The sequence below is a fragment of the Thalassophryne amazonica genome, chromosome 3 (genome assembly GCF_902500255.1).
Source record: "Thalassophryne amazonica chromosome 3, fThaAma1.1, whole genome shotgun sequence".
Taxonomy (NCBI): Eukaryota; Metazoa; Chordata; class Actinopteri; order Batrachoidiformes; family Batrachoididae; genus Thalassophryne; species Thalassophryne amazonica.
In genome coordinates, this window is record NC_047105.1 from 57,148,479 (window position 1) to 57,220,567 (window position 72,089).

The window sequence follows — 72,089 nt, forward strand, 5'->3', positions numbered from 1 at the left end:
TCGCAATAAAAATCTGACGAGGGGGGTGGACCACTGCTCACACAAAGCCTGTTCACAGGGAATGACGCAACCGACAGGCGTGAAAAACTCACGCATGCGCACGAAGGTTCAAGCTTGGCTGATGCAATCACACGTGATTCAAATCCATATGGTTTTTGCAAAAAATAAAAAGGTCGGATAGTTTTCTAACAGACCTCGTACACGATTTAAAAAGGGCTAACATCTCAAAAAGCTGTAGTTGAACTTGATTTGACCACAGAGCCAATTTGTTTGTCGAAGTTAAAACAGATGAAGTTAAAACGGATGAAGTTAAAACCACTGTCAAACAGCACCCTATGATTTCTGACAGTGGGTTTAACTGATAATCCCCCAACGTCCATTATCTGTGAGCCACCAAACAAAATACACTCAGTTTTGTCTTCATTTAGGTGTAAGAAATTCAAAGACAATCATTATTTTATTTGTGCGATACAGCTGGCCACCCTGTACCCAGCGACTGTGTCAGTTTGTTCCAATGGAATGACATATTGTGGTTAGCAATGATTTATCCGAGTGGCAACATGTACAGGTATGCAATACGCTTATGCACAGGGTGTCCCAAAAAAGTTCCACAAAATCAATTGACTCACGTTCTGCAACGGCTAATCTGAATTCTGTTGGTTTTTTTTGGGGGGGGGGGGGGGGGGGGGGGGTTCAGACATCAAGATATATGTGAGGAATTTCTTCTGATGTAGTTTGAGACCGATCCAATGAGGATGCTGCTTACAATCAAAAAAAAAAAAAAAAGTGAAACTGGTAGAATTCTAATTTGACACCAAATCGACGGTGCAAATCCAAAAACGATGTCAATATTATTTTGCAGTTACAAATACTCCAGACAGAAAGACAATATGGAGAACTGTAAAGAAGTTTCAAACTGATAGAACTGTTCACAATGTTAACAAAGGGAGATCTGGCCGAAGCAAAGGAGTTGTGCACATACTGAGCACATCTTGCTCTCATCACTGTTTGTCAGAGCTCTCAAGTTGACATACATACAAGGAGTGAAACTGTTGTCGAGTGAAGTGCGACAACACTCTGGGGGCACGCACCCTCGGGAAATTTTTAGAATTTTGTAGTCAAATGGTACAATCTGGCACATTCCATACACCCTAATTTAGTGATTATGAAGATATAAATTTGCTTGAGTTTTAAACATATTAACATCACTAAATACACTAAAAAAAAGTAATAATTAACATGTACACAATTTTACTTCCTGATTTTACAAGCTTTGATTAATTTGTGCTACATGCGTTATTTGTTGTAGTTCCATGTACAACGTAGTTGTAGCTTGTAGTTCCACAAAATGCCATCACCATTTGTGGAAAAAAAATCTTAAAAGCAGAAAAATCCTCTCCATTACCCCATCTGAAAATAAGACTAAAAGCAAAATAGTCAAAACCTTCACCAAAGGACCACACCTTATGCTGTAAAATACCACAGTATACCACAAAAATCCATCACCGCTTCTGAAAATACATGAAATAAACTTAAAAGCAGAAGAATCCTCTCAATCACCCCTCTTGAAAATAAGACTAAAACCAAAAAGTCCAAACCACCACCACGGCTACGCAAAAGATCATTATTACAGCCAACTGATCTTGAATTATAATAATATTTCCATCACACAAAGCTAAAATTTAAAGCTTTTGTTAATCCTAACTAGTCTCTTCCAATTCTTCCAAACCAAACTAAAATTTCAACTGACTATAATAACAAACATTATGTAAAGTTTACCTCCAACACAAATTTATCCAAACTAATCAGTTTTTATACATAACAATTTTAATTCATTTTACTAATTACCATTCTTGGTTTTCAAAAAACTGATTAAGATTACATGTACAAATAAACTGTTTAGTATTAAAACAGAAGAGATAAGCCTTGTAGAAAGAGTTTCTATAGTCCCGCATAACCCACCCAAACCATCACCTGATCTAAAAGTAGACGCGCTCGTGTGACGAGATCGCTGATGTTGCCTTGGTGATGTGCATGTGCACATGTACAGACAACCCTGACAACACAATACCACAACGTGTGACTGATCACACTGTACAGTTTGCGTGTTGTTGTTGAACTTGCGAGAGAAGAGGATCAGTATTAAGTCACTAATGCTGGTCAGCACTGTACAAAAGTCGTGATGATATGATGCAGCCCGGTGGGACTGCTGTGTCCAAAATCTGCTCTGCCCGGTTCAGACAGGACAGTCCCTAGAGACTGGGCATGACATTTTATAAGCCGTGTTACTGTAATATCAATCATATCGACATATGTGAAAGCTGAATAACGAGCCAGAAGGGTACATTAAAAACTCTTTCGAAATCAAGTTAAAAAATATATAAAATAAACAGTTACTTTATCCTTTATATCTGACTCTGGGACTGCAAACATGCTTGAAAGAGTCTTCTGACTGTACTGTGCCTTTTCCAGTTTAATATGTCCATCGCTGTTGACATGTCGTTTCACGTCGGCCTCTCCTCGATGACAACGTGATAACGTTGCATCGGAATTGCGTCTTATCCGAACTCACAGCACTTATGAATGGATATCTCTCACACCACATCTTAATAAAATTTTGTTTTGTACTGGGCAGCACCAGAATATTTTGTCTTTTTTAATGTTGGACCTGAGTCAGAATCAGAACTTGTCTGCTGCTATCCTCCAGTTTCAGCCCTAGTGAAGAAAGGGCATCATTGAAAGCCTGCAGAGGATTTTAGCCAATGAACAACAGAGGTACTTATTTTGGGTTTACAGATGATTTTTCACATGGAAGCAGTCCCGTTATGACTGGCACGATCGTTGCATAGACATTACATCTTGACTAGAGGAGTGCCCTCCATTATTTACTTTCATAGGTTTATTTATTTTCCCTCCAAAAAAATTTTTGCATGTCAAATTGGTGAAATGCGAGAGAAAAACATGCATTAGTGTGAAAGTGTGACAACAAGCTTAAATGCATGAGTCTCACACAAAATGCGTGACACTTGACAGGTCTGGTTTGTGCTCCTTGCAAACAGGCCTGGTACACTGGAAACACCAGCTGCTGACTTTTCTGTCTTTGGGAGCTGGGTAGATCACACATCTCTTCCTTTGGCCCTCCTGTCTGATGTCCTCTTGTGGGTGGGTCATAGATGTGTTTTGTTTTTGCCACCCACATCTTCCCATTGCCTCAATAATATGTTTTTGGAGTTTGGCCGTGTCCTACATGTTCCTCTTGATATGTGCCATGACATGCTCTTTCCCCTGCTCTTTGATGAATAGCCGGCATGCATCATTCACATCGCCCATATAATCAGGGTCTTGTGTGATGAAATTGTTGGCATTGAGGGTGGCAACATCCAACATATTGTACCAGAAAACCATGGGCCACCTCAAGGTTCTCTGCTTACATGAGTAGTTGCTAACCATCGGATCCATTGTGTCCACTCCTTTCATTTTATTACTGGATCACTTCTGGTTTCTTCTTCTGACAGCTGTGATCCACTGCTTTGTCATCATGCATGGTGCTCAGCAGGACAACAGACTTTTTCTTCTTCTGCACATAGGTCACCATTCTCATGTTGCATTGAATCCAAATTCTGAACAGATCATGATTGTTGGGGAAGTGTTGTGACACGGACCCACAACAGGGGGCGTTAATGAAGGGACAATGGAATAGCCAAAAAGTAACAATTTAATGTTGTGAAGGTGCACAACGTAGTACAGACAAATACAAATATGCGGTATATCAATCTGACACAAGGTGACGTGTGGCAGGCTCGAAGATAGGAGATGTCCGGTGCGAGAAGAGCCGGATCCCACACAGCTTCCACCACCAACGGATCTGAAGAACACCGGAGCCGCCAAGCCCTGCGCCCCAGGTGGCCACTGTCTTCAGCAGTCAGACCCGGTACTGCTGGCAGAAAACAGAAACAGTTCTGGATGAGTGTGAGTTCGCACACTCAGTAATCCCACAGTCTGTATACAGTTAGGAGGGAGAACCTCCACCTCCGAATCACACACTCGTGCAGCTCCCGAGATAACCATTTATCTGGGTGGGGTGGGAGGCGAAGCCGTCGCAGTCCACACCAAATGCCAACTCAGCAGACCAGGTATCTGTCCCAGGAAAACGGCTGCAAAAGAGATCAGACTAATGCTCGAATTAAGGTTCAGCAGAGAATTAATTACCTGTATGGTAGAAGATTTCTCGGCGAGGAGGTGGAGTTGCAGTCCGGCCTTTGTAGTGGTGGTGATGGGTGACAGCTGGTGTTGATAGGTGACAGCTGTCACCTCCAGCGGCTCCGACGCCCTCTTGTGCTTGGAGCCCACACTCCATGCAGGGCGCCATCTGGTGGTGGTGGGCCAGCAGTACCTCCTCTTCAGCTGCCCACACAAGACATGATGACTTCATGATAGGTGCTATGTCCAGCTTGTTGTGGGGAAGAGCCCCAACAATGGTGAGGTTCCTCCTGAGGAGCTTCTCACCCAGAAGGACACTGGTGAAGAAGTTGTCCATTGTGATGCTGCGACAAAACAAATGCATTTCAGTTTCAAATGCTATAGCCTCTAGTAAATGCATGTGGGTTATTTCTGGCCCATGTGTGTAAACTTAATGTAGACAAAAGATGTGCTTGTTCTGAAAGTAAGAAAGTCAAATAAAAAATAATTTGAGCTAAAGAAAAACAAGGCATTTATTGCATACTTGGAATAGTAAATGATAACATAAATTTTTTCAAAGCTGTATCATACAAACACTCATCCATACATGAAATAACAAAGAAAACAGATATGGGTCATTTTTGACCCATGTTGTGCGTTAGAAGGTTAGTGATACAAAAAGGGTTTTTATTCAAAAAGAAAGGGAAAAAAAATGAATAAGGATGCATGACGATCAAAAAGTCAATTGAGGAATGCCTTGAATCCTGAATGATTAAATTAATTTGTTGCAAAGATATAGAAAATAAAACTTACAGTGACTTACTGTGCCTTGCAAACATATTCAGCCCCTTGGAATTTTACAGACTTTAATTATTTATGCCATATCAAATGCATAAAGTAAATCAGGTAAATCTTAATAAAAAAATTCTAACTGAAAGCAAATCTCTGCAACCTGATATAAATTAATTAAAAATATAAAACCCAAGATGATAGATTCCATAAGGGCCCCTTGACACATAGTGTAAATTTGGTCAATTTATGCATAAATGCGCATGAAACAGGAATTGTGTGCAAAACGTGTAAAATCGCAGCTGCCTCGTACACCTGTTGCTACAACTATTTGTAAAAATAAAATTTGATGCAGCAAAGCTCCAAATCGTTCAGACATTTTACTCGCAATAAAAATCTGACGAGGGGGGTGGACCACTGCTCACACAAAGCCTGTTCACAGGGAATGACGCAACCGACAGGCGTGAAAAACTCACGCATGCGCACGAAGGTTCAAGCTTGGCTGATGCAATCACACGTGATTCAAATCCATATGGTTTTTGCAAAAAATAAAAAGGTCAGATAGTTTTCTAACAGACCTCGTACACGATTTAAAAAGGGCTAACATCTCAAAAAGCTGTAGTTGAACTTGATTTGACCACAGAGCCAATTTGTTTGTCGAAGTTAAAACAGATGAAGTTAAAACGGATGAAGTTAAAACCACTGTCAAACAGCACCCTAAGATTTCTGACAGTGGGTTTAACTGATAATCCCCCAACGTCCATTATCTGTGAGCCACCAAACAAAATACACTCAGTTTTGTCTTCATTTAGGTGTAAGAAATTCAAAGACAATCATTATTTTATTTGTGCGATACAGCTGGCCACCCTGTACCCAGCGACTGTGTCAGTTTGTTCCAATGGAATGACATATTGTGGTTAGCAATGATTTATCCGAGTGGCAACATGTACAGGTATGCAATACGCTTATGCACAGGGTGTCCCAAAAAAGTTCCACAAAATCAATTGACTCACGTTCTGCAACGGCTAATCTGAATTCTGTTGGGTTTTTTTTTTGGTGGGGGGGGGGGGGGTTCAGACATCAAGATATATGTGAGGAATTTCTTCTGATGTAGTTTGAGACCGATCCAATGAGGATGCTGCTTACAATCAAAAAAAAAAAAAAAGTGAAACTGGTAGAATTCTAATTTGACACCAAATCGACGGTGCAAATCCAAAAACGATGTCAATATTATTTTGCAGTTACAAATACTCCAGACAGAAAGACAATATGGAGAACTGTAAAGAAGTTTCAAACTGATAGAACTGTTCACAATGTTAACAAAGGGAGATCTGGCTGAAGCAAAGGAGTTGTGCACATACTGAGCACATCTTGCTCTCATCACTGTTTGTCAGAGCTCTCAAGTTGACATACATACAAGGAGTGAAACTGTTGTCGAGTGAAGTGCGACAACACTCTGGGGGCACGCACCCTCGGGAAATTTTTAGAATTTTGTAGTCAAATGGTACAATCTGGCACATTCCAGACACCCTAATTTAGTGATTATGAAGATATAAATTTGCTTGAGTTTTAAACATATTAACATCACTAAATACACTAAAAAAAAAGTAATAATTAACATGTACACAATTTTACTTCCTGATTTTACAAGCTTTGATTAATTTGTGCTACATGCGTTATTTGTTGTAGTTCCATGTACAACGTAGTTGTAGCTTGTAGTTCCACAAAATGCCATCACCATTTGTGGAAAAAAAAATCTTAAAAGCAGAAAAATCCTCTCCATTACCCCATCTGAAAATAAGACTAAAAGCAAAATAGTCAAAACCTTCACCAAAGGACCACACCTTATGCTGTAAAATACCACAGTATACCACAAAAATCCATCACCGCTTCTGAAAATACATGAAATAAACTTAAAAGCAGAAGAATCCTCTCAATCACCCCTCTTGAAAATAAGACTAAAACCAAAAAGTCCAAACCACCACCACGGCTACGCAAAAGATCATTATTACAGCCAACTGATCTTGAATTATAATAATATTTCCATCACACAAAGCTAAAATTTAAAGCTTTTGTTAATCCTAACTAGTCTCTTCCGATTCTTCCAAACCAAACTAAAATTTCAACTGACTATAATAACAAACATTATGTAAAGTTTACCTCCAACACAAATTTATCCAAACTAATCAGTTTTTATACATAACAATTTTAATTCATTTTACTAATTACCATTCTTGGTTTTCAAAAAACTGATTAAGATTACATGTACAAATAAACTGTTTAGTATTAAAACAGAAGAGATAAGCCTTGTAGAAAGAGTTTCTATAGTCCCGCATAACCCACCCAAACCATCACCTGATCTAAAAGTAGACGCGCTCGTGTGACGAGATCGCTGATGTTGCCTTGGTGATGTGCATGTGCACATGTACAGACAACCCTGACAACACAATACCACAACGTGTGACTGATCACACTGTACAGTTTGCGTGTTGTTGTTGAACTTGCGAGAGAAGAGGATCAGTATTAAGTCACTAATGCTGGTCAGCACTGTACAAAAGTCGTGATGATATGATGCAGCCCGGTGGGACTGCTGTGTCCAAAATCTGCTCTGCCCGGTTCAGACAGGACAGTCCCTAGAGACTGGGCATGACATTTTATAAGCCGTGTTACTGTAATATCAATCATATCGACATATGTGAAAGCTGAATAACGAGCCAGAAGGGTACATTAAAAACTCTTTCGAAATCAAGTTAAAAAATATATAAAATAAACAGTTACTTTATCCTTTATATCTGACTCTGGGACTGCAAACATGCTTGAAAGAGTCTTCTGACTGTACTGTGCCTTTTCCAGTTTAATATGTCCATCGCTGTTGACATGTCGTTTCACGTCGGCCTCTCCTCGATGACAACGTGATAACGTTGCATCGGAATTGCGTCTTATCCGAACTCACAGCACTTATGAATGGATATCTCTCACACCACATCTTAATAAAATTTTGTTTTGTACTGGGCAGCACCAGAATATTTTGTCTTTTTTAATGTTGGACCTGAGTCAGAATCAGAACTTGTCTGCTGCTATCTTCCAGTTTCAGCCCTAGTGAAGAAAGGGCATCATTGAAAGCCTGCAGAGGATTTTAGCCAATGAACAACAGAGGTACTTATTTTGGGATTACAGATGATTTTTCACATGGAAGCAGTCCCGTTATGACTGGCACGATCGTTGCATAGACATTACTTCTTGACTAGAGGAGTGCCCTCCATTATTTACTTTCATAGGTTTATTTATTTTCCCTCCAAAAAAATTTTTGCATGTCAAATTGGTGAAATGCGAGAGAAAAACATGCATTAGTGTGAAAGTGTGACAACAAGCTTAAATGCATGAGTCTCACACAAAATGCGTGACACTTGACAGGTCTGGTTTGTGCTCCTTGCAAACAGGCCTGGTACACTGGAAACACCAGCTGCTGACTTTTCTGTCTTTGGGAGCTGGGTAGATCACACATCTCTTCCTTTGGCCCTCCTGTCTGATGTCCTCTTGTGGGTGGGTCATAGATGTGTTTTGTTTTTGCCACCCACATCTTCCCATTGCCTCAATAATATGTTTTTGGAGTTTGGCCGTGTCCTACATGTTCCTCTTGATATGTGCCATGACATGCTCTTTCCCCTGCTCTTTGATGAATAGCCGGCATGCATCATTCACATCGCCCATATAATCAGGGTCTTGTGTGATGAAATTGTTGGCATTGAGGGTGGCAACATCCAACATATTGTACCAGAAAACCATGGGCCACCTCAAGGGTCTCTGCTTACATGAGTAGTTGCTAACCATCGGATCCATTGTGTCCACTCCTTTCATTTTATTACTGGATCACTTCTGGTTTCTTCTTCTGACAGCTGTGATCCACTGCTTTGTCATCATGCATGGTGCTCAGCAGGACAACAGACTTTTTCTTCTTCTGCACATAGGTCACCATTCTCATGTTGCATTGAATCCAAATTCTGAACAGATCATGATTGTTGGGGAAGTGTTGTGACACGGACCCACAACAGGGGGCGTTAATGAAGGGACAATGGAATAGCCAAAAAGTAACAATTTAATGTTGTGAAGGTGCACAACGTAGTACAGACAAATACAAATATGCGGTATATCAATCTGACACAAGGTGACGTGTGGCAGGCTCGAAGATAGGAGATGTCCGGTGCGAGAAGAGCCGGATCCCACACAGCTTCCACCACCAACGGATCTGAAGAACACCGGAGCCGCCAAGCCCTGCGCCCCAGGTGGCCACTGTCTTCAGCAGTCAGACCCGGTACTGCTGGCAGAAAACAGAAACAGTTCTGGATGAGTGTGAGTTCGCACACTCAGTAATCCCACAGTCTGTATACAGTTAGGAGGGAGAACCTCCACCTCCGAATCACACACTCGTGCAGCTCCCGAGATAACCATTTATCTGGGTGGGGTGGGAGGCGAAGCCGTCGCAGTCCACACCAAATGCCAACTCAGCAGACCAGGTATCTGTCCCAGGAAAACGGCTGCAAAAGAGATCAGACTAATGCTCGAATTAAGGTTCAGCAGAGAATTAATTACCTGTATGGTAGAAGATTTCTCGGCGAGGAGGTGGAGTTGCAGTCCGGCCTTTGTAGTGGTGGTGATGGGTGACAGCTGGTGTTGATAGGTGACAGCTGTCACCTCCAGCGGCTCCGACGCCCTCTTGTGCTTGGAGCCCACACTCCATGCAGGGCGCCATCTGGTGGTGGTGGGCCAGCAGTACCTCCTCTTCAGCTGCCCACACAACACATGATGACAGGACTTGTGTGCAAAACGTGTAAAATCGCAGCTGCCTCGTACACCTGTTGCTACAACTATTTGCGCAAACCAGCAGCTGAAAGACAGAGTGCGCGCTGTGCGAACCCATCGCACCCTCGCTGCAACTGTCGGCCAAATTTCAGGTGACACACACAAACATCTAACACCGCTGTTTTGCCGTGAGTCGCCCTGAGTTTCACAGATTCACACTATACATGAAGGGGCCCTATGTAATGGGCCCCTTTGGTATAACACCTGTAAATAATCACTTTAATTGCCAGTTTTCTTCAGAGAAGTCAGTGGATGGCTACATTAACATTTCCAAGTCACTGACTATTTCTTGGACTTTCTTTGCATCAATTCTTCTAATTCTTTACATCAATTCTTTTAAGAAAAAAATCACACATGCACAAACAGGTTCCCTACACCTCCCCAACAAATGAAAGCTTGCATGCTTCATTTGTTTCTGTAGGGTAAAATAAAGTCAGATACTTTTTGCATGCACTTTGTGTATTTGTTTTGAGGCAGTGAGTGTTCTGCTGGAGAGGAGCAGTCTGAGCTTCGCCAGTGAAATGACAATGTTTAAGGAAGAAAACATCGTTGGCATCAAAAGCTGAACTGAGATCTAAAGGACTACACTTGCACAATCACCCACATTTCTTATAGAGTTCACAGAATGTTCTTATGTGTGAAAGTGGGATGCAATTCTCTTCTTTTTTATCAGGTTAAAAAAAAAGTTTTACAAGAATACCATTTTAGAATGATTAGGTGCAAATTACACGTTATATGTTTAATTACATTAATATTTTTATTTTGCATGGGAAGTGTGGTGTTCAAGTGCTCATTGCACTTGCTTCTGAAAGAGAACTTTCCTGGTTCAAGTTGCCACTATCCATGTAATGTGCGGTTATGTAAGGAAGGGAATCGGATATAAAAAATGCACTAGATTACATTGTGGAGCTGTACGGGATCCATTTTGGTTATGAGTGGAACAGTACGTCACGGTACAGACATGACAGTTCAGAGTAGGCAGTCATACGGAGAACACACCTCGTAAAAGGCAGAACCAAATTTCACATGCACAAGTTTTTTCAGGACACCTCTGAGTCTGTCACACACATTGACATGAGAGTGGAAACTAACGATCCACAGGAGCTAGAGGACCTGTCTGCTTCTTTTAAATCAACAGTATGGGAAAACCGGGTTCCAAGTGAGCTACGATTAGTGGATCGGACGAGGTTGAGTTCAGTAGTTATAAATTATTTAAGGGCTCACTCAAAATCACCCGTTACTTTTATTAGGTCATCAATTGGTCACAAACTCCCTGAGGCATTCACTGCCATTCGGAAATCCTGCTCTGTCTCTCTCTCTCTCTCATCCACCTCACACATGCACTGCCGTTAGACGAGCCACTGGATTTGGGCAGAAAAACTCTATACTATGAAGTGGATTTCTGTTGAGAAGACACGGTCCCCCTCCAATCACTCTAGGGTTTAGCCAATTTTAGTTCTAAGTAGGACTGAGCATTAATGGTCATGTTAACAGATTACTGCATTCACACATCTGAGCACCCTGAGCATTCCACATGAAATTCTCCTTGAAGTGGGGATGGCCATTTGCACAAACCCAGTCAAATATTACATTTGTCAGACCACCCATTTCAATAAAATGTCTGTTTTCCTCACAAATAAAGAATAAATCACCTGTCTGTGTTTGTTTTTGCCCCATCCTTTTGTCATATATTAAATGCAGGGCTTAATTTTAGGGGGAGCAAGCCAGAGCGCACTCCGGAACCTCGGACGCGCGCTCCGGAACCTCTGACGTTGGCTCTGCCAGCTATTTATCCCTTTATCTACGGCGATGGCGCCCACGCCATATTTTCCATATGCGTATTTCTTTTACCGTAACTCCGCCATAGTTTGTCCAATCCAAATGATTCAAAGTGCATTGTAAAGCTAACACCAAGGGCTTTCCAATGGTATATGGTGTATTACGGTAAACGTAGCCTGTGATGTCATAACGCAGAGGAAAAACACGGAAGTTTCACACTAGTGCGCCGCTGATTCTCATTACCGTATGTTCTCATGTAAGCCCTCAATCTGAAAAATTTCAACACTGACAGCAAGCCAAGAACCCGTGGTTTCCAACAGTATGCTATATGTTGCATATATTACGGTAAAGTGCGTTCAGTGACTTTTGAAACGAGGGAAAAGTATGAAACAGAGCGCAAAAGTGACAAAAGTACAGAGACAGACAGCAAACATAAATGTAGTAATTTTTGAGGAAAAGGCAGGGTGTTAGTGTCATTTGTGAAGGTGTGTGTGCATGTTTGTGTGGGTGTGCAGTTCATTTTAAGTGTGGCGCACAGCATTGTTCGCAAGCCCCCCCCCCCCGGCCTTCTTTTTTTTTGCACCGGAGCCACCCAACCTACTGCGCTCCGGGACCTCCCACTTTACAAATTAAGCACTGATTAAATGTTCCTTGTTAGCTGATATCTGGCACATGATTTTTCATCTCGGCAGCATTAAAAAAAAGTGACGTGACGTGCACGGCCAGTTTTCAATATTAACCACATGGACAATAATTTACTTCACTGAAATATTTTGCAGTGTTATATTAAAACGTTGGTTCTCATGGAAGCTTCAAAAGCTTCTACTTGTTTAAATCCAGGAGATGCTGCAGAAAATAATCTGTTTGTTGCTGTCTGTGTTTACTCCTCTTAAGCTAAAACATTCTCACTCTCACTGAAAACAATGTAACATCCAGTCTGTCGTCGACAGTCAACACGCAAAGTCAGTTTTCTCCATGTTGCATATGTTCATAGTCACATGCTGACTGGCAGAGAAAGTATTTAAATATTTTGTCCAATTTTTCAGCCTTCCGTGGAGTTGGAACACTAGTGGACAGATGATGTCACATTTCCACGGAGGTTCTGCAATGGGCAAAAAGATTTTCACAGTTTATTGGCAAGTATACTGGATTTCAACAGTGTGCCATGGTCTGAAAACATGATGTCATGTTTCTTCACTGTTCGTGTGAGCCCATGCTTCATCACTGAGAGAGAGAGAAAGAGGCAGGAAGAAAGAGATGGAGAGAAAGAGGCAGAGGGGGAAAAAAGAGAGAGAGAGAGCACTCTCCTGTTCTGCGTTGTTTTTTTTTTTTTTGTCAGAAGCTAAGAATGATGCATCAAACAGCAGCAGGAAAAAAAAAAAAACATACCACAAAACAGCAAACAAATATGCAGGCACCAGGAAAGCTCTCTGCCTGAACTGTGCTCAAAGTTTTGAACGTGCACAAAACTTTCTGACAAACTTTGTGGACATCAGCTGACAAGGAACTCATTTTGCAGATGGAAAAAAGGACTTCTGTCTGAGAAAAATTAACACAAACTGATAGTATCAGCTCCTTCCTTGTATGTTTCCTTCATCAGTCAGTGTGACTGGGGCTTGTCCAAAGCTAGCCATTGTCCTGGAACACTTCCTCTTTCTTGCACAAGAGTTTTTCAAAATAAAAGCACGTCAGACAGATGACATCATCACAAGTCAAACATTGAAGAGACAAGAAAAACTGTGAAAACTCATTATTGTTTGCTTTTTATAATGTGTTATGGTCACATAATTTATTTATTTTAGGTGTGGGTTTAATAAACTTTAATTAACAAAAAAAATCATTTTGAATGGTGTTTAACCAACTTTCTTCAAAAAAATGGAGTGTGCTTTGCTTATGCACGACCCTGGGACCTCAGACATGCAAATATGGTAATTTGTGTGTTTATTACTTCTAGCATTAATGTTGAACAGGAAATTCACATGTGAATTTCAGCATCATCACCAACCTGACCATTAACAACAGATAATTTTCTCAGTCCGAGTTCTCAATATTCATGTTGGTCATTACAGGAAGACTTTCAGTTTGTTTGCAAGCATTCTGACAAGAATTTAAAAACTTTTCATTATGACGGCAGGCACATAGCACATGTTGCAAATGTTTTGGGGTTTTGTCCAAGTTGTTATTGGCAATTAAAGAATGCATATAGTAAGCGTAAAGCTGGGTGGATAGGGGTTGGGTTTATCCTGGTCATTAGTTATGGCCTGTTGTGGTCCGAGCACAATATTCCCAGTTCAAACCTCACCTCTGCTCATTCTGTAATATGGAATTGCATTAGGAAGGGCATCCAGCATAAAACTTGTGCCAAATCAACATGCAGATCCACCTCAGATCTGCTGTGGCAACCCCAACTGAAAACAAGGGAACATCATCCACTTTAAACAACAGCAGACCAGGTGCACAGCACTGTCATACTAAGTGAACCCAAGTGAGGGATGTGAAAAGTAACAAAAACACTCCTGTAGGCTTGATGGAATCACGCACAATGTCTGGAGGCAGTGCAGCTCGTCAGTCTGAACAAAGTCTTTCATCCCGTCAAAAACTGCACAGGGAGTTTTTCCACACAGAATACAGTCACTTGCAGCATCTGCAGTACTGAAAAGCACGCATGAGGAGGATGAATTAACATGTCAGTTCGCCTCAAGGTGGCACTGTAGGCTGCAGCATGAATGTTTAGAAATGACTCCAGTCAGTGTGAGTCAGGGACAATCTGGACATAATTCTCAGCACATCAGGGCACCGGCAATCAAGAACCAGTGTCAACCCGTTCTGTGCACACTGTGTGTCTGCCAAACTGAAACTGTCACCACAGTTTTCTCCATTTACAAAGTGAAGCTGTGGTGTAAATTAGGCACCATCATATGTCAAATTCAGACAGGGTGAGAGAAAAATCAGTAAAAGTCATGCTGGGAGGAATAAACAACAATAGCAAGAAAATGCTGGCGTGCTGATGAGGTGTGACAGGCGTAAAACGCGTTGTACCCATCAAATGTTCTTTGTCAGCCTCAGCACCTCACAAAGAGTAATTTAATAACAGCTGTGGATGTCAGAGTGATTTTACTGCCTGTATCAGTGACGTTATGACACTCATCATCGTTTCAAACATCAGCCTTGAAACAGTCCCACTTAAATTCACATACGCTCTAAATCTGGATAATTGAGCGGCGAGCGCTTATTTGCCATCAAACACTTTCATGATATCACATTGGAACTTGAATTTTCAAGATGCTTCACAATAACTGGGATCATTTTCTCAAAACAGTCTACAGCCTGTTTTTGTTTTTTTTTTTTAACACACACAGCTGTTTATCTGTTAGCATCTAACACACTCACTGGCAGCTAAATGTCTGCTTGCAGTGCTTACAAAATACATTCAGCAATATATTTTACTTCAAGTTCAGTAAAAAGGACAAAAAAAATCATTCAACATAATATTATTTCGCAATAAAAATGTTTGTAAATCTTCTGACTTCAGGGTGGTAAAAAAAAATTAATTAATTTTAAAAATCTTGCAACACTGTGTGGAACATAACGAGCAAAAATCTTTCTGTCAGATCTGACTGCAATGAACAGACAAGAAGCAGCTCCACTGATTCTTTCCTCTCAAGGCTGTCAAGTATATCTGAAGACTTTAAATGCAGATGCTGGAATGATGGAAAACAAGGGGTTTTTTTTTAAGCTACACTTAAAGAGTAGATGACATGATATGTAATGTATTTTTGAGTATTTAAGACTAAAATTAAGCAACAGTTTGAAATTAAGCATTTCCTGCTGCACAGTTACTGAAGAAATAAATATTAAGATTTTGAACCATGCGCCATTAAAAACTCACAACTTCCGGGCGAAGCACAGCATTGGAGAAGGAGGAAGAAGTTATCAGCTGCTACGAGATCTGAATAAATTATAATGATTTGGTTTTCTGGCACTACAGTTGTCTTGGAGATAAAAAAGGGACTATGTTTTGAATGCACTTTACAATTTGTTATTGTTTTATGTACAAACACTTACTCATTCCCTGGTTCGTCTCGGTAATGGTGTCTGTAATTAGTCGGCCGTCTGCAGGGCTTCCAAGTTCAAACAGACCGTTTGGAATCCCGGGTGTTCTGTGATCCCTCTTCTGGACCACCTCATCCTGTTCCCCACAGCATACACTCTCCAGGACAGTGGGCGTAGCCTCACAGTGACCACATGAACACCTACAAACACATCATTGTGATATCCATTTGTTTGTGACCTTTTGTGACCCCATTAGTGAGTCATGTAATGTAAAGTGGGAGTTTGTTGGAGCTTCTGCAGGTTTGTTTATCATTGTTAACCACATCATGACATTCATTCCCAAAGGGTACATTCTGGTGTATGAATTTATCTTTTAACAATTTTTTTAGTTTTTGAGTGGTAATATATTTTGCTTCCATGTTTGAAGGGGATTTGGTCAGTGAGATGAAAACATTAAACTTCCTGGATGAAAGAGAATGTTTGATTTTACTGATATCTGCCTGAATCAGCCTGATAAAATATATTTTTTATGATTACACATGAATAAAATGTGTGACTTTTTAACCTTTAAAAAATTACTAATTTATTTTGAAAGACTTCTTCTTCTTCTTTGTCTTTAAGCTGTTCCCGTTAGGGGTCGCCACAGCAGATCAATCGTTTCCATCTCACCCTGTCCTCTGTATCTTCCTCTGTCACACCAACCACCTGCATGTCCTCTCTCAGCACATCCATGAACCTCCTCTTTGGTCTCCCTCTTCTCCTCCTGCCTGGTGGCTCCATCCTCAGCATCCTTCTCCCTATATACCCTGGGTCCCTCCTCTGCACATGTCCAAACCATCTCAATCTAGCCTCTCTGACTTTGTCTCCAAACCATCCCACCTGAGCTGTCCCTCTGATATGTTAATTCCTAATCTTGTCCATTCTTGTCACTCCCAAAGAGAATCTCAACATCTTCAGCTCTGCCTCTTGTCTTTTTGTTAGTGCCACTGTCTCTAAACCATACAACATAGCTGGTCTTACTACTGTTTTGTAAACTTTCCCCTTCACTCTTGCTGATATTCTTCGGTCACAAATCACTCCTGCCACCTTTCTCCACCCACTCCACCCTGCCTGCACTCTCTTCTTCACCTCTCTACCACACTCTCCATTACTTTGAACAGTTGACCCCAAATATTTAAACTCATCTACTTTCACCACTTCTACTCCTTGTAACTGCACTATTCCACTGGGCTCCCTCTCATTCACACACATGTACTCAGTCTTGTTTCTACTGACTTTCATTCCCCTTCTCTCCAAAGCATATCTCCACTTCTCCAGACTAGACTCAACTTGCTCTCTACTCTCACTACAGATCACAATGTCATCTGCAAACATCATAGTCCATGGGGACTCCTGTCTGATCTCATCTGTCAACCTGTCCATCATCACTGCAAACAAGAAAGGACTCAGAGCTGATCCTTGGTGTAATCCCACCTCCACCTTGAATGAGTCTGTCATTCCGACTGCGCATCTCACCGCTGTCACACTATTCTTGTACATGTCCTGCACTACCCTAACGTACTTCTCTGCCACTCCAGACTTCCTCATACAATGCCACAACTCTTCTCTTGGCACCCTATCATAAGCTTTTTCTAAGTCCACAAACACACAATGTAACTTTTTCTGTCCTTCTCTGTACTTTTTCCAACAGTATTCTCAGAGCAAACATTGCATCTGTAGTGCTCTTTCTCGGCATGAAACCATATTGCTGCTCACAGATCTTCACCTGTTTTCTAAGCCTAGCTTCTACTACTCTTTCCCATAACTTCATGCTGTGGCTGATCAGCTTTATGCCTCTGTAGTTACTGCAGTTCTGCACATCACCCTTGTTCTTGAAAATAGGAACCAGCACACTTTGTCTCCACTCCTCAGGCATCCTCTCACTTTCCAAGATTTTATTAAACAATCTGGTTAGAAACTCTACTGCCATCTCTCCTAGACATTTCCATGCCTCCATTGGAATGTCATCTGGACCAACTGCCTTTCCACTCTTCATCCTCTTCATAGCAGCCCTCACTTCATCCTTGCTAATCTCTTTTACTTCCTGATTTACTCTCACCACATCATCCAGCCTTTTCTCTCGCTCATTTTCTTTATTCATCAACTCTTCAAAATATTCCCTCCACCTTCTCAGCACACACTCCTCACTTGTCAGCACATTACCATGTGCATCTTTTACCACCCTAACCTGCTGCACATCCTTTCCAGCTCTGTCCCTTTGTCTGGCCAATCGGTACAAGTCCTTTTCTCCTTCCTTACTATTCAACTTCTTGTACAGCTCGCAATATGCCTTTTCCTTTGCTGTTGCCACTTCTCGCCTTACGCCGCATCTCCTTGTACTCCTGTCTACTTTCTTCATCTCTCCGACTATCCCAAAACTTTTTCGCCAACCTCTTTCTCCTTATGCTTTCCTGGACCTCTTCATTCCACCACCAAGTCTCCTTGTCTTCCTTCCACTGTCCAGATGTCATACCCAGTACTGCCCTAGCTGTCTCCCTCACCACATCTGCAGTACTTTTCCAGTTGTCCAAAATTGCTTCCCCTCCAACTAGTGCTTCTCTCACCTGCTCGCTAAATTTCACACAACAGTCTTCCTCCTTCAGCTTCCACCATCTGATCCTTTGTTGAGCTCTCACTCTCTTCTTCTTCTTTACCTCTAAAGTCATCCTACAAACAACCATCCTATGCTGTCTAGTGACACTCTCTCCTGCTACCACCTTACAGTCTGTGATTTCTTTTAGCTTGCATCATAAAGAATGTAGTCCACCTGTGTGCACCTTCCTCCACTCTTATATGTTACCCTGTGCTCCTCCCTTTTCTTAAAGTAGGTATTCACCACAGCCATTTCCATCCTTTTTGCAAAATCAACTACCATCTGTCCTTCCCCATTCTTATCTTTGATACCATATCTACCCATTACTTCCTCATCACCTCTGTTCCCTTCACCAACATGCCCATTGAAGTCTGCTCCTATCACCACTCTTTCATGCTTGGGCACACTCTTCACCACCTCATCTAACACACTCCAGAAATCTTCTTTCTCCTTCATCTCACAACCTACCTGTGGGGCATATGCACTGATGATATTCATCATCATCCCTTCAATTTCCAACTTCACACTCATCACCCTGTCAGACACTCGCTTAACCTCCAACACACTTTTAACATACTCTTCCTTTAAAATGACCCCAACACCATTTCTCTTCCTGTCCTCACCATGGTACAACAACTTGTACCCACCGCCGATGCTCCTGCTCTTACTTCCCTTCCACTTGGTCTCTTGCACACACAATATGTCTACCTTTCTCCTCTCCATCATATCAGCCAGCTCTCTCCCTTTACCAGTCATACTACCAACATTCAAAGTCCCCACTCTCATTTCCACCCTTCTAGTTTTCTTCTTCTCCCACTGTTCATGGCAACGTTTTCCTCCTCTTCTTCGTCGTCTTCGCCCAGCAGTAGCCCAATTTCCACCGGCACCCTGTTGGGCAATAGCACCGGTGGCGGACGTTGTTAACCTGGGCCGCGACCGATCCGGTATGGTAATTCGATTCTGAGTCTGCATAGTTGGGTTGGCTTGTTTTACGCCGGATGCCCTTCCTGACGCAACCCTCCTCATTTATCCGGGCTTGGGACCGGCACTCAGAATGTACTGGCTGCACACCCCATGTGGCTGAGTTAATTTATTTTGAAAGACTAAACTAGATTAATTCACTTATATGGTTTGCTGCACTTTTAGAGAATACAAGGATGTCTTTTGAGTGACTGAAATATCTTTGTGTTGTCATGTACCAGGCAGCACACCTATAAAGGAATCAGTCACACTAACAATAAATTAAAATTTAAATGATCTTTATGAATATTTAGTTTCTTACATGAGAACTACAAACAAATAATCTCACGTTTTGTTTTGCTGGAATAAGAAAGTTTGGCTATTAAAAAAAATCAAAGACTACAGGGTTTGCAAAAACAACTAGTTTTTAACATGCTACCATCTCCTCAGTCCAGTTATTTAAAACTCATACAATGTGATTTCCTTAATTTGTTTGTCTCTCACAGTTGAAGTATACCTATGATAAAAATTACAGACCTCTCCATTCTGTAAGTGGGAAAACTTGCAAAACTGACAGTGGATCAAATACTTATTTGCCTCACTCTAATAAATATTCTTGATGGCCAACAGTTTTATAGATTTGTTTTTGTGAATACAGCCATTTTCTGGTAAGCAGACATGCAGTAATAAGGCAGTGGTGGCCAAGTGGTTAGAGCGCTTTGTTTCAGTGTGGAGTTACGTCAGGAAGAGCATCCGTCATAAAAATTCTGCCAATTCAACATGCAGACCCACCTTGGATTTGCTGTGGTGACCCCGAGTACAAAACAAGGGAGCAGCTGAAGAGACTTAATAGATATGAAGTAACAGATGTACTGAGCTACCTTTAGACATTAACTCTGATGTTTGAAACTGTCCCTCTGAAGCGACATATGCTGTATCATGAAACTTCATGAAACTTCAACCTTGGGGTGCCCACCCCAAGATTGTGTGCTTATGTTTGTCAATGAATTTATCCAATCTGTCAAGACTTTTTATAAGATTTTGGAAAATTGTGAAAGTAAAGAAACAGGCCTGTAATTTGTGAATTGGTGTCTGTCCCCACTTTTATATACTGATTTCATCTTGAATATAAATTTACCCATTTGGAATGACAGGTTATAGATGTGAGTCACTGGTTTAACAATTGCACAAATAACTCTCTTAACTGTTGTCATATCTATGTCATTACAGTTAGTGGACCTTTTTTTTATTAACAATAGCTACAATTTCTCTCTCCTCCACTGCTGTAAGAAACAGAATTTATGTTTGTCATTGTGAGTTTATCATTCCAGATCTTTGTTCTTCCAGAATCAGGGATTTTCTCTGCCAGTTTTGGGCCAACACACTAAAAATTTGTTAAAATTATGAACCACTGTAGTCATGCCCTCGATATTTTCATCATTACTACTAAAACATTGTGGCTAATTAGTTTCTTTGCATCCTTTTCTAAGAACATTATTTAATATGTTACATATGCTTTTAATATTGCTTTTATTCTCATCTAATAATTTGCTATAATATTCCTGTTTAGTCCTTAAAACATTAGTTAACCTATTATTTTTTTATATTTATTTTCTACCTCTGTAGTTCTATACTTTATAAAATCTCTATGAAGTATGTTTTTTTTTACAGGCATTGTGCAGTCCCTTTGTGATCCAACTGAACAAAAATATAAACGCAACACTTTTGTTTTTGCTGCCATTTTTCATGAGCTGAATTCAAAGATCTAAACATTTTGTATATACACAAAAGGCCTATTTCTCTCAAACATTTTATCTAAATCTGTGTTAGCGAGCACTTCTCCTTTGCAGAGATAATCCATCCCACCTCACAGGTGTGGCATATCAAGATGCTGATTAGACAGCATGATTATTGCACAGGCGTGTCTTAGGCTAGTTCACAGATTAGGATGTGAAAACAGTCTCAGGACATGAAAATGTGAGACGTAATATCCACTGTGGTATCTCATCAGAGATGTTTCCAAACGATTTTACAATTACCAACATCATGAAATCAGGCCACAGACTAAATCTGATGAGGGCCAGAAAAAAAATAGACCAGAAACATTTGCCACAGAAGTAAAAACCTGAACTTCTTGGAATTCCAAGAAACCTCTGACCACATCTCTGCACCGAGATGGGCTGAGACAGGAGCAACGAGGGGCAGAGCAGGCGTCAGCGTCAGCTAACGCCCAGCTGATTGGTGTCTGGGTCTGCTCTGTCCCATGTAACCACCATAGCATGGCCCGCCAGATTAAGACAGATCCAAATGATCAGAGACTCGGTTCCATCGTCTGGGTTCAGAACCAGACAAACAAAGTGGTATCATTCCGTGATCTGCAGGAAAATCTCTAACTCCTGCAAAAACACTGTGTGTCCTGTGCAACCAAATTTTATATTTTTATTTTTTTTTACTCGAAAGACCACACAAACAACCCAAATAAATTTTACTTTACACCAAATATGACACATACTCATGTTTTCATCTTTAAAAAAAACCCTCACAGGTGTGGTTTCCATTTGACAGGATGGCAGAGGAGCTGGAAGTCTTGGTCTGCACCCACACCTACATTCAGCATTCAAAGGCTTTCTGCTCAGATAGTGTACGTGCCCTATCGCTCACAGGCCACAGAGACGCTGATGGATGAATGACCGCAGGATAACAAGCTCATGGAAAGCTGCCCGGCTAGGGGAGGAGGCAAGGGAGCATTTAACAACAAGCAGGAAGAGACTTAAACACAAACACACACCCTGAACAAGTGCTTTCAGATGAGAGATAAGAGACACTTCACATGTGTTAAAATTCAACAGTTACCAAATTAATACACAGTATTTCTCAAAGCAACAAAAACATCAGGCTTGCCTGTAGATTCACTTTCAGTGTGTACATATGTAACAGACAGGGAAAAAACCCCAACCACATCATGTGCCTAAAAAAATGAGGGAAACTTCATGGAAAAACCCCCTGAATACAGGCTTTCTTAGATCAGCCTGATGGATTTGACAACTGCTTGTCTTAAAAAAGATGCTAAATGATCACACAAACTATGATTAATGTCAACGTTTGGCACCAACAACAGTCATCAGTTAAAGTTTTGTCTTGAAGACTGACTGTCAGTCAAATGTGCCACATTGAGTACCAGAAACCCAGAACACTTCCACCACCACACTCATGGGCTACTGTGATCTTCACTTGCTGGTTTCCCGGGTGCATATCTGTGAAAGTGCAAGTGGGTTTATTGTTTATTGTTTGTTTGGATCCCTATTAGTTGCAGCTTTGCTGCAGCTACTCTTCCTGGGGTCCAACAGATTTACAAACATAGTAAACCAAAAATACTTTCAAAAAATATATAAAAATAAATGAAATAAGAATCACATATCAAAACCAAAAACATATCAAATCAAATTAATCATCTATGCATGGTGAAAGGGTTGACTCAGATTACTCCTTATACCGATAAATACTGTTTCAGAAGTTTTTTAAAGAAACATTCATTTGCAATGAGTTTGATGTGATCCGGTAATAAATTCCAAGTATTGCATACCCCTAAATGTGACAGTGTTCTTAATGGCATTGGTTCTAGCTACAGGTAACGTAAAATTTCCCACCACAGCATGTCTGGTTTTATAAGTATGATTTTCTGAACTAAAAGAACAATTCCTGAACAAAATATAAGTGTTGTGTGGGCCGCCAGAAGAGGAGGTACTGCTGGCCCACCACCAGAGGGCGGCCTGCTTGAAGTGCAGGCTTCAGGCACGAGAGGGCGCTGCCACCACGGACACAGCCGGGGGTGACAGCTGTCACTCATTATCTCCTGACAGCTGTCACTCATTCATGCTTCATCATCTCACTCCATAAAACCCGGACGTCATCTCCACCTCATCGCCGAGATATTGTCAAACCGTTCAGGTAGTATTCTCAGCCTTGAAAAGTGAACTGTGTATCAGTCTGAACTCTTTTTTGCAGCCGTTTTCCTGTGGTGTTCCGTGTCTGTGAGACTGGCGTTCGGTGTGTCCAGCAACGGCTCCGCTGCACACCTCTACCAGATAAGTGGGTAGACAGGAGCTGCACGAGTGTGTGTTAGAGGTGGAGGTGGCATTCCCACCGTTGTTGCTACTGGGTGTGCACACACCCATATCTTATTGTCTCTGCTCCCTGCCAGCAGTACCAGATCCGACCTTCGAAGACGGTGGCCACCTGGGGACTCGGGACTTGGCGGCTCCAGTATTCTCCGGGTTCGGTGGCGGAGGAAATCATGTGGTTCCGGTTCATCTCAGGACAGACGTCTTCTATCCTCGAGCCTGCCCACACGTCACCTTTGTGATTGACTGTAAAATTTCACATTCCTCTGTGTTGTGCTCATTCACAACACTAAAGTGTTCATATTTGACTCTTTCATTGTCCGTTCATTTGCGCCCCCTGTTGTGGGTCCGTGTCACTACACTTTCCCCAACAGGATATCTCGGCCAGTGTCATGGATCCCGAGGGGCGTCACCCATCTGCTGGACAGCCAATGGAAGAGCAGGGTGCACTGGCGTCTGCAGGAGGCGTGCTCGGTGAGTTGCAGCAAATCCTCACTGCCTTTACCGCTTGGCTGGATTTGATGACCGAGCAAAACGTCATCCTTAATCGCAGGATGGAGGTTCTCACCACACAGGTGGAAGCGCGCGATCAGAGCGCTGCTGCCGCTCCTCCTCCTGCCGACCCTGTGCCCGATATTAACGTACCACTGGTCGTTCAACGAACCCCCCCACCATCCCCTGAAGCATACATAAGTCCCCTAGAGCCGTACGGGGGTTGTGTGGAGACGTGCGCAGACTTTCTGATGCAGTGTTCGCTCATCTTTGCACAACGACCCATGATGTACGCGTCTGACGCCAGCAAGGTGGCTTATGTAATCAACTTGCTTCGTGGTGAGGCACGCGCTTGGGCTACAGCGCTTTGAGAGCAAAACTCACGGCTCCTTACCTCTTATACTGGGTTTGTGAGGGAGTTCAGAACAGTGTTTGATCACCCTAACAGAGGAGAGACCGCTTCAACAGTGCTGCTGTCAATGCGACAGGGGCACCGGCACGCAGCCGAATATGCAGTCGACTTCCGCATCGCGGCTGCGAGGTCCGGCTGGAATAACGTTGCGCTCCGTGCCGCCTTCATAAACGGACTGTCGTCGGTCCTGAAGGAGCACCTGGTAGCTAAGGAAGAACCGCGGGATTTAGATGGGCTTATCGATCTCGTTATACGGTTAGACAATCGGTTGGAGGAACGCCGTCGGGAGCGAGACGAAGGACGTGGCCGGGCACGCGCCGTTCCTCTCCCTTCCGGGTTCAAAAAGGTTCCTCCCTCCCCATGCTCCACAGCCGCAGCGCTCCGTGGGGCAACAGCTCCCCCTGCTGACGTTGCTAGGGTTAGGGCACAGGGCCAAAATGAGAACAGCTGACAGAAAGAGGAGGCTGGTCCGCGGGGAGTGTTTTCTCTGCAGCTCAAAAGAGCACATACAGAAAAACTGCCCCAAACGGCCAAAACGACAACACCCGCCCTTAGAGACTGGGCTAAGGGGGGGTCATAACATTCACGTGGGACACACATATATTGCCACACGACTCCCAGTTACAATCCTGAGCGGGGATTTAACCCTTCAAGCCCCAGCACTGGTGGACACGGGGTCCGAAGGGAATCTGCTAGACAGCAGATGGGCAAGGGAGGTAGGGCTCCCTCTGGTGGCGCTTCCTTCACCATTGCAGGTGCGGGCACTAGATGGCACCCTTCTCCCTTTAATCATGCACAAGACACAACCTGTAACTCTGGTGGTGTCTGGGAATCATCGGGAGGAGATCGATTTTTTTGTGACTCCTTCTACCTCCCGTGTGATTTTGGGTTTCCCGTGGATGTTGAAACACAATCCCCGGATTGATTGGCCGTCTGGGGTGGTGGTTCACTGGAGCGAAACCTGCCATCGGGCGTGTTTAGGAGCCTCGGTTCCTCCCGGTTTACATGCTAAGGAGGAGGTCAAAATCCATCCCAATCTGACGGCGATGCCGGTTGAGTACCACGATCTTGCTGATGTCTTCAGCAAGGATCTGGCACTCGCCCTTCCCCCGCACCGTCCGTACGATTGTGCCATTGATCTGATTCCAGGCGTTGAGTTCCCGTCCAGCAGGCTGTACAACCTCTCACGACCTGAGCGCGAATCAATGGAGACCTACATCTGGGACTCATTAGCTGCCGGGCTGATCCGGAACTCCACCTCCCCAATGGGTGCAGGTTTCTTTTTTGTGGGCAAGAAGGATGGCGGACTCCGTCCATGCATTGATTACAGGGGGCTGAATGAGATTACGGTTCGCAACCGATACCCGTTGCCATTGTTGGATTCCGTGTTCACCCCCCTGCATGGAGCCAAAATCTTTACTAAGCTGGATCTTAGGAATGCGTATCACCTGGTTCGGATCCGGAAGGGAGACGAATGGAAGACATTTAACACCCCGTTAGGTCACTTTGAGTACCTGGTCATGCCGTTCGGCCTCACCAACGCCCCCGCGACGTTCCAAGCCTTGGTTAACGACATCTTGCGGCACTTCCTGCACCGATTCGTCTTCGTATATCTGGACGATATTCTCATCTTTTCTCCGGATCCTGAGACCCATGTCCAGCATGTACGTCAGGTCCTGCAGCGATTGTTAGAGAACCGACTGTTTGTGAAGGGCGAGAAGTGCGAGTTTCACCGCACTTCTTTGTCCTTCCTGGGGTTTATCATCTCCTCTAACTCCGTCGCCCCGATCCGGCCAAGGTTGCGGCGGTGAGAGATTGGCCCCAACCAACAAGCCGTAGGAAGCTGCAACAGTTCCTCGGCTTCGCTAATTTCTATAGGAGGTTCATTAAGGGCTACAGTCAGGTAGTTAGCCCCCTGACAGCCCTGACCTCTCCAAAAGTCCCCTTCACCTGGTCAGATCGGTGCGAAGCCGCGTTCAAGGAGTTGAAATGACGGTTCTCTACTGCGCCAGTTTTGGTGCAGCCCGACCCTAGCCGCCAGTTTGTGGTTGAAGTGGACGCCTCTGACTCAGGGATAGGAGCCATGCTATCCCAGAGCGGAGAGACCGTCTTCACCCGTGTGCCTACTTTTCTCGCAGGTTGACCCCGGCTGAACGGAACTATGACGTCGGCAATCAAGAACTCCTTGCGGTGAAAGAGGCTCTTGAGGAGTGGAGACACCTGTTGGAGGGACCGTCTGTGCCTTTCACGGTTTTCACTGACCATCAGAACCTGGAGTATATCAGGACCGCCAAGCGGCTGAACCCCAGGCAAGCCCGCTGGTCACTGTTCTTCGGGCGTTTTGACTTCCGGATCACCTATCGCCCCGGGACCAAGAACCAGAGATCGGATGCCTTGTCCCTGGTACACGAAGAGGAGGTCAAAACTGCGCTGTCGGATCCACCGGAGCCCATCCTGCCTGAGTCCACTATCGTGGCCACCCTCACCTGGGACGTGGAGAAGATCGTCCGGGAGGCCCTGGCACAAAGCCCGGACCCGGGAACTGGACCAAAAGACAAACTATACATCCCACCAGAGGCCAGGGCTGCGGTCCTAGACTTCTGTCACGGTTCCAAACTCTCCTGTCATTCGGGGGTGCGAAGGACCGTGGCAGTTGTCCGGCAGCGCTTCTGGTGGGCGTCTATGGAGGCCGACGCCCTGGGAGTACATCCAGGCCTGCACCACCTGCGCCAGGGGCAAGGCTGACCACAGGAAGTCCCAAGGACTGCTCCAACCGCTTCCTGTGCCTCATCACCCCTGGTCCCACATCGGCCTGGATTTTGTCACGGGCCTCCCACCGTCCCAGGGCAACACCACCATCCTCACGATAGTGGACCGATTCTGCAAGGTGGCCCACTTCGTGGCCCTCCCAAAGCTCCCTACGGCCCAGGAGACATCGGACCTCCTGGTCCACCACGTCGTCCGTCTGCATGGGATCCCTACTGACGTTGTCTCGGATCATGGTCCCCAGTTTTCCTCTCACGTCTGGAGGAGTTTCTGCAGGCAACTGGGGGCCACCGTGAGCCTCTCGTTCGGGTACCATCCACAGACGAACGGACAGGCAGAACGGGCCAACCAAGAGTTGGAACAGACCATCCGCTGTGTGACATCCGCGCACCCGACGGCCTGGAGCAACCACCTGGCCTGGATCGAGTATGCGCATAACAGCCAGGTGTCTTCTGCCACCGGCCTCTCCCCATCTGAGGTGTGTTTGGGGTACCAGCCCCCATTATTTCCTGTGGTTGAGGGAGAGGTCGGTGTGCCCTCGGTCCGGGCCCACTTCGGAGGTGCTGTCGGGTGTGGTGCACCCGCCCGTTCTGCCTTGTTGAAGGCCCGGACGAGGGCCAAGACCCATGCAGACCGCCGGCGGTTCCCGGCCGCTGCATACCAGCCCGGGCAGGAGGTGTGGTTGTCGACAAAGGACATCCCGCTTCAGGTACAGTCACCAAAACTAATGGACAGGTTCATCGGACCCTTCCGCATCCTCAAGGTCCTTAGCCCTGCCGCAGTGAAGCTCCAGCTCCCAGCTTCACTGCGGATCCACCCGGTGTTCCACATCTCCAGGATCAAACCGCACCGCACCTCACCGCAAATGAGGTGGGCTTCATAGATAATTGGCAAAGCTTCTGGGGAAAACCTGGTCTTGTTAGGAGAGACGGCATCCATCCCACTTTGGATGGAGCAGCGCTCATTTCTAGAAATCTGGCCAATTTTCTTAAATCCTCCCAAACCGTGACTATCCAGGGTTGGGACCAGGAAGCAGAGTGTAGTCCTTACACACCTCTCTGCAGCTTCTCTCCCCCTGCATCCCTCATTACCCATCCCCCTAGAGACGGTGTCTGCTCCCAGACCACAAATAACCAGCAAAAATCTATTTAAGCATAAAAATTAAAAGAAAAAATAATATAGCACCTTCAACTGCACCACAGACTAAAACAGTTAATGTGGTCTATATAAACATAGGTCTCTCTCTTCTAAGTCCCTGTTGGTAAATTATATAATAATTGATCAACATATTGATTTATTCTGCCTTACAGAAACCTGGTACAGCAGGATGAATATGTTAGTTTAAATGAGTCGACACCCCAGAGTCACACTAACTGCCAGAATGCTCGTAGCACGGGCCGAGGCGGAGGATTAGCAGCAATCTTCCATTCCAGCTTATTAATTAATCAAAAACCCAGACAGAGCTTTAATTCATTTGAAAGCTTGACTCTTACTCTTGTCCATCCAAATTGGAAGTCCCAAAACCAGTTTTATTTGTTATTATCTATCGTCCACCTGGTCGTTACTGTGAGTTTCTCTGTGAATTTTCAGACCTTTTGTCTGACTTAGTGCTTAGCTCAGATAAGATAATTATAGTGGGCGATTTTAACATCCACACAGATGCTGAGAATGACAGCCTCAACACTGCATTTAATCTATTATTAGACTCTATTGGCTTTGCTCAAAATGTAAATGAGTCCACCCACCACTTTAATCATATCTTAGATCTTGTTCTGACTTATGGTATGGAAATAGAAGACTTAACAGTATTCCCTGAAAACTCCCTTCTGTCTGATCATTTCTTAATAACATTTACATTTACTCTGATGGACTACCCAGCAGTGGGGAATAAGTTTCATTACACTAGAAGTCTTTCAGAAAGCGCTGTAACTAGGTTTAAGGATATGATTCCTTCTTTATGTTCTCTAATGCCATATACCAACACAGTGCAGAGTAGCTACCTAAACTCTGTAAGTGAGATAGAATATCTCGTCAATAGTTTTACATCCTCATTGAAGACAACTTTGGATGCTGTAGCTCCTCTGAAAAAGAGAGCTTTAAATCAGAAGTGCCTGACTCCGTGGTATAACTCACAAACTTGTAGCTTAAAGCAGATAACCCGTAAGTTGGAGAGGAAATGGCGTCTCACTAATTTAGAAGATCTTCACTTAGCCTGGAAAAAGAGTCTGTTGCTCTATAAAAAAGCCCTCTGTAAAGCTAGGACATCTTTCTACTCATCACTAATTGAAGAAAATAAGAACAACCCCAGGTTTCTTTTCAGCACTGTAGCCAGGCTGACAAAGAGTCAGAGCTCTATTGAGCTGAGTATTCCATTAACATTAACTAGTAATGACTTCATGACTTTCTTTGCTAACAAAATTTTAACTATTAGAGAAAAAATTACTCATAACCATCCCAAAGACGTATCGTTATCTTTGGCTGCTTTCAGTGATGCCGGTATTTGGTTAGACTCTTTCTCTCCGATTGTCCTGTCTGAGTTATTTTCATTAGTTACTTCATCCAAACCACCAACATGTTTATTAGACCCCATTCCTACCAGGCTGCTCAAGGAAGCCCTACCATTATTTAATGCTTCGATCTTAAATATGATCAATCTATCTTTGTTAGTTGGCTATGTACCACAGGCTTTTAAGGTGGCAGTAATTAAACCATTACTTAAAAAGCCATCACTTGACCCAGCTATCTTAGCTAATTATAGGCCAATCTCCAACCTTCCTTTTCTCTCAAAAATTCTTGAAAGGGTAGTTGTAAAACAGCTAACTGATCATCTGCAGAGGAATGGTCTATTTGAAGAGTTTCAGTCAGGTTTTAGAATTCATCATAGTACAGAAACAGCATTAGTGAAGGTTACAAATGATCTTCTTATGGCCTCGGACAGTGGACTCATCTCTGTGCTTGTTCTGTTAGACCTCAGTGCTGCTTTTGATACTGTTGACCATACAATTTTATTACAGAGATTAGAGCATGCCATAGGTATTAAAGGCACTGCGCTGCGGTGGTTTGAATCATATTTGTCTAATAGATTACAATTTGTTCATGTAAATGGGGAATCTTCTTCACAGACTAAAGTTAATTATGGAGTTCCACAAGGTTCTGTGCTAGGACCAATTTTATTCACTTTATACATGCTTCCCTTAGGCAGTATTATTAGACGGTATTGCTTAAATTTTCATTGTTACGCAGATGATACCCAGCTTTATCTATCCATGAAGCCAGAGGACACACACCAATTAGCTAAACTGCAGGATTGTCTTACAGACATAAAGACATGGATGACCTCTAATTTCCTGCTTTTAAACTCAGATAAAACTGAGGTTATTGTACTTGGCCCCACAAATCTTAGAAACATGGTGTCTAACCAGATCCTTACTCTGGATGGCATTACCCTGACCTCTAGTAATACTGTGAGAAATCTTGGAGTCATTTTTGATCAGGATATGTCATTCAAAGCGCATATTAAACAAATATGTAGGACTGCTTTTTTGCATTTACGCAATATCTCTAAAATTAGAAAGGTCTTGTCTCAGAGTGATGCTGAAAAACTAATTCATGCATTTATTTCCTCTAGGCTGGACTATTGTAATTCATTATTATCAGGTTGTCCTAAACGTTCCCTAAAAAGCCTTCAGTTAATTCAAAATGCTGCAGCTAGAGTACTAACGGGGACTAGAAGGAGAGAGCATATCTCACCCATATTGGCCTCTCTTCATTGGCTTCCTGTTAATTCTAGAATAGAATTTAAAATTCTTCTTCTTACTTATAAGGTTTTGAATAATCAGGTCCCATCTTATCTTAGGGACCTCGTAGTACCATATCACCCCAATAGAGCGCTTCGCTCTCAGACTGCAGGCTTACTTGTAGTTCCTAGGGTTTGTAAGAGTAGAATGGGAGGCAGAGCCTTCAGCTTTCAGGCTCCTCTCCTGTGGAACCAGCTCCCAATTCAGATCAGGGAGACAGACACCCTCTCTACTTTTAAGATTAGGCTTAAAACTTTCCTTTTTGCTAAAGCTTATAGTTAGGGCTGGATCAGGTGACCCTGAACCATCCCTTAGTTATGCTGCTATAGACGTAGACTTCTGGGGGGTTCCCATGATGCACTGTTTCTTTCTCTTTTTGCTCTGTATGCACCACTCTGCATTTAATCATTAGTGATCGATCTCTGCTCCCCTCCACAGCATGTCTTTTTCCTGGTTCTCTCCCTCAGCCCCAACCAGTCCCAGCAGAAGACTGCCCCTCCCTGAGCCTGGTTCTGCTGGAGGTTTCTTCCTGTTAAAAGGGAGTTTTTCCTTCCCACTGTAGCCAAGTGCTTGCTCACAGGGGGTCGTTTTGACTGTTGGGGTTTTACATAATTATTGTATGGCCTTGCCTTACAATATAAAGCGCCTTGGGGCAACTGTTTGTTGTGATTTGGCGCTATATAAAAAAAAAATTGATTGACTGATTGATTGAACTCACCCCTCTGTGCTCCCGGTCCGGCGCCGCCTCCTGCCCGGATCATTGACGGGGAGCCGGCTTGGACAGTGCGCCGGCTCCTGGACGTCCGTCGAATGGGCCGGGGGTTCCAATATCTGGTGGACTGGGAGGGGTATGGACCCGAAGAACGCTCCTGGGTGAAGAGGAGCTTCGTCCTGGATCCGGCCCTCCTGGCCGATTTCTACCGTCGACACCCCGATAAGCCTGGTCGGCGCCCGTTCAGGGGGGGGTCCTGCTGTGTGGGCCGCCTGAAGAGGAGGTACTGCTGGCCCACCACCAGAGGGCGCCCTGCCTGAAGTGCGGGCTTCAGGCACGAGAGGGCGCTGCCGCCACGGACACAGCCGGGGGTGACAGCTGTCACTCATTATCTCCTGACAGCTGTCACTCATTCATGCTTCATCATCTCACTCCATAAAAACCCGGACTCATCTCACCTCCTCGCCGACATATCGTCAACCCATTCAGTTAGTATCTCAGCCTTGAAAAGTGAACTGTGTATCAGTCTGAACTCTTTTTTGCAGCCGTTTTCCTGTGGTGTTCCGTGTCTGTGAGACCGGCGTTCAGTGTGTCCAGCAACGGCTCCGCTGCACACCTCTACAGATAAGTGGGTAGACAGGAGCTGCACGAGTGTGTGTTAGAGGTGGAGGTGGCATTCCCACCGTTGTTGCTACTGGGTGTGCACACACCCATCTCTTATTGTCTCTGCTCCCTGCCAGCAAGTACCAGATCCGACCTTCGAGACGGTGGCCACCTGGGACTCGGGACTTGGCGGGCTCCAGTATTCTCGGGTTCGGTTGACGGAGGAAATCGTGTGGTTCTGGTTCATCTCAGGACAGACGTCTTCTATCCTCGAGCCTGCCCACACGTCACCCTTGTGATTGGACTGTAAAATTTCACATTCCTCTGTTTGGTTGCTCATTCACAACAGTAAAGTGTTCATATTTGACTCTTTCATTGTCTGGTTCATTTGCGCCCCCTGTTGTGGGTCCGTGTCACTACACTTTCCCCAACAATAAGGTAACTTAGTGACAATAATCTTTCTAACAAAAATGATCAGCACATATGAAAGTCTATCTTTGACTAACAACCAATTTAATTTTTTAAGTATTGTGATGATATTTGTCCTATAACTGTATCTAAGTGCCACATGAGCAGCCCTATTCTGAATAATCTGTAATCTATTTATCATTTCTCCAGTAGCATTTGACCAAACTACTGGGCAATAGTCCAAATATACTAATAATACTGCGTTAATAGCATACTTACTTGTAGTGCAACTTAGAAACCTTGCATGTCTTCTCATAATTGATATACCCCTATTTATGTTTTTTTCTATGATAACTTTGAATAACGACACAGCTAGATCTAACAACCATACAGTTAGCCTTCTCTATATTTAACACTAACTTATTGGATGTAACCCACTCAACCACATTACAATTCCATATTTTAAAACAGTTTCAAGATCATTGCGTGAGCGTGCCAGTGTATAAATGGTCGAATCATCTGCATACATTACTATACTAGCGTTATGTAAAATATATGGTAACTCATTCGTGAAAATTGTGAATAATAATGGACCGAGGCAACTCCCTTGTGGCACTCCACATAATACCCTCCTGGTGTTAGAAAAACTGCCATTAAAAAACACTGTCTGTGTTCTGTTAGATAAGTAACTATAGAACCAAGTCAGAGCTGATAGCTCAAAACCATAACAAGCAAGTTTTTCCAATAAGAAATCATGACTGATAATATCAAAAGCAGCAAAGAGATCGAGAAACACGAGAAGCAGTGGAGTGACTCTTTCTGTACGCATGTTAAAAATCAGTGATTAAGTTATTAGAAGAAAAATAGTTATTAATTTGCTAATATACAATAGACTCCATAATTTTTCCTAACTCAGGTAAAATACTTATGGGTCGAATATTTAAAATTGAAAACGGAAGTTATTATTTTTCGGGGGGTAGGGATCATTTTAGCCTTGTTTCCACGCCTGTGGACATGTATTACAAGGAAGCTAAGGTTTATTATATGGGCTTAAAAAAGGAGCATACAATCAGCCGCTAGTTTGAGAAGCCTACTGTCAAGTCGGTCCACACCCGGGGGCTTATCTTTACGATTTCAGCAATTCCCTTACCTTATTTGTACTTACTTTCTCAAATTTAAACCTGATGCTTTTACAATCCATATTTTTATTTTTTTATCACTAGATAGGATTCAACATTACTTAGATTAGGCATATTCTCTCTAAGTTTGTCTAATTTGTTTAATTAGACAAACTGCTTAATTAATATAATTGAATAAAGTGAGTGTTTTACTCCTGATAAAACAAAGTGGGAATTTAAACAATTAATGACTTTTGTAAAATAAATCTAGTCTTCACTAATTATTAGCAACAGTATATATATATATACTGTACTAAATAATGTTATAAGAAATAGCAATATGCACAATAGTTTACCAAAGTAATTTATTGATAAGGATATCGACAATTATAACACTGGATAAAGTAGCTAATAGATTTAATGAATTCTTTGTAAATGTTGGACCCGAATTAGCAAAACAAATCCCTGATACTGGGAAATATAGAAAGTATATGCCAGAGAGAAATGGATTCACTTTCTGGATGCACTGTCTGCTCACAGCAGCACTGTCAGTTGTGAGCTGCAAACCAAGTCAAATGCATCCGTGATAAACAGAGCTGCCGTGTCCCCAGCTGCATCAAGGGATTACACAGTCATGCTAAAATATCTGGTCCTTGCTGTCTATAACTTACCATGATGCACCACTCCTTTTAAGCCCTGGATGATTGGGTTCACAGCTGGATTGTCTTTTTGCCCCAGCTGCAGGAAATGGACAGAGAAAGAGGATTACAAAACCACTAAGACAAGCGGCGTAACAACTAAAGGTCAGCGGATATAGACAAAATCTAGGAGTGGACACAGTAAGACATAAATCCCTACAAGATAACAAAGATTAATCAAATATATCTTTAAAGAGGTAGTGCTTAAAATATCAGCAGTAACACTTTGGCCCTGAACTCCTAATTATTCAACAGTATCTCTAATGATGAAAAAATTGTAATAATAATAATAAAACCACAATTTTTGTTTCACAGAAAAAGTAAGCATGATATTTATTATGTTTAAAAAATATTTAAATTTCTAAAATTTTTAACTCAGTGTTAATAGCTGCCCAGCTAACACATAACGTTTTGGTCACATTATATATTGGTTATATTTAGGTTATGGTTATCAGAAATTTTTGTAGAATGTTGTCATAATGTTATTATTTCCTTTTATATATTGACAAGTCATGTTCATAGTTTAGGGGAATCTGACAAATATACAGTGGGGAAAATAAGTATTTGACCCCCTGTCAGTTTTGCAGGTTTTCCCACCTACAAAGAATGGAGAGGTCTGTAATTTTTAGGTAGGTACACTTCAACTGTGAGAGACAGAATCTAAAAAAAAAAAAATCCAGAAAATCTCATTGTATGATTTTTAAATAATTAATTTGCATTTTATTGCATAAAATAAGTATTTGACCCCCTACCAACCAGCAAGAATTCTGGCTCTCACAGACCTGTTAATTTTTTCATTAAGAAGCCCTCTTATTCTGCACTCTTTACCTGTATTAATTGTGCCTGTTTGAACTTGTTACCTGTATAAAAGACACCTGTACACACACACTCAATCAATCACACTCCAACCTGTCCACCATAGCCAAGCTGTCTAAGGACACCAGGGACAAAACTGTAGACCTGCACAAGGCTGGGATGGACTACAGGACAACAGACAGCAGCTTGGTAGAAGACAGCAACTTTTATGATTATTTATTAGAAAGTGGAAGAAACACAAGATGACTGTCAATCTCCCAGAGATTCCATGCAAGATTTCACTTTGTGGGGTAAGGATGATTCTGAGAAAGCTCAGAACTACACAGGAGGACCTGGTCAATGACCTGAAGAGAGCTGGGACCACAGTCACAAAGAGGTCATGTGGTCAGATGAGACGAAAATAGAGCTTTTTGGAATCAACTCCACTTACCATGTTTAGAGGATGAGAACAACCCCAAGAAAACCATCCCAACCGTGAAGCATGGGGGTGGAAACATCATACTCTGGGGGTGCTCTTCTGCAAAGGGGACAGGACGACTGCACTGTATTGAAGGGAGGATGGATGGGGTCATGTATTGCGAGATTTTGGCAAACAACCTCCTTCCCTCAGTAAGAGCATTGAAGATGGGTCATGGCTGGGTCTTCCAACATGACAATGACCCCAAACACACAGCCAAGGCAACTAAGGAGGGGCTCCGTAAGAAGCATTTCAAGGTCCTGGAGTGGCCTGGCCAGTCTCCAGACCTGAACTCAATGGAAAATCTTTGGAGGGAGTTGAAACTCCAAACCTGAAAGATTTGGAGAAGATCTGTATGGAGGAGTGGAGCAAAATCCCTGTTGCAGTGTGTGAAAACTTGATCAAGAACTGACCTCTGTAATGGCAGACAAATGTTTCTGTACCAATTGTTAAACTTTGTTTGTGTAGGGGGTCAAATACTTATTATATGCAATAAAATGCAAATTAATTATTTAAAAATCATACAATGTGATACTTATTTTCCCCACTGTATTAACTCTAGTCTCACCGACTTTCTTACAAATTACAAATTACTTTTAATGACTAGATTATGACTTTAGATAACACTACCAGAATGTTCTGGAAATGTCTGGATGAAACATATCTTTAGGTGACTTTATGTAACATTACCAGAATATTCGGGGAACCAAAAAGAAACTGTCCTTAAAATGTTTTGAGAACATTAGACCTAAGATTCTCAAAATGTTTGCACTAACGTTATTGTCAAATGTTCTGGGAACCAAAATGAAATTGTCCTTATGGCCCCTTCATATATAGTACAAATGTTGTCAAATTGTGCATGAATTGTGCATGAAGCAGGAATCGTATGCAATACGTGTAAAATCGAAGCTGCTTCCAACGCCTCGTACACCTGTTGCTACAACTATTTGTGCACACCAGCGGGTGAAAGACAGAGTGTGCGCTATGAGAGTCCATCGAACCCTCTCATGGCAGGTGTCGGCCAAATTCCAGCTGACACACACTAACATTCTAACTTGGCTTGGCACTTAGAAAATGTGTGGCCATTTGCACTATTAACACAACAACAGTAAGCAGATGATCACTTTCAAGCTGGATGTGAAAAAGTGCCCCCATGAATGTGGCTTTGCAAAAAGCCACACACGAGAGGTGCCGGAGTGTTGGCTCCTCCCGTACACATGTGCCGTGCGTGTGAATTGCCCATGTGTTGCACTACCCCCAGCCCCCAATCCATAAACATGTGGCGTGCCGGGGGGGAGCTCACTTCCATGAGCTGCTGATATATGGATATAAATATTGTGTGTTGGTGTGTGCGCTAGACGGACAGGGGTGTGTCTGCCGACAGCTGCAGATGCTGAGATCTCTAGTTTTGGACGTCACAGCTGCAGAACACTTACCGTGTTTTGACGGATGTGCATGTGTGTGCTTGCTGTCCTCACGTTGAAATACATAAAAACATATATTGCTTTTGTAACGGGAAGAAAAGTGTTAAAAACAAACAGGTTGTTGAACAGGTACATGCTAAACTATATCCTGTTCTTTGTCCATGCCGAGAGCAATGTGAGGAGGATGAGAGGTACATCTGTCTGGGTCCTCAAACCAACTCTCCAATCTATGACCCTCATCTGCGCCCCATGATGGTCGTCCTCACTGACCTCCAGTGCCTGTCAACCTGTCACAACTGCCACTCCACGTAATGGTAAGAACTATTCTTTATATTTTAATGATGACCAAAATTTACCAGTCGAAACCAGTTTTGGTAGGCATATGATGGTCCACATCACACTTGCACCTTATGAGAGATCATGTTATGAGGCGGACGAGGGAGAGTGCTATTGATGGTGGTGGAAATGATTTTGGTACTGATCAATGTATTTTGTGTATTACCGAGGAAATACATCTGAGGAAAAGATGACTGGCAAAGTCGTGGTCACAACACCTAGAGTCCCTTTATTCAGAGAGTAGCGACATGATCAGCAGGAAAAAAAAAAGGTCACGTGACTCTTGGTGCCATCTTTGGTTGGACTTTGTACAACCCGTGCCTGGATGCGTTGTTGTTAGAAAATATTCCTCTGGAATTGATAACATCTAAGCAGAGGAGGAAACGCAGAAGAAGAGGAGGAGTTAAAAACTGGTTTCGACGAAGATTTAACTGTCCGCCGCTCCCCTCTAACGTCCTCTCAAACCTGCGATCCCTGAGCAACAAAGTGGACACAATACGGGAATACACCAGGTACTGTAATGAATTTCGTGAAGCGTCTTTGCTTTGCTTTATGGAAAGTTGGTTACAAGAGACGATGCTTGACTCCCTCTATGAACTGCCTGGGTTTACCCTCATTCGTGCTGACAGGGATGCAGACTCAGGAAAAACACGGGGAGGAGGCATCTGCGTTTAAATTAACGATCTTTGGTGCCGTCTACACGCTGTGAAATACAGGATCTTTAACCCAAATGTGGAGATTATGGGAATGACCTTGAGACCTTTTTACTTAACCAGAGAGTTCGGCTGCATTTTACTATTTGTGTTTTATGCCCCTCCCAGTGGGAACATCATAGCTGACTGTGTCCATGAACTACAAATGAAATACTCTGACGCTCCAACTCGTCAGTCAGTCAGAGCTGCGTGTCGTCAGAGCGAGCTGCAAAAAGTTTGTACCTGAGTTTTCAGAGGTGGTGTTTGTAGTTGCCATCTGCCACGCCGGTGTTTGCCAACCCGGACAGTGGGAATACCACCTCAACCGGCAACTTAGCCCCGTGACTGGACAGCAACAATGTCCGAGGCCCGCTCAACGTGGTGAATTCACTGAGGCCGCGTGCTGCGTCATTAAAGCCGCGCGTCACGAGTGCCGCTTCCCCGAGGCCTCGTGCAGCCACCGCGGATCCATCAGCGCGGAAACACCGAGGCCGCGTGGCACCAGCGCAGTGCAGATCCATCCCGGTGACAAACAACGCAGGCTGTTAACATCGGCGATCGACAAGCTGCTCATAAGCCGACCATGGGGCCTAAGAAGGTTCTGACAGCGGAGGAAGGTGACGATATTAAAAAATCTCTGGACTTTCTATCAGAGGAGATTTCTGTTGTGAAGCAGCAACAGAAATCAATCATGGATCTGGTGGAGGAGGTGAAGGCATTACGGCTCCAGAACACCGAGAAAGACCGGTGTCTGGTGCAGCTGGAAAATAGAGTGGCTGAATTGGAGCAGTACACCAGAATTAACAACGTCATCATCACAGGTCTTCACATCAAACCACGGTCCTACGCACGGGCGGTAACAGATGAGAGCGGAGGGGAGCCCAGTGAACAGGAGGTCAGCTCTGTGGGAAAACAGGTTGCTGATTTCCTCCTATCTAAAGGTATAGAAATGGATTTAAATAACATTGAAGTGTGCCACCCTCTGCCCCGGAGAAATGACGGTGATAAACGAACCGTCATCATGAGATTCATCAACAGAAAACACAAAACAGCACTGTTAAAACAAGGAAGAAAACTGAAAGGGACAAACGTATTCATCAATGAACATCTCACCAAACGGAATGCCGACATCGCCAGGAAAGCACGCTTCTTAAAGAAACAGGGAAAAATCCAGCACACATGGACTTCAAACTGTAAAATATTCATCAAACTGAACGGATCACCAGAACAAGCAAAGGTTATGGCAATAAGGAACATCGAGGAGCTGGACAAATATGAACAATAGGTATGAGGACTCAAACACATCACAGCACCATGATGCAGACTGGAGCAACCCACTCATCCACATCATCTACACCCGGAGACAAGAGAGACATAATGACTAAGGATAATGATCCATTTATTTCTGCCCAGGAGCTCTGTCTAGATACATTTAAATATAATAACTCTGCTAACCACCCCTTCGAATCTGAAAATGATCCTGATACCTTTTTCAGTGAGAATATTGTGAGACAGTGCAAATATTTTACAGAAGAACAATTCAAAAATTATAAAATCAATGATGAAAATTTTTCAATTATACATTTCAACAGCAGAAGTCTTTCTCGTAATCTGTCCACTATTAATGATTGTTTGAAAACATCCAAAAAACGTTTTTCAGTTATTGCAATTTCAGAAACATGGTTAAATGAGGATAACAAAGATCTGGTATATCTTGATGGTTATGAATTGTTCCTGGTTAATAGGCAGACGAGAAGGGGCGGAGGCGTTGCATTGTTTGTAAGGTCAGATTATAACTGTAAACTCATTAACAACATGTCATTTACAGTGGACAACATCATGGAATGTGTTACCATAGAAATTACATCTATAAACTCCAAAAACATAGTTGTTAGTTGCATTTACAGAGCTCCTGGGACAAATATTGACACCTTTGAAGACATTATCTTAGGAATGTACAACAAAATCAACAGAAATAAGCATTTATTTGTCTGTGGAGATTTCAATATAGATTTTTTAAACCCTCACAATCATCCACAAATTACCTCATTTATAAACACCTTGTACTGTTTAGGACTGTTTCCAACCATCATTCATCCTAGCAGAATAACTATGGATACAACAACTCTCATTGACAATATTTTAACTAACGTTATATCCGGTAATCTTAGTGGGGGACTACTGGTCAGTGATATCAGTGATCACTTGCCAGTTTTCTCAGTCTTTGCATTGGAGGGTTGTTGTATGTATCGAAGCAATATCAAATTCATGAGTAGAAAAGTAACACCTGAAACAATTGATAATTTAAGGGAGGATTTATCAAGTCAGAATTGGTCAGATGTTTTTGTTGATGATGTTGACAGGTCATATGATGCTTTCATTTCCATTTTTTCCAGTTTGTATAATAAACACTGTCCATTTGTTGACAAAATATATAGAAATCAATATAGCAACAAACCATGGATAACTAAGGGACTTCAGAGGGCATGTAAAAAGAAAAACGTACTATATAAACAATTCATAAAACTACGAACTAAGGAAGCTGAAAGTAAGTATAAAACATATAAGAATAAGTTAATCAATATCATGAGACTCAGTAAAAAAACATATTATAATGAGTTACTTGTCAAAAATAGAAATAACATCAAAAACACATGGAACATATTAAATGAAATAGTAAAAAAGAATAGAGTAACTACATCACGATTGATAACGACGAGTCTATTGCTGAACACTTTAATGAATACTTCGTTAATGTGGGTAAAAATCTTGCCAGTAAGATTGACTCATCAACTAATAACTTCTGGGTAAATAATTCAAAGTTTAACAAATCTGTTTCAATGTTCATTGGTGGTACTCATGAAAGGGAAATACTTGATCTGGTTCATGGTTCAAAAAGTAAGAAATCGACTGATTTTAATAATTTGGATATGGCTTTATTAAAAAAAGTTATTGATTGTATAGTAAAACCGTTCAATTATATTTGCAATATGTCACTAAGTACTGGTAAATTTCCTTCTCAAATGAAAATAGCCAAAGTAATTCCTCTGTTTAAAACTGGTGACAAACACACATTTTCTAATTATAGACCTATATCACTCCTGCCACAATTTTCCAAAATTTTGGAAAAAATATTTGCTAAAAGATTAAATGATTATTTACTGAAGCATAACATCATTTGTGAAGAACAATATGGATTCAGAAGGTCTCGAACTACATCACATGCTTTGATGGACTTTGTAGAAAGTATAGCAACTGCAATTGATAATAAACAATACACAATAGGTGTTTTTTTTATTTACAGAAAGCGTTTGACACAATTAACCATGGAATACTATTAAGTAAACTGCAGAAATATGGACTCAGAGGTCTGGCATATGAATGGATAGCTAGTTATTTACAAGGCAGATTTCAGTATGTTCAATTCAATAATACAAATTCTGAACTCAGGGATGTCACATGTGGGGTGCCGCAGGGCTCAGTGCTGGGTCCTTTGTTGTTTATAATCTATATAAATGATATAAGTTGGGTGTCGAGTTCACTGAGATGTGTCCTTTTTGCGGATGATACAACTGTGTTCTGTAGCGGTGAAAATCTTGAACAGCTTCTGGACATAGTGGAGAAAGAACTGGAAAAATTTAAGGTTTGTTTGACGCTAATAAGTTGTCACTCAACCTTGGGAAAACTAAATGTATTATATTTTGAAATAAACAGGCACCCAAATGTAAAATTTAACTATAAACAATAAGGAAATTGAGTTAGTAACAGAGAATAAATTTTTAGGTGTTATAATTGATAATAAACTTAGCTGGAAACCACATATAAATTATGTGAAATCAAAATTGTCAAAAACTATAGCCATTTTGTATAAAGCCAAAGACCTACTGCCGCAAGAAGGGTTACTTACTTTATATCATTCTCTGATGGTACCATATATGACATATTGTGTTGAGTCATGGGGAAACACTTACAAATCAAATACCAATCCAATATTCCTTTTGCAAAAACGAGCCATACGAATCATCTGCAATAAACAATATCGTGAACCAACTCATTCTCTATTTGTGTCTTTAAATTTATTAAAATTCATTGATTTGGTTGATTACATTACAATTCAAACTTTATTTCGAGCGAAAAACCAAGCCTTACCGAGACATGTCCAGAGTCTGTTCCGATTGAGGGAATCCAGATATAGTTTAAGAGGTTGTGCAATTTTTATGAAACCACCAGTAAGAACAAATGTAAAGGGTTTTTGTGTGTCTGTGGTTGGGGTGAGGAAATGGAACAAATGTTCAACAGAGGTTAGAATGAGTAGTACCTTAGTGAGATTTAAGAAACTACTCAAAAAGAACATTATGTCTAAGTATCATAAAGAAGAAAATATAATTTGATTTATATGGAATGTTCAATTTATAAGTGGGACTTATTGTATATTTGAATGTGTGGGTATGTATATGCGCATGTAGATATATAGATATGGGTAGGTGTATATGTATATGTATATAAGTGACTGTGTATATGTATGTATATATTTATGTTTGTAAAGTATATACGTATGTATATAGGTATATATGGCACAGCCCAAGCAGAGGGTCACCCCCAAGAGCCTGGTCTGCTTGAGGTTTCTTCCTTATAGGGAGCTTTTTCCTCACCACAGTTGCCTAGTGCTTGCTCTGGGGGTTGGTAAGGTTAGTCCTTACTGGCGTAAAGTGCCTTGATTTGACTTTCTTATGATCTGGTACTATATAAATATAATTATAAGTGAATAGTATATTGATGTGTATGTCTGTGTGTCGACATGTAGTAGTGAATTTATATTTATGTAAATATGACTGATTAGAATTGTTGGACTTGTACTAGCAGGGGTGGGCGCTAATAAGCTTTGCTTCAGCCCACACCCTTTCGGAGTTTTGTCTGTGTTTGTTTATGGAATTGTTCATTTTTTTCTATTTGAATATTTTGTGTGCCGAATTAAACTTTGTCAAACTTTGTTGTCAAAAAAAAAAAAAAAAACTATAGTTATTGGGGACATGAACCAGTGCAACTTGGAGCCTGTTCTGCCTGGATTTGAACAGTATGTTAAAAAACAAACAAGAATAAACAATGTGCTGGATAAGTGTTTTGTAAATATTAAGAATGCCTATATCTCAAAGTGCAGACCTCCAATACTGAACTCAGATCACAATGTTGTCCACATAATACCAACCTACAAAACTAAATTTAAGAGAAGTAAACCAGTTAAGAAAGAGATAAGGATTTGGACAAATGAAAATAAGGAACAGCTTAGGGCTTGCTTTGATTGGACAAATTGGGACACCTTCTATGAGGGTTCATTAGATGACAGGAGCACAGTTATTAACGACTATATTAATTTCTGTGTGCAGTTAGTGGTTCCAACTAAAGAAATTAAAGTGTACCCAAATAATAAATCATATGTGTCAAAGGACATCAAAGGAATTATAAATGTGAGGAACTTGGCTTTTAAAAGGAAAGACAAAGGAACACTCAAACACACTGAAAAAGAGATAAGAATCAAATTAAGAGAAGCAAAGTCCAGGCACCGGCAAGATTTAGAGAACGCTTTTAAAAGCAAAAACTCGAAACAGGTATGGGACAATATGAAGACAATGACAGGAATGACCTCTTCTAATAAAGCTATCATTGTCGAAAATGAGTACAAATTTGCTAATGATCTAAACACATTCTATTCTAGATTTGAATCACCTGATACCTCTCAGAAATGTGACAGAATCCTTGCAAATATCCACCCTGGCTTGGACAGGATTGAAATCACTGTCAATGAGGTGAGGAAAACTTTTAAAACAACAAACATTAAAAAAGCTGAAGGGCCTGACAAGAGCAGCCCCTATCTGTTAAAAAACTTTGCAACAGAACTCGCTCTGGCCTGGCAACCAGTCTTTCAGTTGTCAATTGATACATTCACAGTTCCCATAGCATGGAAAACTGCTCATGTCAAACCAATACCTAAAATCCCAAATGCCAAAGAAAGCAAGGATTTTAGGCCTATCGCGTTAACGTCAGTGATTATGAAGGCTCTCCAGAGAATCTTGATAAAACATTTATAAAGTTCAGTCAGCAGCAAACTGGATCCATTCCAGTTTGCTTATAAAACTGGTTGTGGTACTGAGGATGCTGTTGCTGCCCTCATCCACATTATCACAAAGCACCTTTATAAGTCAAATAATTATGCAAGAGCTCTTTTCTTAGATTTCTCATCAGCCTTTAATACTATTAAAGCAGACATCCTGATCTTCAAACTGTTACAGCACGGAGTTAACCCATATCTGATTCACTGGTACGCATCCTTCCTCACAAATAGAGTTCAACTGGTTAAACTGAACAACACACTCTCCTCTGCCATCACGACCTCTGTCGGTGCCCCCCAGGGCTGTGTTAGTTCAGCCCTGCTTTTCACCTTATACACTGATGACTGTCGTGCAACATCCAGTAATCAGTACGTCATCAAATATTCAGACGATACTGTATTGCTGACACTGCTGTCAAACACAGACAGCCCTGAGCTGCACCAACAGGGGGTCGACAAGGTTGTGATGTGGAGCAAAAACAACACTCTGGAAATAAACACCAAAAAAACAGAGGAGTTGGTTTTCTGTACAAAAACTGTAACAGTAGCACGCACCATCATAAACAACAAGAGTGTAAAACAGGCGGAGTCATTTAAATATCTGGGTGTGATGATTGACTGTTTATTGTCATGGAAACATCACATAGACTTTGTTTGTAAAAAGACCAAACAAAGAATGTATTTCCTTCGTCGCCTGCGGTCTTTTGGGGCCTCTCATCAGGTCCCGTTGCTGTTTTTCACTTCCATCATCCTTAGTGTTCTGCAGTATTGTAACGCTGTGTGGTTCAGTTGTCTGTCCATCACTGCTAAATCTGGGCTTAGACAACTGCTTAAAATCTGCTCTAAGATAGTGGGACAGTCTCTGGATGGTCAGCATGAAGCCGCATATCATAACAACATGATGCGGTTAGCAAAGAACATCGCCTCTGACCCCAGCCATGTCCTAAATTCTGAATATGTGCTCTTACCATCAGGGCGACGCTACTGTGTGCCGCGCTATAATAAAGTCAGGCTTAAGAACTCATTTATACATCAGTCTATCTTGAAACTAAATGAGGAGCTTAGTTCATAGAGTCAGAGTGTGAAGGCAAATGGATGATTGTTTATTGTTGTTTTCTTTGTGTGATGTAATTGTTTTAATGTATGATGTCTATTGTCCTTGTGTTATACGGAGCTGCTGAACATGCGAAACAAATTTCAGATCTATGATCTGACAATAAATTTCATATCTGTCTATCTATCTTGGGGTCAAAATAGCATTCGCTGTTAATCTATCTGCATGTAAATCTAGCTATTTTATTTATTTATTCACTGAAAATGCGGGGTTGTTGTGCATTTGGATGCACAAATAGGCACAACAAACAGAAGAAAAAAAATTAAGTCAGCCATGTGGGATGGAAGCAACTTCATTGAAAATTTAGTTTTCAGTCCCACATACAGTAAAACTCACCTAAACCGGATATTCGCAGTCACCGGACAAAAAAAAATCCCAATGTATTTGTATTGTTTTCCATGTAATAAACACCATATATAACGTATTTTGTATAACAGATTTTTCACTCACATTGGATAAAATGTCCCATCCGCGCATAATGCATTTCCATTAAAAACCGCAAGCATGTGGGAACGGAGCCATTTCCGTGATTAAAAGGGTGACCATTTATTTTTTCAAACCGTGCACAGACTCTGACTCACAGCCTGACGTGCACCTGTTAAATCAGACACAGCAAAACGCTGTGACTTGACACTTTTCTGCTTTCACTCTTTCCTCTCATATTTCAATAGATTTTTGAGCGCGCACGCTGATTATATTTCGGGATCACAAACATTTGGCAAATTTACAGTCCACAAATTTACAACACAAAGTCAGAAAAAGAGGGAATTGTACAGCTTGATGACTGTAGAAAGAAAAGCTTGTTGAGGATCATATTAATCTAGAATAAAGCATAATCCAGCAACAGAGAACTTTAAAACTGTCACGCACGTCATTGCATGACACAAAGTTACAGAGCTGCAGAAGCATAAATTAATTAAATAAATCAACATAAATTGTAAATTTGATAGCTTAACTATTTTTTATATTTATTTTGATCGTACCTGTACCTGGATGTGTTGCTGTATATATAAAATTGGTATTGGTAAGATGTGATGCAATATTATGTGTTAGTCTAGAGGAGGTGTTTATGTACCTTGAAGGTGCTGCTAGGCAAGGGAAAGCGTATGTGTGACATTTATAAATGATTGTATTTCTCCAATTTTACAACTAAACATCTAATCATGGCCCTGACTAGCTAAAGGCCATGTTTGTATTATGAATACAAACCTACAAACCCAAGTGACCTCTTTAAATCCACAGACACTTTGGCTGTTAACACATGTCAGCCGAGCACCAACACCAGCATGATTCTTTCTGTATCATCTGGAGCCTAAAAGTTGTTTAGCCCGCATCTACAATGTCTCAAATGTCCTACTTAGATACAAGACTGGACAAAACAGAGCTGGAACACAGACACTAATATTCCTTTGTTCAACATTAATTCAGGTCAGTCAGAGGAGAATAATTGTGAGAAACCGAAAGCTGAATGTGGATAATAGGCAGACCTTAGAGGCCACTAATAGCCCTTTGGGGAGTGCAGGAGGAACGCCTCATTGATTAGAAATGTTCAATGTGATCCAACATGTAAGCGTGTGTGTGTGACCGCTTAAAAACCCTTGCAGTGTAAACTGCTATTCAGCGGATTGTGTACATTGGTGCTAATTGCACTAAGCAATAGGGCTGTCAGGACCCAGCGGAGGTTTTTAGTATATGGTTCATCACTGTCTAAGAGTAGACCTACATTACAAACACCTGTGTCCCCATTCCAGCCTTCTCCTGCCTGAGCCATAACCTTTGCCTATATAATATGAGGCTGAACGTGAGCTCCCACTGGTTGTCTACAATCAATCACAGAGAAACTGCAAGCACAAGTAAAAAACGCATCATACAGAGTGAACATGGACCTGATGTTGGCATTGCTGGTTTATGCCATTTCATGCATCATAAAACTCAGAGGTGCATTACAGAGAACAAAAATTAGGATCATTCTTGCCTAATAAGGAATTTTATGGTCATGACACTTGTAAGAATACAACATCAGTAATAATTTTAAAAATCTCATCAACAACTCTGTAAAGTCAAGAGTTTCTCCAACACAGGTGCGAGCAATTACTATGAACAAATATTTATCGTTTACTGGCCTCAAATGGTTATCTAATGTTCTCTTCCAAACTAGACTAATTGTCCATTAATTTCCAGTTTTGGTCACGTTTACATACGTGCTGCATATGTATGCTACACAGGCATTGTCCTAAAAGTACATTTAAATAAAAATCATTGGAAGCACAATAAGGATATTCCCCGTCCACAGCAAGTGTATGTAAACATCTGATCACTATCATGATCCGTAAGTATGGATTTGCATCCATTTCTGTGTTCTGAGCCTCTGTGTGGTTATTCATGTCTTATTCTCAAGACCAGGCACCTAAGTGGCTCTACTCTTTTCTACTCTGCTATCTTACTCTTCCTTTTTAGATATTTAGATATACCTTTGTATACTAGCATAGTTCCACCTTAGAATTGGAATATAATATATAAGATATACCTTAATGAATTTTCATGCATCCCTTATGAACGGTTTTCTTTCATTTATCTTCTGTATATTATTTGATGCTCACGCATATAGTTTTGCTTTATTATTTATTGTTTGCTTTTACTCTTGGTCCCTTATGTTGCTTTAGTCTTAGTTTTACGAGGGCTGTCAATAAAGTAACGGTCTTTTTTATTTTTTTCAAAAACTATATGGATTTCATTCATATGTTTTTACGTCAGACATGCTTGAACCCTCATGCGCATGCGTGAGTTTTTCCATGCCTGTCGGTGATGTCATTCGCCTGTGAGCACTCCTTGTGGGAGGAGTCGTCCAGCCCCTCGTCGGAATTCCTTTGTCTGAGAAGTTGCTGAGAGACTGGCGCGTTGTTTGATCAAAATTTTTTCTAAACCTGTGAGACACATCGAAGTGGACACGGTTCGAAAAATTAAGCTGGTTTTCAGTGAAAATTTTAACGGCTGATGAGAGATTTTGAGGTGATTCTGTCGCTTTAAGGACTTCCCACGGTGCGAGACGTCGCTCAGCGCTCTCAGCCGCCGTCGTCAGCCTGTTCAAGCTGAAAACCTCCACATTTCAGGCTCTATTGATCCAGGACGTCGTGAGAGAACAGTTTCAAAAGAAGTCGGTTTCAGCATTTTATCCGGATATTCCACTGTTAAAGGAGATATGAAAGACGTGCGGACGGGTCCGCGCGTCGGGACGCAGCCGACGCGGTGCGGCGGCACAGGAAAAACACCTCCGTGTTGATAACCATTTGTAAAATCCAGGCGGCTTTTGATGGCTTTCAGTGGAGTGAGTATATGAGAAATTGTTTAACAGCAGGACATGTTCCAACTTGTCCTTAAGGCTTCCAACAGAGGTGTTTTTCCTGTGGCGGAGCGTCGCGGCGGCTGCGTCCCGACACTCGGACCCATCTGCACGTCTTTCATTAAAAAAATCTCATTTAACAGTGGAATATCTGGATAAAATGCTGAAACCGACTTCTTCTGAAACTTCTCTGTTCTCTCACGACATCCTGGATCAATAGAGCCTGAAATGTGGAGGTTTTCAGCTTGAACAGGCTGACGACGCCGCCTGAGAGCGCTGAGCGCAGACCTATAATAAAACAAATGCTGACTAGTTTCTAAACACAATTATGACAGAGTTTTTTGGGGGAGGTGCAAGCTGCAGCAAGCAGCGGAGTTTCTTTTTTTTTATTGTTTACATGTGTGCGCGCGTGAACGGGACAGCTGGTCCTCGAACTGGGTCCCGCAGAGGCGGAAGGACAGCTGAAAGCAGCCGTCATCCAGACGCAGCTCCTGCAGCAAATAATGATACACTCTGTATTGGGAGCTTTTCACAACAACTTGCTCCGTGTGAAAGGTCCGTCATGATGACTTGACGCGGAATGGAAGCTCCTCCTATTTGATGACGCACGGGGGCGAATTTTTGCAGCGAAAGTCCACCCAAGCAGACCGACACACCGGGCAAAGGAGGCGCGTCTGTCGCCACGCGACCCCCGCGAATTTGTAGCGTCTGATCGCGCCCGGTGTGAACGCTGCCCTCGTATTCTGTATATCACATTAATTGTATTATGCCTTAGTCACAGGTTTTGGTTATTATTTATCTTCAAGTGTTTCTTCTGATTATGTTCCGTTTGTCACTTATTGCTCATCAGTTAGTTCTTTTTATTTATTGCACTATTCTGTAGTCACCAGTTTTGTTTATCTGCTGTTCTCATTTCTGTTGTTTTCTGTTGTACTTTTATATCGGGTTTTGCTTTCTGTTAATTAGTCAGTTCCTGTTTAGTTTTGCTTCAGTATTGATTTTCTGATGAGTTCTTATGTAGTTTTTCTTTTGTACTTACTATATCTTGGTTTGCTTTTAGTTCCCATGATTCTTGCTCTGTTCTGGTCCCCTAGTATCATATTCTGTTTTTGCCCTGTTCTCACGTTGTCCTCATTTGTTTGTGTTCACTCCACTTCCCGCACCTGCCTCGTGTCTTTGTCTCCCACACTGTGATTCTGTCTGCTTTGCATTTTCATTCACTCCCGCTCTTGCACCTTCTCACGCATCTTTGTATCTGACATCACTCCACTTTGTGCACTCCCTTCCCAGGGCTGTGAAATGAAAATTGTGAAATCCAAGGAAAATTTGCAGGGGGGGTACAGCTCCCCAGGATCCGCGGTCTAGGGCCCTGTGGGGCCCCAGAATTAAATTTTTATCTAATGATACTTTTTCAGCATCTCCTGGAAGAACAAATCTCAAAATTAGTGGATATTTAAATGATCCTACATTCAATCTTTTATTTGACCTGTCAATGATGATGTTGAAATAACAGAATATGACACGGAAGTAGAACCTGGAATGATTTTCCTTTTAATTGTAAACCAAATTATGCATTAACTCAGAACAATTAAACTACATGAAATTTATGAAGACTGAAAAGACTGTTACAGCATTTCAAAAACCACAGCTAAACCTTGTAGAATATTTGGAAAATCATGGTAAAATAGCAATAACATACCTTATAGTACAAAGTCATTTATATTCTTGTGTAAATTCATGCAGCCTAAATCCATTCAAAGCCACAATGTCTTTTCTACAATGAAAGAAAGTCTAGATTACTGAAAAAAAAGTCACATAATCTTGTCTAAAATCCTGTTTGAACAGCAGAATGTTTATTTTCCAGGGAGATAAAAATTGTTACCGTGTTTTCCTGAGACAGCATAGTTCACTTTTCCCGTTTCTTTTATCTTTCAGGTGTGTTGATGAAGCCAGCGACAATTCCACGGATTCTTGTCCTTATAAGACTTTTTCAAAGTCTTTCTCGCCATCTTCTCTCTGTGAGATGTCGGTCCGTGACACAGACATGCTGCACAAATCTTCTTTAAAAAATTGAAAGCTCTAAAAGTTTGGGATGTCCACATGCTAAGTTTAGCTTAAGCGTCGCACAGGAGCCACACAGCGTCACCGCAGTAACCAACCAGTCCTGCTTTACGACAACTGTCGTAACAGCTACGGTTTGGGTGGCATTTTTCCTCCGTGAAACTCCGCGGATCCAAGGAAACTGATTTGTATCTGTAACACACAGTTCAGTGTCTGCGGACTTATAAAACTTACTGTTGTAAAAAAGAGAACGCTTTGCAATAAGCATTTTAAAAACTCAGTGATGTTCACGATTAAAGAGTACATCACTAACACCCCATCCCCCCATGATGAAATCTGGGGAATCCCGCAGATCCGTGGAGTTTTCACAGCCCTGCTTCCCCATTATCTTGCCCATGCATAATCTTTGTTCACTAGTCACGCCCCCTTCCAGAACTTTCACTGACACCTGCTTCTTGTTCCACTAATTACACCACCAATTATTTAAGCCCTCACAGTCTCACAGCTCACTGCCTGATTGTTGAATGTATTTCACTTTCCAGCCGTTTCTCATCTTGTTTAGCCTTTCTATCAGCCTGCCAGTGTTTGACCTTGTTTTGCCCTTGTCGTCGTATTTGTCGTTGCCTCTGAGTACCACCACGCCATTTTTTTTTTTTTTACCTCAGCCTGTTTTTTGGACCAAGCCTCAGCCACACGTCTATCTGTACCCTTTGCCTTTGCTTCTAGACCACCTGTGTACCGAATCCCTGCCTGTTTTACAATGAAACCTAATTCTAACAGCACCTGCAGTGAGAGTTTGCATTTGTGTCCTGCTCTGTTTGTGCCACGCCTGACAATCACAACTGTATGTATCTTTCCCATCCTGCTTCATCATATCTGGTGAGGCGGTACTGTTTTTGTCATCTGCTGATTTAAAAAAAAAAACTATTTTGTGGTCTAAATCCACTCTCGTGGTAATTTTAGTTTCTTTATCCTTGAGCCCTGTTTATACTTTACCTCAAAAAAGACAGCCATGGCAGCAATGATGCGTCTTTCCTTGATGGCAGCAGTGAGACTGTCAAAGTCATCTGACTTGTAAAGGTAGATCTCCATCTAGGATAGAAAACAGAGTATAAACAGCTTTAGGAGTGGACAAGGACAATGAACATTCTTGCAATCAATCACTTGAACATACTGCTGAGGAGCCGATGGAAAGCCGCTTTGAGGAGCATAAAAGAGGGTGTATTTATCACACTCATAAATCTCATAATATGTGTCATTCCTGTTGTGTTCTGACAGTCCCAGTGAAATATGGCATCCTACATTACGGTCCAACCATCCTTAGAGAGACATGTCGTTGTGTGTGTGGTGAGATTTAGCAGAATCTTCTGCTTCTAAATGTTGAGCCAATTGCCCTTGAATCGGGAATAGTGCTTATTCCATCACAAAGCCTGGAATGTGTGTCATACAATATGTATACAGAGAATATATCTAGTCTGTCACAGCACTGGTGTTCAACAGTAGTTTCCATTTTCATGCTGTCAAGGCAGAAATACAGTGGCAGAGTGTAGTGGCACTGATCAAAATTAGTAAGTGATTCTAGTAGTCGTATTAGAAGGCATCTGTCAGCATGACTGAACTTTCTCCCAGTGATCACCACAACCAAATACTGTAGATAATAGAGATGGGAGGATCAATCCTAATATCGATAATATCAGTACCAATGCTGGTATTGACAGTCACGCCAATACAGAAGAGTCACTCCACATCCTGCCTCTATTCTGATGACTAACGTACAGTTGTGTTCAAAAGAATAACAATGTGTTTAAAAAATGAGTAAAGCTCAAAATGCTTATGAATGAATGAATGAATGAATGAAAACTGTTTATTTCGAACATTTGATACAACAACAATTACAAGACAGATCAGTGAAGACAACAACAAAAAAGTTCCTACTGTGTACCCAACATGTCCGAAAAGGGGTAGGGTGAAGCATCAGCTTATTTTTCCCTACCCCTTCTTCCCCACAACCAGTGATACCCTTTGCCACATATACACATAGATTCCTTTTTATTTTTTTCAAAAACTATATGGATTTCATTCATATGTTTTTACGTCAGACATGCTTGCACCCTCGTGCGCATGCGTGAGTTTTTCCATGCCTGTCGGTGACGTCATTCGCCTGTGAGCACTCCTTGTGGGAGGAGTCGTCCAGCCCCTCGTCGGAATTCCTTTGTCTGAGAAGTTGCTGAGAGACTGGCGCTTTGTTTGATCAAAATTTTTTCTAAACCTGTGAGACACATCGAAGTGGACATGGTTCGAAAAATTAAGCTGGTTTTCAGTGAAAATTTTAACAGCTGATGAGAGATTTTGAGGTGATTCTGTCGCTTTAAGGACTTTTCACGGTGCGAAATGTCGCTCAGCGCTCTCAGGCGGCATCGTCAGCCTGTTTCAAGCTTAAAACCTCCACATTTCAGGCTCTATTAATCCAGGACGTCGTGAGAGAACGGAGAAGTTTCAGAAGAAGTCGGTTTCAGCATTTTATCCGGATATTCCACTGTTAAAGGATATTTTTTTAATGAAAGACGTGCGGATGGGTCCGCGCGTCGGGACGCAGCCGACGCGGTGCGGCGGCACAGGAAAAACACCTCCGTGTTGATAACCATTTGTTAAAATCCAGTTGGCTTTTGATGGCTTTCAGTGGAGTGAGTATATGAGAAATTGTTTATCAGCTGGAGATGTTCCAACTTGTCCTCAAGGCTTCCAACAGAGGTGTTTTTCCTGTGGCGGAGCGTCGCGGCGGCTGCGAGCCGACGCTGCAATCCGCCCGCACGTCTTTCATTAAAAAAATCTCCTTTAACAGTGGAATATCCAGATAAAATGCTGAAACCGACTTCTTCTGAAACTTCTCTGTTCTCTCACGACATCCTGGATCAATAGAGCCTGAAATGAGGAGGTTTTAAGCTTGAAACAGGCTGACGACGCCGCCTGAGAGCGCTGCGCGACGTCTCGCACCGTGAAAAGTCCTTAAAGCGACAGAATCACCTCAAAATCTCTCATCAGCTGTTAAAATTTTCACTGAAAACCAGCTTAATTTTCGAACCATGTCCACTTCGATGTGTCTCACAGGTATAGAAAAAATTTTGATCAAACAAAGCGCCAGTCTCTCAGCAACTTCTCAGACAAAGGAATTCCGACGAGGGGCTGGACGACTCCTCCCACAAGGAGTGCTCACAGGCGAATGATGTCACCGACAGGCGTGGAAAAACTCACGCATGCGCACGAGGGTTCAAGCATGTCTGACGTAAAAACATATGAATGAAATCCATATAGTTTTTGAAAAAAATAAAAAGGACCTATACTTTACGGACAGACCTCGTATATATATACATATATATATATATATATATATATATATACACCTACACATACCTACTTACATACAAAATACTATATATTTACAAGCCGAAGCAAAAAACAAAAACACCCTAACCCTCATTACCCTTCCTCCTCCCTATACCTAGAAAAAAACATATTTTTGTACCGCTGTTTGAACTGGTTCATGCTTGGACATTGCTTGAGCCCCACTCCCAATCTGTTCCACATCCTCACCCCACAGACAGAAATACAGAAACCTTTTAATGTTGTTCATGCCCACCGATGCTTTAAATTAAATTTCCCCCTCAGACTGCAATCCCCTGATCTGTTAAAAAACATATTTTTAATATTTGCTGGAAGTAAATTGTTTATTGCTTTATACACGATTTGTACTGTTTGAAAATGAACCAAGTCTGTGAATTTTAAGAATTTGGATTGTAAAAATAGTGGATTTGTATGATCTCTATAGCCAGTATTATGAATAATTCTTATAGCTCTTTTCTGCATTACTGATAGTGATTGTGTTGTACCTTCATAAGTATTACCCCATACCTCTGCACAGTACTGTAAATATGGTAAAACCAGTGAGCAGTAAAGAATGCGGAGTGAGTTGTGGTCCAGAATATGTTTCGCTTTGTTTAGAACTGAAATGCTTCTTGACAGTTTACTTTGTATATGTTTTATATGAGTCTTCCAGTTTATCTTATCATCTATTATCACCCCCAGAAACTTATTTTCATGTACCCTTTCAATATCTACCCCTTCGACTTGTAACTGAACCTGTATGTCTGTATTACAATAGCCAAATAACATGTATTTTGTTTTACTTAAGTTTAATGATAATTTGTTTCTGTCAAACCATATTTTCAATTTTCCCATTTCTATACTGATCCTCCTCAGTAACTCCTGCAAATCCCCCCCTGAACAAAAAATGCTTGTGTCATCTGCAAATAATACTAATTTTAATATTTTGGAAACATTGACAATATCATTTATAGAAATTAGAAACAGTTTTGGACCCAATACTGACCCCTGTGGGACACCACAAGCATTGTCCAAGCATGATGATGTATATTCCCCCAACTTCACAAACTGTTTTCTGTTACTTAAGTAGCTTCTCACCCAGTGCAACACCAACCCCCTAATCCCATACTGTTCAAGTTTATTGATTAATATGTCATGATTGATTGTATCAAAAGCCTTTTTAAGGTCTATAAATATTCCAACTGAATGTAATTTGTGGTCTATGGCGTTTGTAATCTCAACTGATTCTATTAATGCAAGTGATGTTGAACTATGTGCTCTGAATCCATATTGACTATCAGTAAGTAATTTATGTTTATTTATGAATTTGTCTAATCTATTATTGAATAACTTTTCTAATAATTTGGAAAATTGTGGAAGCAAAGAAACAGGTCTATAATTTGTGAAGTGGTGTCTAACCCCAGTCTTATACAGCGGCACAACCTTAGCTATTTTAATTTGATTGGGAAATTTACCGGTTTGAAATAAGTTACAGATGTATGTTAATGGTTCTACAATCCATTCAATGACTTGTTTTACCACCACCATATCAATTTCATTTAAATCATTAGATGTTTTATATTTACAATTATTCACAATGTCTATAATTTCTTTTCCATCCACTGCTGTGAGGAACATTGAACAGGGATTTCTTTCTATGAGATTATTATCCCAATCCTCAGGTTGGGAATTGGGAATTTTTTCTGCCAATCTTGGTCCAATATTCACAAAAAAATTATTAAAACCGTTGACTACCTCATCCTTATTTTCCTTCTTGACATTATTATCAATGAAATACTGAGGGTAACTCTGTTTTTTATTACCATTTTTGATAATGCTATTTAATATATCCCATATTCCTTTAATTGTTATGTGGGCCGCTGAAGAGGAGGTACTGCTGGCCCACCACAACCAGAGGGCGCCCTGCTTGGAGTGCGGGCTCCAAGCACGAGAGGGCGCCAGACCCAGATGAAGTGACAGCTGTCATTCATCCTCTGCACCAGCTGTCACTCGTTCATCATCATCATCACCACCATAAAGACCGGACTGCAACTCCACCTCCTCGCCGAGAAATCGACTACCGAAGAGGTAATTTTCTCTGCTGACTCATACGTTGAGTAATAATCTGAACTTCTGTTGCAGCCGTTTTCCTGGTGCTTTCCTTATCTGTGGGATTGGCGTTTGGTGTGACAGCGACGGCTTCGCCTCACACCCCAAACCAGATAAGTGGATTAAACAGGAGCTGCACGAGTGTGTGATTGGAGGTGGAGGTGCTCCCTCCTAACTGTGTGCAGACTGTGGATTACTGAGTGTGCGGACTCACACTCATTCATCTTGTCTTTGCTTTTTGCCAGCAGTACCAGGGTCGACAGCCGAAGACAGAGGCCACCTGGGGACTCGGGACTTGGCGGCTCCGGTGTTCTTCAGGCCGTTGTTGGTGGAAGCCGTGTGGGACGCGGCTTCTCTCTCGTCAGGGGTCTTCTATCTTCGAGCCTGCCAACACGACACCTGGTGTTAATTGACTTTGCAAATTTTGTGTATTTAGTTGTGTATTGTCACAACATTAAATTGTTACTTTTTGGCTTATTCATTGTCCGTTCATTTGCGCCCCCAACATTAATATTGTTTTTGTTATTATATAATATGTTACTATAATATTCCTTCCTACATACCCGTATAATATTAGTTAATCTATTTTTGTATTTCTTATATCTATTTTCTGCCTCTTTAGTCTTTAGTTTTATGAATTCTCTATACAGTGTATTTTTCTTATTACATGCATTTCGTAACCCTTTCGTCATCCATGGTCGAGCTTGGATTTTTTGTTTTCTGTAGTCTTGTTTAATTGGACAACTTTTATCATATAATGATGTAAATATTTGTAAAAAGTTTCATATGCACTATCAACATCACTTTCATTGTATACCTTTTCCCAGTTTTGCTCCTGTAAATCCTTCTTTAGTATGTTCATGTTTTCCTCTGTCCGCACTCGCCTGTATTTTATTTTCTCCTCTGGCTGATTCCGCCGATGGTTTCTATTATAAACGATGAAAACTGGTAGATGATCACTAATGTCACTGATTAATAATCCACTCACTGTGTTATTCTCAATATCATTGCTGAATATATTATCAATTAAGGTAGCACTATGGGATGTAATTCTGCTTGGCCTGGTGATTTTTGGATATAAACTCATACTGTACATTATACTGATAAATTCATCTATTATTTTATGCTTATTTGGATTGAGCAGATCAATATTTAAGTCACCACAAATGAACACAGTTTTTTATTAGTTTTTGAGAACATTTTTCCCATACAGTCAGTGAATGTTTCAATACTAGATCCTGGTGCTCTATATATACAGCTGACTAATACATTTTTGCTTTTTTCTTCACATATTTCAATAGTTATACATTCTAATAAGTTATCGATCACAGTTGTCATATTGTCTACTATTTTATAATCCATGTTCTTATCCACATACACAGCCACTCCTCCTCCACTCTTATTCTTTCTGTTTACACAATTAAATTCATATCCATCCAGTTCAAAATCCATTCCTTTATCTTCATTGATCCACGTTTCTGATATAGCAATTATGTTAAATATTTTTTTAAATTGACTTAAATATTCTTTAATGTTGTTAAAGTTTGCATATAGACTTCTGCTGTTGAAATGGATTATTGATAATTTGTTATCCGTTTTAATGATGCGATTAAACTGTTCATCTGTATAATAGCAACAGCTGTCACTGATATTTGAGAAGAAATTATTGTCCGGGTCTATATCGTGCTCCAAGTGCAGTACATTGTGGTCTGTGTATTTAAATGTTCGCAGTTCTACTTCTCCATGATCAGCAATCCTTTGAGTTATATCCTTCTTGTCTCCAGATGTAGATGATGTAGTAGATGATGTAGTAGATGAATAGGTTCCTCTGGTCTGTGTCATGGTGTTGTGATGTGTTTGTGTCCTCAGACCTTATTGGTCGTATTTGTCCAGTTCCTCGATGTTCCTGATTACCATAACCTTCGCTTGTTCTGGTGTTCCATTCAATTTGATAAATGTTTTGCAGTTGGATGTCCATGTCTGTTGAATTTTTCCCTGCTTTTTTAAGAAACGAGCTTTCCTGGCGATGTCTGCGTTTCTTTTGGTCAGATGTTCATTGATGAATACGTTTGTTCCTTTGAGTTTCTGTCCCTGTTTTAACAATGCCATTTTATGTTTTCTGTTGACAAACCTCATTATAACTGCTCGCTTGTCTCCATCCTCTCTCCTGGGCAAGGGGTGGCATGCTTCAATGTTATTACAGTCCATTTGAATACCTTTAGATTGCAGGAAGTCAGCCACCTGTTGTTCCACTAAGCTGGCCTCCTGCTCGCTGGCCTCCCCTCTGCTGTCTTCTGACACCGCCCGTGCGTAGGATCGAGGTTTAATATGAATTCCTGTAATAATAACGTCGTTCATCCTTGTGTACTGTTCCAACTCCCCAACACGGTTCTCCAGGTACACCAGACGCCGGTCTTTCTCGGCATTCTGGATCCGGAGAGCCTTCACTTCTTCCACCAGCTCCATAATGGATTTCTGCTGCATTTTAACAACAGAGATTTCCTCAGACAAAAAGTCCAGGGACTTCTTGATATCGTCTCCCTCCTCCGCCGTCAGTGCCTTCTTCGGACCCATGGTCAGATAACTCCGCACTGGCGCCTCGGGCCTCGGTAAAGCCGCGGCGGTGGAACTGCACTGACGCCTCGGGCCTCGGTGGAGCTGCGCCGGTGGAACTGCGCTGATGCCTCGGGCTTCAGGTGGAGCCGCGCCGGTGGATGTGCGCTGGCGCCTCGGGCCTCGGTGGAGCCGCGCCGGTGGAAAACAATCCTGCTGTGGATCAGCGAACTTCACACTAATAATGTGATTATTAACTGTCAGATGACAATGTAAAACCTCTTAATCATTCTAAAGTTGATTGTAAGCAGAAACAAGGCAGTTTAAGCGCAAACGGGGCGATAATCTCTTAATTGCTGCAGTAAATATAGACGATTTACTGCCCCCTGCTGGATTCCTTCTTATAATAGCTTCCATCCATCCATCCATTTTCTTCCGCTTTATCCGGAGTCGGGTTGCGGGGGCAGCAGCTCAAGCAAAGCCGCCCAGACCTCCCGATCCACACACACCTCCCCAGCTCCTCCGGGGGAACCCCAAGGCGTTCCCAAGCCAGACGACAGACGCAGTCCCTCCAGCGTGTCCTGGGTCTTCCCCAGGGCCTCCTCCCGATGGGACGTGCCCGGAACACCTCTCCAGTGAGGCGTCCAGGGGGCATCCGAAAATGATGCGCGAGCCACCTCAACTGGCTCCTTTCGATGTGGAGGAACAGCGGCTTGACTCCGAGCTCCTCCTGAGTGACTGAGCTCCTCACCCTATCTCTAAGGGAGCGCCCAGCCACCCTGCGAAGGAAACTCATCTCGGCCGCTTGTACTCGCGATCTTGTTCTTTCGGTCATGAGCCAAATCTCATGACCATAGGTGAGGATCTGGAACGTAGATTGATCGGTCAATCGAGAGTTTTGCCCCCCTACTCAGCTCTCTCTTCACCACCACGGTCCGATACAGCGACCACATCACTGCAGATGCTGCACCGATCCGTCTATCGATCTCACGCTCCATCCGTCCCTCACTCGTGAACAAGACCCCAAGATACTTAAACTCCTCCACTTGAGGCAAAGACACTCCACCGACCTGTAGAGGGCAAAGCACCTTTTTCCGGTCGAGAACCATGGCCTCGGATTTGGAGGTGCTGACCTTCATCCCGGACGCTTCACGCTTGGCTGCAAACCGCCCCAGTGCACGCTGAAGGTCCTGATTTGACGAAGTCAACAGAACCACATCGTCCACAAACAGCAGAGACGAGATTCTGTGGTTCCCAAACCAGACCCCTCTACACCCTGGCTGCGCCTAGAAATTCTGTCCATAAAGATAATGAACAGAACCGGAGACAAAGGGCAGCCCTGGCGGAGGCCAATGTGCACTGGAAACAGGTTTGACTTACTACCGGCAATGCGAACCAAGCTCCTGCTGCGGTCGTACAGGGACTGATAGCCCTTAGCAAAGGACACCGGACCCCGTACTCCCGGAGCACCCCCCACAGGGTGCCCCGAGGGACACGGTCAAACGCCTTCTCCAGATCCACAAAGCACATGAGGACTGGTTGGGCGAACTCTCATGAACCCTCGAGCACCCGATGGAGCGTGTAGATCTGGTCCAGTGTGCCGCGACCAGGATGAAAACCACACTGCTCCTCCTGAATCCAAGGTTCGCTATTGGTCGAATTCTTCTCTCCAGTACTCTGGAATAGACCTTACTGGGGAGGCTGAGGAGTGTGATCCCCCTGTAGTTGGAACACACCGTCCGGTCCCCCTTCTTAAACAGAGGGACCACCACCCCGGTCTGCCAATCCAGAGGCACTGTCCCCGACTGCCACACGATGTTGCAGAGGCGTGTCAGCCAAGACAGTCCCACAACATCCAGAGACTTAAGGTACTCAGGACGCACTTCATCCACCCCAGGAGCCTTGCCACCAAGAAGCTTTCTAACCACCTCGGTGACTTCGGCCTGAGTAATGGATGAGTCTGCCTCTGAGTCCCCAGTCTCTGCTTCCTCTTCGGAAGACGTGACGATGGGATTGAGGAGATCCTTGAAGTATTCCTTCCACCACCCGACAACATCCCCAGTCAGGGTCAGCAGCTCTCCACCCGCACTGTAGACAGTGCGGGTGGAGAGCTGCTTCCACCTCCTGAGGCGTCGGACGGTTTGCCAGAATTTCTCCAAGGTCGACCGATAGTCCTCCTCCATGGTCTCCCCGAACTCCTCCCATATCCGAGTTTTTGCCTCTGTGACCGCACGGGGTGCAGCACGCTTGGCCAGCTGGTACCTGTCAGCTGCCTCCGGGGTCCCACCTACCAACAAGGACAAGTAGGACTCCTTCTTCAGCTTGATGGCATCCCTTACTTCCGGCGTCCACCACCGGGTTCAGGGATTGCTGCCGCGACAGGCACCAGAGACCTTGTGACCACAGCTACGAGTGGCCGCATCGACAATGGAGGTGGAGAACATGGTCCACTCGGACTCCATGTCTCCAACCTCCCCCGGGATCTGAGAGAAGCTCTCCCGGAGGTGAGAGTTGAAGACCTCGCTGACAGAGGGTTCCGCAATCGAGGCAGCCTTCACACCAGCAGCTGACTCACCCTTCACAGAATGACTGTGAAGGGTGAGTGGCCATTTGACTCACTCTTGGGGTCCAGGTGCCACCCACAAACATCCAACAGCACTCGTGGGCCATTCATGCTGCCAGCACGAAAGTAGAGGGCAGACAACCACTTTCAAGCTGGCTGTGTGAAATGCCTCGCATTTTCTAAGTGCCCCGCAAATGTGCGGTGTTCCCTCCCCAGCAACACAAATGGCATGTGTCTCTCAGCCACCCCGCCAAACACCACAATCCAACATTGTCAAGGCATGGTTGAGGTGGAGAAATGCTCAAATGGCAGCCAGAGTGCAGTGCGATCGCTGTCCAGTGCAGCGTGTACATCTGGACGGCCTGTTATGTTCATAACGGATGTTGTGTAACACATACATTGCCATCCCCTCACCTTACACAATGTACATGGGACATTACGATCTTTACAGTGAAGATTTGTCCCATCCTTTCTATACCTGATGCTAAGACCCTGATTCATGCATTTGTTTCTTCTAGATTGGATGACTGCTATGTTCTATTTTCTGGTTTACCGCAGTCCAGCATTAGGGGTCTCCAACTGGTTCAAAATGCTGTTGCCAGCCTTTTACAGGAAGCATAAAGTTTGACCACATTACACCCATTTTGGCATCTCTTCACTGGCTTGCTGTCCCTGTGAGATCAGATTTTAAGGTTCTGCTATTAACCCATGAAATTACTCACGGACTAGCACTTCCGTACTTAGCTGATCTAATTAAACCCTACGTACCGGCCTGGGCTCTGCACTCTCAGGGTGTAGGACTACTTTGTGTCCCTAGGGTGAATAAAAAGTCTGCGGGTCACAGAGCTTTCTCTTATTGTGCACCTGCTTTGTGGAATGATCTCCCTGCCTCAGTAAAACAGTCAGATTCTGTAGAGGCATTCAAGTGGCATGTACGCAGTTCCCAAACTCTTCCATTTCAGGCATCCATTTCAAAATGAGCAAATATTTGCACAAAACAATAAAGTTTATCAGTTTGAACATTACATAGCTTGTCTTTGTGGTATATTCAAGTGAATATGAGTTGAAGAGGATTTGTAAATCATTGTATTCTGTTTTTATTTACATTTTACACAACATCCCAACTTCATTGGAATTGGGGTTGTATCTAATCACATAAATCTGAAAATGCCAGAGGTGTCTTACTGTGGAAAACTGAAAGGAAGCTGTCATCACCCTGCCTCTGTAACATTAATTAAATTAAAATATTATTTTCTTCTTCTTGTTGGTGGTGGGACAAAGTGTCGGTGTCATCCAGCTCAGGCTGAGAAACACACCGTGACTAGGCAAACACTGAGGGACTTCTTTAAAAAAAACCCTTAACAAGTAAGTTCCATAATAAGAAATTAAGACATTTCCAGATGTCTTTCAAAACAAGGTTGTCATGTGGAGAACAGTTTTCAGCTGTGATGATGAATCCAGCCAACAGGTCAGAGTAAAAGACTTTATTTAATCCGTGTGCCGCATTCTAAAGTTCTTGCATCCGTTGCTACAATAATTACCTCCACGTCTTCTTTGTGACAATGCTACATACAGGCCTGGCATATGTACTACAGCATTTTCAAGCAGTTTCACTGGATCTGTGAGAACGGGGATATTTCTTTAATGGAACACTTTTTGAAAATGACAAAGAAAAAGATTGCATAGGGAAAGTTCAGTTTCAGTGTGGACAAGGCTTTAAATGGGATGAAATTAAATTAAAATAACAACTGAGGAATTATTTTCTTGGGGGGGTTCTATGGGGGAGCTATAGCTAAGTTGTATGTAAACGTTTGGGCACCCCTGATGATTTCCATGATTTTCCTTTATAAATCATTGTTTTTTTGGAGCAAACACAGTGATATCTGAGAAGTGAAATGAAGTTTATAGGGTTTTCATAAAGTGTGCAATAATTCTTTAAACAAAATTAGGCAGGTGCATAAATTTGGGCACCCCAACAGAAAGATCCTCCTTTAGCAGAAATAACAGCCTCTAAATGCTTCCTATAGCTTCCAGTGACAGTCTGGATTCTGGTTGAAGGTATTTTGGACCATTCTTCTAACAAATATCCTCCAGTTCAGTCAGGTTTGTTGGTTCACAAGCATGGACAGCCCGCTTAAAATCACACCACAAATATTCAATAATATTCAGGTTTGAGAACTGAGATGGCCATTATAGAACATTGAACTTGTTCCTCTGCATGAATGCCTTAGTAGAGTTTGAGCAGTGTTTAGGGTCGTTGTCTTGTTGAAAGATCCAGCCGCGGCACAACTTTAACCTTGTCACTGATTCTTGAACATTGTTCTCAAGAATCTGCTGATATTGACTGGAATCCATGCGACCCTCAACTTTGACAAGATTCCTGTGACCTGCACTGGCCACACAGCCTCACAACATGATGGAACCACCTCCAAATTTTACTGTATGTAGCAAGAGTTTTCTTGGAATGCTGTATTCTTTTTCTGCCATGCATACCACCCCTTGTTACATCCAAATAACTCAATTTTAGTTTCACCAGTCCACAGCACCTTAATCCAAAATGAAGCACTCTGTTTCTGGCGTGTATGCAGAAAAGACTTCCTCTGCATTACTCTCCCATACAGCATCTCCTTGTGCAAAGTGTGCTGTATAGTTGAACAATGCACAGAGACACTATCTGCAGCAAGATCATGTAGTAGGTCTTTGGAGCAGGTCTGTGGGTTGACTATGACTGTTCTCACCATCCTTCGCTTCAGCTTATCTGAGATTTTTCTTGGCCTGCCACTTCAGGCCTTAACTAGTACTGTGCCTGTGGTCTTCCATTTCATCACTATGTTCCTCACAGTGGAAACCGACAGTTGAAATCTCTGAGATAGTTTTTTGTATCCTTCCCCTAAACTATGATGTTAAACAATCTTTGTTTTCAGGTCATTTGAGAGTTATTTAGAGGCTCCCATGTTGCCACTTATTAGAAAAGATGCAAAGAGGGGAAACATTTGCAAATGACCACCTTAGATACCCTTTCTCATGATTGGATTCACCTGTGTAAGGAGGTCAAGGGTCAATGAGCTTACCAAACCAATTTTTTGTTCCAATAATTAGTGCTAAAAGTATTCAAATAAATAAAATGACAAAGATGCCCAAATTTATGCACCTGCCTAATTTTGTTTAAATAATTATTGCACACTTTCTGTCAATACTAGAAACTTCATTTCACTTCTCAAATATCAGTGTGTTCGTCTGCTATATGATATATTTAACTGAAATTTCTGATCTAGACACCAATGATTTATAAAGGAAAATCACGAAAATTATCAGGGGTGCCCAAACTTTTACATGCCACTGTAATTCAAGGGGAGCTATAACACCCCCTAGCTTCCCATGGCACTGCCCATGCATGTTTCACTGTCTTCACAGTATACTGTGGCTTGAATTCAGTTTTTGGGGGTCATTTGACAAACTGTGGCCCCTAGACCCAAAAAGAACAATCTTGCTTTCATCAGTCCACAAAATGTTGCGCCATTTCTCTTTAGGCCAGCCAATGTGTTCTTTGGTAGATTGTCACCTCTTCAGCACGTCATTTTTTTCAACAATTGGACTTTGCGGGGGCTTCTTACCAACAAACTGGCTTCTCATAGGCATCTTCTAATTGTTACAGTACTCACAGGTAACTTTAGCCCTTCTTTGAGCACCCTGGAGCTGATCACTGGCAGAGTCTTTGCCATTCTGGCTATTCTTTGATTCTTTTGAATAGTGGTTTTCTATTTTCTTTCACGCCTTTCTGATTTTTGTTGCCATTTTAAAGCATTTGTGATCATTTTAGCTGAGCAACCTATAATTTTCTGCTCTTCTTTATCTGTTTTCCCCTCTTCAGTCACCTTTTTAATCAAAGCACACTGTTCTTCTGAACAATGTCTGTAAACCCATTTTACTCAGATATTCTGAGAGAAATGTACTGCAACAAGCTTGTCCAACATTTGCTGCCATCATCCTTAAATAAGGCCCATCTGTTTGACACCTGCTTTGTTTTTCACAGAAAGAAAAATGTAGACACTGTAATGTTTTGTGAACAGCCTAATATTCCTTTTTCTTCACTTTCTTGACTTGCATGGGATTTCTCAGACATCTTCATGACCAGACAAGAAAATGGGTAGTTACAGTGTTTCATCCCTGTTGTTGCCTGGCAGATTGTTTTCTGGACATGCAATGGGTCCCATGCTGGAAAGGGTGAATACTTGACATATTGCCATGCTATGACAACAGCAGTGGAAAGAGTCTGGAGAAAAATGAGTGAGAGAAATACAAAGACAGATGAGCGGTGAGACAAGCTGGTCTAAAGAGAGTCATCTGATGGACAGAGAGCTGTAATCCTGTCAAGGAAAAAGGCACAAACAGCATCAATGTGACAATGTTAGTTAAACTGATGACCCACAGCACAACAGGAAAATAGTTAAAGACGGGATATTTCCAGTGTAAAACGCGAAAATCTGTCTGTACAAGAAGGAGCTGCCTGTCACATGATCAGAAATGCTCAACTCATCTGCAACACATTTACTACACATGTTGGTAATAAATCCCTGCTGCTGGGGTTATTGAAGCAGCATAATCCTGTGTGCAACACGAGGTAAGTCAAGGCAAAGGGATGCTAGTTGGCAGTGGTGTCAAAAGTACACACATTTGTTACTTAAGTAGAAGTATAGATACTGCAGTTTAAAAACACTCTGGTAAAAGTTGACGTATCAACTTGACTTCTTTACTCAAGTAAAAGTGAAAAAGTATGTGCTCCAAAACCTACTTAAAGTATAAAAGTATAAAGTAACCTTTAAAAAAAAAAAAAAAAAAAGGTAGATGCCACTATATGAATTGAAAGCTTAATTTAAAAACTGATTCGTTCTACATGTGGCCCAAGACCCAAAACCCAACACCACCTGCACGAAAATGTTTCAATTCTAGAAGCTCTGAAATGCAATCTGGGACTATTCCAGACAATAAACTGCAGTGAGTGCAGCATCCATTTAGTGAAGAAAAAAAAAAAAACAACTTTCCTTATTCAAATTAATTCCAGTAGTATTCTGCTCTTACAAGGATGCAGCAGTTTTCTAGTTTGGCAGATAGTTCTGGAGGAAATCACTGAAGAAATTAACACATTGAAAATATGGTTTGACCGAAACAAATTGTCATTAAATAAGACAGGGATGAAGTGGAGGTGTAATAGTCACTAGGTGTTCACAGGAAACACTTATTTTTGTATGTTCATTGTTAGTTGCGTTTATATTTTCTGTTGTGTTTCTATTCAGGTTCTTTTTGCCTCTTTCTCTAAAATTGTATATAATAATCATTAGATTATTAATATATAAACAAAATAAATTTAAGAAATATTGGAGTTTGCGTCAGGAAGTGCATCCGGCGTAAAACCTGTACCAATTCAACATGCAGATCCACCTTGGATTTGCTGTGGCGACCCGAGTGCAAACAAGGGAGCAGCCGAAGGGACTTTACAATTTGAAAACAAATGCACCCGAACGTGATGAGAGCTGCTTAATGCTAACTTTTAACATTGAAAATGCCATAGACATGCTAACACATCTATCAACTGTTTCAGAAGACCATAACAGGTCGGTTTAACATAGAAAAGATAAATAATACTCACAGAAGTATGCTCTTTAGGGTTTTAGCGGGGGGAAATTAAGTGAAAGAAAGAAAGAATAAACGAAGCAATAGGTCGAAGCATTGCTTCAATCGCGAACCACTGCTTGGATTGGTTCACGGTTCAAAGCAAAGCCGTGCTGCAGAAGTTGATTACAGGCGCACATGACATGAAATATATATACATATAAACATTAAACTGAAGGCAAGAGTAACGAGGCTGTTTGTTTTAAAAATGTAAGGAATAGAAAGTACAGATACCTGTGTGAAAATGTAATAAGTAGAAGTCAGAAGTAGGCAGAAAAATAAGGAGTAAAGTATAGACAACCTAAAAAGTGTACTTAAGTACAGTAACGAAGTATTTGTACTTCGTTACTTGACACCTCTGCTAGTTGGCCCTGGGAGTTTCATTAGAAATGTGGCCCTGGGTGTGTTTGAACCCTCCAACAGCAGAGCAGGAATTAGAATCTAAGCCAAAATGACCTCGAATCACAGCCTGTGAAAGAAGAAGAGTCTGTGTGAAAGTAAATCCTTGATCAATGCAAGTGTCTCTCGGGTCTTCCGATTCCTCATGAATTCGGTTGAGGGTTGTTTGAAATTTTACGGAGAGATGTTTTGCAGAGGAGCAGAGCTGAATGGCAGCCAATCAGCTTGATCTCAAAGCAGGTCAACGCAAGAGGGAAAGATGTGAAATCAATTACAGCAAACGTTTTAGATCTATTCACTCAGTACTTATTTATTCTGCATAATATTAAATGTGTTCATGATTAATGGATGAATGGCCATTTACCTTTAAGACTGTAATCAAGCAAAAGAAAACGATGAATGACAAAACACAAAGGTGATGCAGTCACAATGTGTCATTGATTTTTACACCAGTCCAGGTGTTCAGCAGCTACACTTAGTGACTATCCAAACTGAATTTCCATCCAAACCTTTGAAAGTGATTACTGTAAACATGCTATATACATTTCCGTTAATAACAAAGGCTTTCAAATAAATTGAACAGTCACCTCAGGGTGGAACAATTTACCAGTGCAAATAGAAAATATACTCCTCAAAAAAAAACAAAAAAAAAACACTTTGAAAACACATTAGATCTCAATGGGGAATAAAATCATGCTGGATATCTTTTCTGATATTGACTGGGTAATGTGTTAGGGCCCATTCATACATAACACAAAAGACAGAGAAACCGGAAGAAAATCCACGAACCAAAAACAAAATGGGGAACCACGAAACATTCCACCTGCTGTTGGGAGGTACGGACAGTCGGGCAGGCGTGCATGATACCGTAGCGACGGTGTGGAATAATACCTGTAAATAATCAGTTTTGGAACAAGGGTATGTAAACTTTTGGTCAGGGTCATTTGGGTAGTTTCTGTTGGCATTACGATTTAAACAGAGTACACACAGTTGAAATAAATAGTTCAAATAAATGGCTTCACCCAACCACTAACCATGAGTGAAAATTAAGTTTTTGTGTTATCAGTCATATTCTCTGAAAAATGGCCCAAAAAATTAAAAAATAAAAATTCTTCCAGGGTATGTAAACGTTTGAGCACAACTGTATCCATCCCCTGACTTGCCTGAAGAAAACTGTCAGTAAAACAGATTATTTACAGGAATGATGTCAAAGGGGCCCATTACTTATGCAACCCATCATCTTTGCTTTTAAATTTTTAATTAATTTACATCAAATTGAAGAAATTTGCTTTGAGTTTGAGTTTAAGGAAGATCATTTTCAAAAATTTTGTATTGAGAAGCCTGATTTACTTTTAGTATCTGAAATGGCATAAACAAAATGCGTGAATTACCAAGCGGCCGAATACTTTTGCAAGCCAAAATGTAAAGGCGCTTTTCTACTTCACAAAAGTAGCACTACTCGGCTCGACTCTACTCGTTTTTTTTGCTTTTCCATTAGGGTAGTATCTGGTACCGGGTCCTTTTTTTTAGTACCTGCTCGGGAGCGGTTCCAAGCGAGCCGAGCCGATACTAAAATGTGATGTCAACAGGCTGCCAGCCACTGATTGGTCAGAGAACGTCGTCACTGGACGAGTCATGAGTGCGTCCGAGAGGAAAATCAAAACCTGCCATTTTTAAATAGTCACAGCGGCGTTACAGCGACCGTCGTTTTCTTTCGTTTCACGGCGAGTTTTTTTTTTTTTTTTTACTCGCACAAAACCACACCGTGGTCTGTGGATGAGCTGCGGACGTTTATGTTTGGTGGCGGAGGAGAGAATACAGAGAGGTGGATGAAGCGATCCGATATGAGAAAATCTTCCAGTCTTGGCCGCGCCCGGCTCACTGGACATTACAGCAACTCAGAGAACAGCTGAAAAAGCTTAAAAGTGATTAAAGGACCACAATGACCGGAGTAGGTCAGAATGTAAGGGCTGGAAACGGTTCGACCGCAGGAACGCTGTTTACGGACACTGACCGGCGAGCAACGGGAGGCAGGATGACCGCGACTGGGCCACGGCTTTGTTGGAAGCGACGGATGGTAAGTGTTTTTATCAATCAATCAATCAATTTTTTTATATAGCGCCAAATCACAACAAACAGTTGCCCCAAGGCGCTTTATATTGTAAGGCAAGGCCATACAATAATTATGTAAACCCCAACGGTCAAAACGACCCCCTGTGAGCAAGCACTTGGCTACAGTGGGAAGGAAAAACTCCCTTTTAACAGGAAGAACCTCCAGCAGAACCAGGCTCAGGGAGGGGCAGTCTTCTGCTGGGACTGGTTGGGGCTGAGGGAGAGAACCAGGAAAAAGACATGCTGTGGAGGGGAGCAGAGATCGATCACTAATGATTAAATGCAGAGTGGTGCATACAGAGCAAAAAGAGAAAGAAACAGTGCATCATGGGAACCCCCCAGCAGTCTACGTCTATAGCAGCATAACTAAGGGATGGTTCAGGGTCACCTGATCCAGCCCTAACTATAAGCTTTAGCAAAAAGGAAAGTTTTAAGCCTAATCTTAAAAGTAGAGAGGGTGTCTGTCTCCCTGATCTGAATTGGGAGCTGGTTCCACAGGAGAGGAGCCTGAAAGCTGAAGGCTCTGCCTCCCATTCTACTCTTACAAACCCTAGGAACCACAAGTAAGCCTGCAGTCTGAGAGCGAAGCGCTCTATTGGGGTGATATGGTACTATGAGGTCCCTAAGATAAGATGGGACCTGATTATTCAAAACCTTATAAGTAAGAAGAAGAATTTTAAATTCTATTCTAGAATTAACAGGAAGCCAATGAAGAGAGGCCAATATGGGTGAGATATGCTCTCTCCTTCTAGTCCCCGTCAGTACTCTAGCTGCAGCATTTTGAATTAACTGAAGGCTTTTTAGGGAACTTTTAGGACAACCTGATAATAATGAATTACAATAGTCCAGCCTAGAGGAAATAAATGCATGAATTAGTTTTTCAGCATCACTCTGAGACAAGACCTTTCTGATTTTAAAGATATTGCGTAAATGCAAAAAAGCAGTCGTACATATTTGTTTAATATGCGCTTTGAATGACATATCCTGATCAATATCCTGACTCCAAGATTTCTCACAGTATTACTAGAGGTCAGGGTAATGCCATCCAGAGTAAGGATCTGGTTAGACACCATGTTTCTAAGATTTGTGGGGCCAAGTACACTAACTTCAGTTTTATCTGTGTTTAAAAGCAGGAAATTAGAGGTCATCCATGTCTTTATGTCTGTAAGACAATCCTGCGGTTTAGCTAATTGGTGTGTGTCCTCTGGCTTCATGGATAGATAAAGCTGGGTATCATCTGCGTAACAATGAAAATTTAAGCAATACCGTCTAATAATACTGCCTAAGGGAAGCATGTATAAAGTGAATAAAATTGGTCCTAGCACAGAACCTTGTGGAACTCCATAATTAACTTTAGTCTGTGAAGAAGATTCCCCATTTACATGAACAAATTGTAATCTATTAGACAAATATGATTCAAACCACCGCAGCGCAGTGCCTTTAATACCTATGGCATGCTCTAATCTCTGTAATAAATTTTATGGTCAACAGTATCAAAAGCAGCACTGAGGTCTAACAGAACAAGCACAGAGATGAGTCCACTGTCCGAGGCCATAAGAAGATCATTTGTAACCTTCACTAATGCTGTTTCTGTACTATGATGAATTCTAAAACCTGACTGAAACTCTTCAAATAGACCATTCCTCTGCAGATGATCAGTTAGCTGTTTTACAACTACCCTTTCAAGAATTTTTGAGAGAAAAGGAAGGTTGGAGATTGGCCTATAATTAGCTAAGATAGCTGGGTCAAGTGATGGCTTTTTAAGTAATGGTTTAATTACTGCCACCTTAAAAGCCTGTGGTACATAGCCAACTAACAAAGATAGATTGATCATATTTAAGATCGAAGCATTAAATAATGGTAGGGCTTCCTTGAGCAGCCTGGTAGGAATGGGGTCTAATAAACATGTTGATGGTTTGAAGTAACTAATGAAAATACCTCACACAGAACAATCGGAGAGAAAGAGTCTAACCAAATACCGGCATCACTGAAAGCAGCCAAAGATAACGATACGTCTTTGGGATGGTTATGAGTAATTTTTTCTCTAATAGTTAAAATTCTGTTAGCAAAGAAAGTCATGAAGTCATTACTAGTTAAAGTTAATGGAATACTCAGCTCAATAGAGCTCTGACTCTTTGTCAGCCTGGCTACAGTGCTGAAAGAAACCTGGGGTTGTTCTTATTTTCTTCAATTAGTGATGAGTAGAAAGATGTCCTAGCTTTACGGAGGGCTTTTTCATAGAGCAACAGACTCTTTTTCCAGGCTAAGTGAAGATCTTCTAAATTAGTGAGACGCCATTTCCTCTCCAACTTACGGGTTATCTGCTTTAAGCTACGAGTTTGTGAGTTATACCACGGAGTCAGACACTTCTGATTTAAAGCTCTCTTTTTCAGAGGAGCTACAGCATCCAAAGTTGTCTTCAATGAGGATGTAAAACTATTGACGAGATACTCTATCTCCCTTACAGAGTTTAGGTAGCTACTCTGCACTGTGTTGGTATATGGCATTAGAGAACATAAAGAAGGAATCATATCCTTAAACCTAGTTACAGCGCTTTCTGAAAGACTTCTAGTGTAA

At 42.0% G+C, this 72,089-nt stretch overlaps 1 long non-coding RNA gene across 1 annotated transcript; it reads right to left on the reverse strand.

The window, feature by feature from the left end:
* Positions 1–11,594: 11,594 nt before the first annotated feature.
* LOC117506784 lies at positions 11,595–51,819 on the reverse strand. Its single transcript, XR_004559546.1, has 4 exons — positions 51,722–51,819; positions 34,353–34,419; positions 18,336–18,344; positions 11,595–11,604 (listed from the first exon to the last, which is right to left on the reverse strand). It is a non-coding gene; the product is annotated as an uncharacterized LOC117506784 (long non-coding RNA).
* Between the last annotated feature and the right edge of the window lie 20,270 nt (positions 51,820–72,089).